The sequence below is a fragment of the Vitis vinifera genome, chromosome 5 (assembly GCF_030704535.1).
Source record: "Vitis vinifera cultivar Pinot Noir 40024 chromosome 5, ASM3070453v1".
NCBI lineage: Eukaryota > Viridiplantae > Streptophyta > Magnoliopsida > Vitales > Vitaceae > Vitis > Vitis vinifera.
The window spans coordinates 15,741,891-15,813,979 of NC_081809.1; the positions used below are offsets into that span (position 1 = coordinate 15,741,891).

A 72,089-nucleotide genomic window follows, 5' to 3' on the forward strand; every position below is an offset into this window, starting at 1 on the left:
CAACAAATTGTTCTTCACTTAGAGGTTTTGTAAATATATCGGCAAGTTGATCTTTTGTGCTTACAAATTCAAGCGTAATGTCACCCTTTTATGCATGGTCTCTAAGCAAATGGTGTCTAATCTCTATGTGCTTAGTCCTAGAGTGTTGCACAAGATTTTTTGAAATGTTTATGGCACTAGTGTTATCACATTTAATAGAAACATGCTCAAAAGACAAATTAAAATCACTAAGTGTTTGTTTCATCCAAAGAATTTGTGCACAACACAAACCGGCTGCGATGTATTCGGCCTCCGCCGTTGACAAAGCTATCGAATTTTGCTTCTTACTATGCCATGAAACAAGTGAGTGTCCTAGGAAATGACAAGTGTCACTAGTGTTTTTTCTTTCAACTTTACAACCGGAAAAGTCGGCATCCGAGTATCCAATTAATTAAAAGTTATCACCCTTAGGATACCATAGGCCTATGTCCATTGTCCCTTTCAAATATCTAAGAATTCATTTTACGGCACTTAAGTGAGATTTTTTAGGACAAGATTGAAATCTAGCACACAAGTATACACTATACATGATGTCAGGTCTACTAGCGGTCAAATATAGTAAAGAACCTATCATGCCTCTATACATAGTTGAGTTGATGGACTTACCTTTCTCATCCTTGTCAAACTTGATGGATGAGCTCATTGGAGTCTTCATTGTTTTGGCTTCTTCCATGTTGAACCTTTTGAGAAGATCTCTTATATACTTTGGTTGATTGATGAAGGTTCCTTCCTTTAGTTGCTTAATTTAAAGTCCAAGGAAGAAGCTAAGTTCTCTCATCATGCTCATTTCGAACTCACTATGCATGCATTTAGAAAATTCTTCATAGAGAGAGACATTAGTAGCTCCAAAAATGATATCATCAACATATATTTGCACTAAGAGCATGTCATTTTCTTTGGTCTTTGTGAAAAAAGTTGTGTCAATTTTTCCCATTTTAAAACCCTTTTTCAGAAGAAATTTACTCAATCTTTCATACCATGCTCTAGGTGCTTGTTTCAAACCATAAAGTGCCTTTTTAAGTTTAAAAACATGATTAGAAAAGTTAAAACTTTGGAAACCGGGTGGTTGTTCAACATATACTTCTTCATTTATAAAGCCATTTAAGAAAGCACTTTTTACATCCATTTGATATAAAACAAAGCCTTTAAAACATGCAAAGGCAAGTAGCATCCTAATGGCTTCCAATCTAGCTACGGGGGCAAAGGTTTCTTCATAATCTACCCTTCTTCTTGATTAAAACCTTGGGCTACCAATCTTGCTTTATTTCTAACAATTATGCCATTTTCATCCATTTTATTTCTAAAGACCCATCTAGTTCCAATAACACTTTGATTTGAAGGTCTTGGCACTAATTCCCATACTTCACTTCTTTCAAATTGATTTAACTCTTCTTGCATAGAAATCATCCAATTTTCATCAACTAGAGCATCATTTATATTTTTAGGTTCAATTTGAGATATAAAAGCAAGATTATTGTAAATGTTTCTAAGAGCTAATCTAGTTCTTACCCCATTAGATGGATTACCTATAATTTGAGCTTATGGGTGGTTGATGACAAACTTCCAATCTTTAGGAAGGTCTTGGCTTGATTCACCTTGCACTTGTTGAGGAGGAGGTAGTGCCAATGGTGATTCTTCTTTCTTGGGATCCTCTCCAATTTCTTCTTGTTGCCTTCTATCTTCAATATGTAATTTTCCCATTGAGGTCTCCAAGCCTAAATCATCATCAAAACTCTCTCTTTCTTGAAGAGCATTGTTAGATTCATAAAAAATAACATGGATGGACTCCTCTACAACCATGGTTCTTTTGTTAAAAACTCTAAAGGCTTTACTTGAAGTTGAGTAACCAAGAAAAATTCCAACATCCGATTTTGCATCAAATTTTCCAAGATTGTCTTTGGTGTTTAATATAAAGCATTTGCACCCAAAGACTTTGAAATAGTTAATGTTGTGTTTCTTGTTTTTCCAAAGCTCATAGGAAGTTTTCTTAAGAATGGGCCTGAATAAAATTCTATTTAAAACATAACAAGAAGTGTTAACCGCTTTGGCCCAAAAATATTTTGGTAAATTGTTTTCATTTAGCATGGTTCCAGCCATTTCTTGAAGAGTTTGTTTTTCCTTTCAACTACCCCATTTTGTTGAGGAGTTCTAGGAGCCGAAAAATTGTGGTTAATACCATGCTCATTGCAATAGTCTTCAAAATCAATATTTTCAAATTCTCTCACATGATCACTTCTTATACAAGTAATTGTAAAAACTTTTTCATTTTGAACCTTGTTGCAAAACTTTGAAAACTCATAAAAGGCTTCATTCTTTTGACTTAAAACCCAAGTGTATCTAGAGAATTCATCCACAATAACATATGCATAAGATTTTCCTCCAAGGCTTGGTGTCCTAGAGGAACCAAATAAATTCATATGCAACAACTCAAGAGGCCTAGTTGTTGAAATGAAATTTTTGTTTTTAAAAGAATTTTTTATTTGCTTTCCCATTTGACAAGCTTCACAAACTTTGTCTTTTTGAAAATTTATTTTGGGAAGGCCTCTAACAAGTTCATCTTTGTTGAGTTGGGAAATGAGGTCCATGTTAGCATGTCCCAACCTCCTATGCCACAACCAACTTTGATCATGCATGCTTGAAAAGCATCTATCATGGCCATCATATTTTGAAATATTTATAATATAAACATTATCACATCTATAGCCCATGAAGATGGTTTTATCATTTTGAATATCTTTGATGCTGTAATGAGATGCTTCAAAAATTACTTTAAAACCTTTGTCACAAAGTTGACTAATGTTTAAAATATTATGTTTTAAACCATCCACTAATAAAACACTTTCAATAAGAGAGGATGTGCCATTACCAATGTTGCCTTGACCAATGACCCTTCCTTTTGCATTGTCTCCAAAGGTAACATATCCTCCCTTTCTCTTTGTAAGGAAAGCAAACTTGGATTCATCCCAGGTCATGTGTCTTGAGCATCCACTGTCCAAGAACCACTTCTCCTTCTTTGAACCCTACAAAATAAAGCTCAAGTTGATTTAGGTACCCATAACTTTTTGGGTCCTTGAGGGTTAGTGACCTTGGAATTTCAATCCAAGCCTTTTTAACCTTAACATTTGAATTCTTTTTAGATCCATTTCTTAACGGACATGTGCTACTAATGTGCCCTCCTCTTCTACAAAAGTTGCAAGTAGTAGAAGGACTTGCACTTGAGGATTCTTTTACAAAATAGTTTTTAAAATACTTTTGATTATTTGAGAATTTGAATCCTAGCCCTTGTTTGTCAAAAACACATTTTTAGCTAGCTAAGATCATTTCAAAAAAAATTTGTCCACAAGAAAAAATTGAAAGAGATGAGGTCAACCATTCATTTTTATTTTTCAACATCTCATTTTCTTTGTCAAGATGAGTTTTAGATATTTCAACAATTGAAAATTTTTCTTTCACTTTTTCAAGTTCTTGAATTTTCTTTTTAAGAGAATTATTTTTCAAACCAAGTTTTTCAAAATCCTCATATAATTCTTCAAAAACATCATGCATATCTTCATCACTAAAGTTAGAGTTTACCTCATCAAGATCATCTATTGCCTGAAGCACATGTTTGCCACTTCTTTCTCATTTTCTTCTTTGGAGGATTCTTCACTTTCACTCCAAGTGGCCATCATTGTCTTTTTCATTCTCCTCTTGGCTTCACTTTTGTAGAGAGGACAATCATATTTGATGTGTCCCGGGTTTTTACATTTGAAACACACCAAAATTCTTTTCTCTTGGTATTTCTCCTTGTCACCATGAGATGAGGATTCATTTTTAGAAAGGTCTCTTCTAGAGGTGAATTTTCTTCCTCCAAACCTTTCACTCCTCATGTATTTGTTAAGCTTTCTTGTGATGAGGGCTAAATCATCATTTTTCTCACTTGGTTTTTCTTCTTCAACATTTTTTTTTCCTTGGTTGTAGCTTTAAGAGCTATGTTCTTCTTCTTTTTGTCTTCACCCTCTTGTAGCTTCTTTGCCAAGTTAATCTCATATGTCACCAATGACCCTATGAGATCTTCCATAGGTAGCTTAGTCAGGTCTTTTGCTTCTTGAATTGTGGTGACCTTAGTATGCCACTTTGATGGGAGTGACCTCAATATCTTCATCACCTTCTCAGATTCCTTGTAGGTTTTTCCCAAAGCTTCAAGACCATTGACAATGTCGGTGAACCTAGTAATCATCTCAACAATAGTCTCATTTTTTTTCATTGAAAACAGTTCATAGTTATGAACAAATAAATTAATTTTTGACTTTTTCACTTGATTTGTTCCTTCATGAGTTATCTCAAGTAGTCTCCAAATTTCTTTAGCTGATTTGCATTAACATATTCTATTATATTCATTTCTATCCATAACACAACCATAGCATTTAATTGAAAATATCTCTTATTAAGCTCATTCCATTCTTTCTTGGGTTAACTAGTTTAATAGGAAGAGTTGGGCCATCTTCAATGACATCCCATACATCTAAATCGGTTGATTGTAAATACCAAGTCATTTTAGTTTTTCAACAGGGATAGTCGGTTCCCGTAAAAAATAGAGCACCATGTTTTGCAAAAAATTCAGTGTGAGATGAGCTTGATGGAATAGTCATTTCCTCTTAGACTATTAAGTCTTAAACAAGAGGTCTAGCTTTGATACCAATTGAGAAAATAAAGGTTATGCTTAATTAATAAAAACACCCAAAAGAGGGGGGGGGGGGGGGGTGAATTGGGTTTTTAAAAATCTTTTCAAACACAACAAGTTCAAGCACAATATAAACAAAATAAAGAGATAGAGTTAGAGAATTCAAACTCGGGTTTTATAGTGGTTTGACACTTCCTTACCTACGTCCACTCTCCTCAATCTCCTAACCGAGTGAGGGTTCCACTAACTTGAAGCTTCAACCAAGCTTCCAATCTTCTTACACTTGGATTCCGGCTCCAATGGGCTCTTACACAATCTTTTCAAGATTCAAACCTCTTGAAGGCTTTAACACTCAATTTTTACAAGAATGAATCCCTCAACCTAGCTCAAAGATAGCTCAAATATAAAACAAAGCTAGGATGACTCACAAGGGTGCACTAAAGGATATGCAAGTGATGATTTAATGCACTAAGAAAGAAATGAGAGTTTTTTGGTCAAGAACAGGTAGGTAGACAATTGATTTCAAGTGTTCTCTCTATCATAAATGAAGTGGAGCTCTCAATTTATAGGATTCTAAGCTCAGGAGCCAAAAATAGCAAAAGATAGCCTCGACCGGTCGAGCTAGGGGTCTACTGGTTCACTAGCCGTTTGAGCATTTAATGCTTTGGCAGGTTATCGTTGCCTCAATCGAAGGTCGAACGGACCTCGACCGGGAAGGGGTGAACCTTAACCGAGAAGAGGAAGCTACTGGATGAGAAAAAGTGTTTTTGGCACTCCTCGACCGGACCTCGATCGGATAAGGGCAACCGGTCGACTGGTTCCCCAACCGATTGAGCCGATTGGCCAAAACCTTGACCGGTTTAGCCTTTTGGCATCGAAAACCTATATTTTTCAATTCCTTTCTTTTCTAACACTAAGGCAAGGTCTTTAGGTGAAGTAATATGTCAATTTTAAAACGTTTTTCTTAAGGTACATTTGATAAAACTCGGGTTTTAATGAAATCAAAGTTTTAAATGATAAATTGAGTTTTCTAAGATGCATGAAACGATATGAAAATCCTAGGTGCACCCATGCATTCATCTTACATTCGTTTCTTATGATCAAAAGTCTTCCCAAAGTTTCGATCTTGTATCCATTTGGTCATTTGATGAATTTCCGAATTTATACTTGAGATTCTTTACCATTCAAATCAATTAGTCACTTAACCATGGTTTGTTATCATCAAAACCCGATTAGGAGAACCCTTGGGCTAGCAAGTCTCAATGGTCTTGCTCGAAGCTCATATACCATGATAGCATAGGTTATAAGGGGGTTGGATTGACTCTAGGTTCACTATTGTGCATAAGGGTGTTTTAGTAATTACATAAGGTTACACAAGGGTAAGTGAATAAGGTCTCTAGATTGAGATAATTGATTAATTAGCGGACCATATTATGTTAATTAATTAATAAGAATTTGTTTCAGGCTAGATTAAGTTACCAAATCCCTTTATGGGCTCAAGTCACTTAGGCCTAAGGGAAAACCCTATAAATACCCCTTAGGGGTTAGGGTTTTCAAAGCTTTTTCATAGGGTTATCTTCCACCTCCAAAGAGAAAGAGATTCATACCCTCCACCCATTTTCTCTTCCTCTCTCACTGGAAGTGTGCTAAGGTCATGGTTTGAGTCATCGGATAGAAGACTTTGGGTCTACGAGACTTATTGTGACAACAATCTTCTTCTTTATTGTGTGGAACGGATTTGGGAACGTTCAAATCTTAGGTATTGTTTTCTGTTGCATATTCTAAATCCTGTTTAGTTTTAAATTTGCAATTTTTTTTAAATTTTTTTTTTTTGTACATAGGATTTAGAAAGCCCTATGATGATTTGCATGCACGTAACTTGATCTTGGGATAAGATTTAGAGAGATCTAAGGTTCCCTATAACTGGTATTAGAGTCATAGGTTAGTAAGCATATTAAACTCTTTATGGGTTGTACTAACCTTGGTGTTTATCCCATGGCCACAAGGATAAAGTTATGTGCATTCTATATTATGATTTATTTATAATATGGTGATCATAGTTATGATTTTTGTTGTTAGGATTGTTGTTGTTACTCTCTAGATTGATTGTAAGCCCCATAAGGGGCATATAATTTTTTTATTCAATGTAAAAATCTCTTTTTTCCCTAAGAATGATTTGTAAACTCCAATTTAATGGAGTATAGGATTTTGCTGTAATTTTTATTTTTTTTATTTTTATCATTCTTTGTAACTGATAGAGAGTTTGGAAGTAATTCAAACCATCACAAATAGTTCTAGCATAGTACCATATCAAAAAAAGAGATTTCTTTTAAAGAAAACGATTGTTAAAAAGCTTAAGAACTAACTCTTAAGTTCTCTAAATTCTATAGAAGCGCTAAAGCGGCTGTTGATTGAGTGGTGTATTTAGCGATGGTAACTTGCATCCAATGGTCCAAGCCTTTCCAATAGGCTTGAAGTTGTTGGGAACCTCGGATAACTCCGTTCCCAAAGCACGTTGTGTGCAAGTTGCATAAATCCATTTACAAATTAAAATAAGCATTTCACTCATGGAATAGATGTTTTTATCAGGCTATCAAGACTCTTGATTTTGATCAAAATGAGGATGAGCCTTATGTGTACAAGAAGACGTAAGGAAGCATGGTGATGTTTTTGGTCTTGTATGTTGATGGCGTTCTATTCAGTTAAGATCTGGTTATCTACTTAATTTAAGATGAAAGATCAGGGTGAGACACAATATATTCTTGGGATAAAGATTCTTCAAGTTCGTAAGAATAAAAAGATTGCGTTGTCTCAGGCCACATGCATTGGTCAAGTATATGATGCAAGACTCTAAGAAGGGTTTATTATCTTTCAAGCATAGAGTATCTTTTTTTTAGGATCTATGCTTCTGTGGTGGGTAACCTTATCTATGCAATGTTATGTACTAGACCAGATATTTGTTTTACTATAGGAATGATGAGTAGAGATATCAGTCTAATCGAAGCATGGAGCATTGAATAGCGGTTAAGCATATACTCAAGTATCTTGGAGAACGAGAGATTATATGTTAGTGTATCATTGCGATGAATTGTTACGCCTTGGGTAGACAAACTCAAACTTCAGTCTAATAGAGACTCTCACAGATCTACCTCCAATTTGTGTTCACTTTAGGTGGTGGGGCTGTTAATTGGAGAAGTGTTAAGCAATCTTGTATTGTTAACTCCACTATGGAAGTTGAGTATGTTGTTGCTTCTGAAGTAGCAAAAGAAGTTATTTGATTTCAAAAGTTCCTATTGGGAATTGGGGTAATGCCCTTGGTTGTACCACCCCTAGTACTATTTTGTGACAATAGTGGGGCGATGGCACAATCTAAAGAACAAAGTAACCACCGAAAGGGTAAACACATTGAGATGAAGTATCATTTGATACATGAGATAGTAATGAGAGAAGATGTGGTTGTGGAAAATATCATTTCTACTACAAATTTGGCGGATCCCATTATGAAGACTTTGTCTACTAAAGTCTTTGATCGTCATAGAGATAGCTTAGGTGTTAGATGTGTTCCCAAGGGCTAATCAGAGTTTGTTGGGATTAAGCCTTGGAAAGCATGACATGATGTAACAGATTGAGATTCATTTATAAATTTATTTATTTATATTTCTTGGTTTCCCTTAAATATCTCATTTGTATTAATTGGTTATTTGATAATACATGTCCCACATCACATACATTATTTTCTACTTAGGTGCATTAGGAATTGTATAGAAGATCCAAGTCATGGGTTCCTTGTAAAGTGATGAGTTATCCACAATCGGTTCATGGATTTAGGCTATCCATCTGAGACTATAGTGCACTACCTTTTAATTAGAGGGATAGTTTGTCTTGGTTGTTATGATGGTTTTCCCATTGTGAGTGTACTAGTGCATGTGATGCACATTGAACAGAACCTACGATGAATCATAATACAAGGCTATCAATTGTAATGATTCACCAAACTACTATACTACATGGACTCTCAACCTTGAGAGGATATTAAGCTTGTGTCAAAGTTAACAAGAGGCTTTGACCTATGGGTGAGACCTTAAAGTGGTCATATATCCCTATGGATCGGGTCACTATTGATGGAGGTTAGTGGCAATATGTATTCTCAATAGAGGCACCATAATATCTCATGGATTGAGATAGTGTGTTCCATTGGTTAATCCAAAGGACATGTGATCTAGAAGACTATGGTCATAGGATTTCCTTTAGTGGAAATTTGACATATACTCCTTAGAGCTAAAGTATGTCAATTGATCACATAATAAGTGAGATTTGTAACTCAAGGATTAGAAAGGTAATCTTGATAGGTTATAGCACTACCTTGTTAGATTACAAACATCAGTTCATGGGGAGTTTGCATGCAGTGGATAGTAAGTTAGTGACCCCGAGCTTTGTCTCATTATTATTTACATAGGATACTAGATTGCAATTGATTCTCTTTAGTGGAATATTGAATCAACTTCAGAATTGGATTTTGAGGGAGTTAGTACTCCTATGGGTTCTAGTAGTCCCCGCTCTAAGCTCATATACCATGATGACATGGTTTATGAGGATTGAATTGGCTCTTGGTTCATTCTTATGCATAAGGATGTATTGGTAGTTACACAAGGTTGCACAAGGTATAGTGAACAAATTCTCTATATTAGGCTAATTGATTAATTAGATGACCTTGTGTAGTTAATTAATTAATTAGGACCAATTTTGGAGTAGATTAAGTAACTCAAGCCTTGTGGGCACAAGTCACTTAAATCTTGAAGGGGAACCATATAAATAACCCTATAGGGGTTAGGGTTTCCATAACTTTGAGAGAGACTTTGTCTTCCACCTCTAAAGAAAGGGAGAGATAGTAAAAGCCAAGAGATCTTCCTTTCCAAAGCCCACACTTTGGAGTGCAAGATCATAGTTCAAGTCATCGGGTGGAAGATCTTAGGTGTATGAGACTTCCAGATTCATTGTTCTTCATCTTCACCGAGCAGAATTGATTTTGGAGCATCTAAATCAAAGGTAAAGTTCTCTAATGGCTTTTCTCTTTATTTTAGAATTGCAAAAATATGATTTTTGATTCCATTGCATAGGATCTAGAGGCCTAAGGTAGTTTTGCATGCATCTATACAATCCAGGTAAATGAATGGAAAAATCTAGGGTTCCCAACATATGTAACCTTACATAATTACCAAAATTCCATTATCCACAAAAGTGAACTAAAAACCCATCCGACCCTCATAAATTGTGTCATCAAGGAATATGATCTTAGAATGGGGACCACTAGGACCCATAGGAGTACTGGCTCCCTCAGAATTAAATTATGAAATTAACTCAACATCCCACTACAGAGAGTCAATTGCACACCAATACCCTATTGTATATTATAACGAGAAACCAAGTGTTCGGGCCTATAATTTACTATCGACTGCATGTAGATTCCCCATGAACTAGTATTTTCAATCTAACAAGGTAGTACTATCACATATCAAGATTACCCCTCAAATCCTTAAGTTACAAATCTCACTTATTATGTGATCAAATGACATACTCTAACTCTAAGGAGCATATGTCAAATTCCACTAAAGGAATTACTGTGACCATAAATTTCATAATCACATGTCCTTTAGATCACCCAATGGGACACCTTGTCTCAATCCTATGAGATATTATAGTGCCTCTATTAAGAATACCTATTGCCACCAATCTCCATCAATAGTGGCCCAATCCATAGGGATATATGACCACTTTAGGGTTTCACCCATAGGTCAAAGCCTCCCATTGATTTTGACACAGACTCAATATTCTCTCAAAGTTGAGAGTTTATGCAATATAGTAGTTTAGTGAATCATGACAATTGATAGCCTTGCGTCATGATTCATTATAGGTCCTATCCAATGTGCATCACATACACTAGTGCACTCACCATGGGAAACCCATCTCGACGTCCAAGACAAGTCATTCCTCCAATTAAGAGGTGATGTACCAGAGTCTCTACTGGATTGTCCAAATCCATCAACCGATTATGGACAACTTATCTATTTACAAGGAACCTATGACTTGTATCTTTTGTGCAACTCTTAATGCACACAAGTCATGTACAATGTAAGAGACATGAGTTGAATGCTCAAATTAATGTCAATACACCAAAAGGATAGCAAGGGGATAGTTAAGTTTAACTTTGTTACATCATGTTTTGCTTTTAGGGGCTCAATCCCAATAGAAGCTACATCAAAGGTTCATAGTAGTTCCATTGGCTTTTTTAGGGTCTTAGGGGTATTTTTGGTCATTTGTAAATGCTACTAAACCTAATTTTTATTGCAGGTACAATTAGGTATGTTTGGATCTCATGAATCCAAATATTTGGGCTACCAAATAAGCAATAGGATCCCTAAGGCCATGAGATTTGTTTTTTAATTTTCTTTTATTATTTCCTTTATGCTTATATTTATATATAATGTGTGTTAGGAAATTTTACGAAATATTTGAAATAATTTTTCAAAATAGTAATTTTGGACTTTCTTAAGAGAATACATTTTCATGAGATTATTTTTCATTATTATTTATTTAAGGAATTGGTTGTTGCCATTTGGGATTCAAATTTCTTTTTTAACTTTCTTTTGTTAGGGTTAGGTGGTTCTCTAAGTTCTTCTTCCTAAAGAGAAGGAGGACAACACCTATATTAGCCCTTCAGGCTCTCTTCCCCTGAAAGGAGGAAATTGTCTTATTTGAAAAGGAAAGTTCAAGTATAAGAAATATGAAAGCAATCCATGTCTAGCACGAGAGTCCCAATTCAAGTAATAAATAAGGATATTATAAATTCTCACGATGGACAATTTATTTTAAAATGATTACCAAAATTATCTCAACGTCTCTTTTCCAAAATATTAAGTGGAAGCAAGCCATAGGCTAGTCCACAACCTCTAAGATTGAGCCCATCTTGATTTTGGGCCTATCGCCATCCTAAAGATGGAATGGCCCAAGGAATCAAGGGATATGGACTATATTAAAAAGACAAAACTATACATGTATGTAATGGAAGTGACCAATCCTAAAGAAGGAACTCTTTACTTAGTAACATTGATGTTAAGATATTTGTTATACACTTAACTTAGACATGAAGTAGTAGAATTACCTAAAGTGGTCTCATTTGCATGTGCTAAGGGTTAAAGACAAAGGTATGTTAATCAATACTTTAGGATAAACTATTAAGGTTTAAGGCAAGTTGATTAATTAGAGTGGGTCTTTACCCTAGTAATAAGAGTCATGACCTGCCTAAAGTAGGCTTGATTCTTATGATACTAGGATACCTCGCATGGAGATATGTAGCTTGAGACCACTACTTTTTTGCTAAAATTAATTACCATATTTGTCTTAAGTGCTTTGTTTCTTTATTGGTGCATGGAATATCTTGTTTATTAAAGGAATCATTTCCTATAACTTTATCACCCTTATTCTCACTAATGATAAGTTAATTGGATCTAATTATGTTGATTGGAAAAAAAAAACCTAGACATAGTGCTCATAGTAGAAGAATTGAAATAGGTAACTCATGAGCTTGCTCCACCCATTCCTAATGAACCTTCTATATGGGAAAAGAAAAAATTTAATTCCCAATGGCAAATGATAGATGAGAAGGCTCATTGTATCATACTTGGGCCTCTCAATAATGTGTTGCAATAGTAATAAATGGGCATTGCCACTATCTATGAGATTCTTTTGAGCCTACAAGAGATGTTTGGTGATAAGGATAGGGCAACTAGGTAAGATTCCCTAAAGACCATCATGAAGACTAGGATGACAAAAAGAACTCCGGTTAGAGATCGTATGATTCATATGATTACACTCTTTAACGAGATGAAGATCCTTAGATAAATCGGATTGTTCAATTTATTTCAATAAAAATGTTTTTTTTATTAAAAATAATGATTCATTTATTTGTTCAGGTATGTTGGTTGACAATCTCTTTTATATTACTCCTATTTTATTATTATCTATTGTTGAAAATAATCATGTCTCACTTAAGAGAAAAGTAGCCAATACTAATCATACTTTTCTATGGCATCTAAGCCTAGGTCATATTAATTTAAATAGTATCCAAAGATTGGTCAAGTCTGGATCATTGCACTCATTAGTTCCAAAAGATCTTCCAGTCTATGAATCTTTTATAGAAGGTAACATGACCAAGAGGTCCTTTACTCCTAAAGGAGTTTTGACTCAAAAAATGTCTATAGTTAGTGCATACTAACATCTGTGGACCTTTTAATGTCCAAGCATGTGGAGGGTATGCGAATTTCATCACTTTTACTAATGATTACTCTAGGTATGCTTGCATTGACTTTATGCATAGGAAATCTGATGCCATGGATAAATTCAAGGAATTTAAGGTGAAATCAAAGAACCAATTAGGTAAACAACTCGAGGCATTTCAATTTGATTTAGGTGGGGTGTACCTGTCCAAAGAGTTTGATTTTTTCCTTAAGAAGCATGAGATTTATCCTAATTAAGTGCCCATGGAATTCCACAACATAATGGAGTAGCCGAAATAAGAAATCAAACTCTTATGGACATGATGAGATCCATGATGATTTTTTTTTACACTTCCTACATCCTTTTGGGGATATGCCTTAGAAATTGCAAGATATCTTCTTAATCTAGTTCCATTTATATCAATACCTTTGACTCTTATGGAAATGTGGACAAGACATAAACTTGGTTTACACCATGTTCGCATATAGGGGTGCTTAACACATGTAATAAATCCAAAGGTAGATAAGTTGGAACCAAGATAGAAGTTTGTCGGTTTGTTGGGTATCCAAAAGGTACTAAGGGTTATTACTTTTATGGTCAGGTTGACTAGAAGGTATTTTTTTAGTACAAATGCCAAATTTCTAAAAGATGACTATATGATGAGTAATAAGGTTAGAAATGAGGTCAACATAGGAGATTTATATGAGACTTCCACAACAGCATAAAATACAATGGATCGAGTTCCAACCATTTTCCTTTCTAACACACCAGTGCCTCATCATAGTGGGAGAGTGGTTTTTATACAACCAAACTGATTCATATATTTGGGAGAGTCTTTCGAGGCCATTCTAGAGGAACATGAGATCGATCCCACAAATTATGAAAAAGTAATAAGTGATGTGGATGTACATCTTTGGCAAAAGGTTATGGAGGCAAAGTTAGAATCTATGTATTCTAACCCAAGTTGGATGCTTGTAAAAGCACCTAAATGGCATAAGGTGCCAGTGGGTCTACAAGAGGAAGAAAGGAGTAGGTGGGAAGGTTAAGAATTTCAAGGCTAAGCTTCTAGTGAATGATCATAGTTAGAAACCTAGTTTTGACTATGAGAAGACCTCACTAATAGTCATGCCTAAGTCCATCATAATACTCCTATCCATTTCAATACATCTTGACTATGAGATATGATACATGGATATCAAGACTGCATCCTTGAATGACAATCTTGATGAGAGCATCTATATGATGTAGCCAGATGACTTCATAGCAAAGGGCCAAGAGCATATGGTATGCAAGTTGTATAAATCCATTTATGGATTAAAGTATCCCTCTCTTTCAATCAAGTAGTCAAGTCCTTTGACTTTGATCAAAACAAGGATGAACCTTGTGTGTACAAGAAGTTACAAGAAAGCATGGTGGTCTTTATGATTTTATACATTGATGACATTCTACTTAATGGTAATGATGTGGGATTATTGTCATTAATCAAGATCTAGTCGTCTACTCAATTCGAGATGAAGGATCTTAGAGAAGTGTTGCATATTTTCAGGATTGAGGTCCTTAGACTACAAGAATAAGAAACTAGCATTATTTCAAGCTACCGACATAGATAAGCTTTTGGTAAAATATAAGATGTAGGATTTCAAGAAAGCTTTGTTACCTTTCAAGCATTGAATTCTTTTTCCTTAGGATTAGTGTCCTAAGACATTTGAAGAGAAAGAGTGCATGCAAGCAACAGTTGGGAACCCTAGATTACTTTGTTCCCATACCTTAGATCTCATAGGGTGTACGCATCTATCCTTAAGGCTCTCTAGATCTAACACAATAGAGAATAATAGCTTAAAAAATCATTATAAAATAAAGAACTAGAGAAAAATTACTCATACTTGGATCTGAAAGTTCCCAAATCAATTCCTTGCGGTGAAGAACATGCCTAAAAAAATTGGAGAATCTCTCTTCATATTGCTACCCATGTGCACATCCTATGCGATTCTCGTGCATGTGGCTTATGCACATCTTGTGTTGTTCTTGTGTGTGTGACCTATGTGATTCCAGTGTGCTTCTTGTACACCTAATATCTTCTACCCAATAACTCTTCCTTGTATTTAAGCACTAAAATGGTGGAGATTTCAAGTCCGGAGGCTAGGGTTTTCTCTTTTAATTGAAGATTGAGAATGACAAGACATAGAAACCGTAACACCTAAAGGGGTATTTATAGGCTTCCTATTATGTTTAAGTGACTTAAGCCCGCTATGGGCTTAGGTCACTTAATCTAGGCCAAAAAGGTTGCTAATTGATTAATTAATCATACAAGGCCCTAATTAATCAATTAGCCCAGTCCAGACATACTATTCACTTATCCTAATGAAACCTTATGTATTTACCAAAACACCCTTATGCACAAAAGTGAACTAAAAACTCATCCAACCCTCATAAACCATGTCATCAAGGAATATGAACTCAATCTGAGGACTATTAAGACCCGTAGGAGTACTGACTCCCTCATAATCAAATTCTAAAATTGACTTGACATTCCACTACAAAGAGTCAACTACACTCTAGTACCATATGTATATTACAACAAGACACCAAGTGTTTAGATCTGTGACTCACTATCCACTGCATCCAGGCTCCCTATAAACTAGTATTCATAATCTAATAAGGTAGTGTTATTACCTATCAAGATTACCTCTCAAATCTTTGAGTTACAAATCTCACTCATTATGTGATCAAATAACATACTCTAATTACAAGGAGCATATGTCAAATTCCACTAAAGGAATTACTAGGACCACATATTTCATGATCACATGTCTTTTAGATCACCTAAGGGGACACACTATCTCAATCCCATAAGATATCATAGTACCTCTATTGACAATACTTGTTACCACCAGACCTCATCAATAGTGACCTAATCCATAGGGATACATGACCATTTTAAGGTCTCACCCATAAGGCAAAACCTCTTGTTGATTTTGGCACAAACTCAATATCCTTTCAAGGTTAAGAGTCAATGCAATATAATAGCTTGGTGAATCATAACAATTGATAGTCTTGCATCATGATTCACCGTAGGTCTTGTCCAATGTGCATCACATACACTAGTGCACTCACCATGGGAAACTCATCCCAATGACCAAGACAAGTCATCCCTCCAATTAGGAGGTGATGCATTATAGTCTCTATTGGATTGCCCAAATCCATAAACCAACTATGGACAACTTATCTACTTACAAGGAACCCATGATTTGTATTTTCTGTGCAATAATGCACCCAAGTCATATATAATGTAAAAGACATGGGTTGAATGTTCAAATCGATGTCAATACACCAAAAGGATAGTAAGGCGATAGTTAAGTCTAACTTTGTTACATCATGTCTTGCTTTTAGGGGCTCCATCCCAAAAACAGTACCATATGCCTTCGTAGTGGGTAGCTTTATGTATGCAATGTTATGTACTAAGTTGGATATTTGTTTTGTAGTGGGTATGGTGAGTAAATATCAATCCAATCTGGGTCCAAAACACTGGACAACTATCAAGCATATACTTAAGTATCTTAGAATAATGAGGGATTATATGCTTGTGTTCCAGAGTGATGTATTAGTACCTAGAAGGTACACTAATTTAGACTTTCGATCTAATAAGAATTTTTGTCGATTTATCTCAATTTTTTTTTTTTTTAACTTTTGGAGGTCTAACTATTAGTTAGAGGAGTGTGTAGTAAACTTTCATTGCTAACTCCACTAAGGAAGTCAAGTATGTTGTATTTTTTGAAGCAACAAAAGAAGTCATTTGGCTTAAGAAGTTCTTCATGGAACTTGGAGTTGTTCCCTTGGCTGTACAACCCATGATACTGTTTTGTGAGAACAGTGGGATTGTGGCACAGTCTAAAGAACCAAAAAACCACCGAAAAGGTAAACACATTGAGAGGAAGTACCACTTGATTCGTGAGATAGCTTAAAAGGGTAATATAGTGGTTGCGAATATACCTTCTATAGATAACCTAATGGATCCTTTCACCAAGAGATTGATAGAAAGAGTCTTTGACGATCATAGAGATAACATAGGTGTCAGATGTTTACATAATAAACTTTAAAGGCATGATGCTTTAAGGGTTAACGGGGATTGTTAGAATAGAGCCCTTAAAAGCATAAAATAATGTAATAAACTTTTGGATTTTATTTATTAATAAAGTTACAATTCACTTTATCTATCCTAATTTTATGCATTATACCTTGTAAGCATTTTGACTTGCAACTATTCTTAAGTGTATTAAAAGTTGTATGAAATATACAAGTCACAGATTCCTTGTAAATAGATCACTTGTTCACAAACAATCCATGGGCTAAGGCAACATATTAGAGCACCTCCTAATTGGAAGGATGATTGGTCTTGGCCATCGGGATGGGTTTCCCATGGTAAGTGCACTAGTGTGTATGGTTACACATTAGACATGACCTATGATGAGTCATGACTTAAGGCTATCAAGTAATCATGACTTCACCAAACTGTTTCATTGTGTTATCTCTTAACCTTGAGAGAATATTGAGCTTATGTGAAAGTTATCAATGGTTTTGACCTACGGGTGATATCATAATTTAATCATATATGCCCTATGGATTGGGTCATTGTTGATGGAAGTCAGTAGTAATAAATATTCTCAAAAAAGGCATCATAATATCTCATAGGATTGAGACAGAGTATCCTCTTAGGTGATTCTAAGGACGTGTGTTCATGTAAACTACGGTTATAGTAATTCTTCAAGTGGAACTTGACATATGCTCTTAAAGAGCTAAGAAATGTTTGTTCAACACAGAATAGAATAATTTGTTACTTAAAGGACAATAAAAGTAGTCTTGAAAGGTTGATAGTTATCACCTTGTTAGACTATGAACACTAGTTCATGGGGAGATTGAACGCAATAGATAACAACTCACATACCCAAGCACATAGTGTCTCATTGTTATTTACATAGGTTATTGGAGTACAATTGATTCTTTGTAGTAAGATGTTGAATCAACTTCAAAATTGGATTTTGAAGGAGCCAATAATCTTATGGGTGCCAATGGTCCCCATTCTGAGCTCATATACTATGATGACATGGGTTATTAAGGTTGAATTGGCTCTACCTTTACTTTTATGTATAAGGGTGTTTTGGAAATTCTGTAAGATTGCATAAGGGTAACTAAACAAGGTCTCCGAGTTGGGTTAATTGATCAATTAGTAGGCCTTATTGGGTCAATTAATCAATTAGGACCTATTTTGAGTTAGATTAAGTGACCTAAGCCCCTAATGAGCTCAAGTCACTTAAGCCTAATAGGGAACCCTATAAACACTCCTTAAGGGTTAGGGTTTCCAAAGTTTTTTCAAGAGTTATCTTCCACCTCTAGAGAGAAAGAGAGTCATAGTCTCCACTTTCTCTTCCTCTCATCCCAATGGAAGTGTGCTAAGGTCATGGTTTGAGTTATCAAGCAAAAGACTTTAGGTCTATGAGACTTTCTATGACAACGATCTTTGTCATCACCACATGAAATAGATTTGGGAATGTCTAGATCTTAGGTATCATTTTTTGTTACACATTCTAAATCTTGTTTAGTTTTTAAAATGTTATTTTTTTCATTGTTCATAAGATTTAGAATGCCTTGGGAAGATATGCATGCACCTAACTTGATATTGGGATCCAAGGTTCCCTACAGTTTGTGGTATGAAAGTTTTGAGGGTTTCTTATACATGGAAGAGTCTACCTATCTCTATTTTGTTTTCCATGTTTATGTTTGTTTAATTTTAGTTTGTTTCTCTTCCAACTTTTGAATAACCTTATGAGTCATCATTCCACTATCATCAATGCAATGAGAGATAATATCCTTCCACTTTCTTTTTTTTTTTTCACATTGTTGAATTGTCTTATACTTTCACTCTATATTTACTTGAATACATTAAGGACATGTTAATGATTGGTGGGGGGGATGTGGTAAGGTAAATTTTTTACTTTTAAACTTTGATGTTGGCATATAATAGTAGAATTAGGGAAATAAAGATAGGATGAAGGGTATTGCAAATCTTTTGAATGCATCCTTGTTAGAATATTAAGTTAAGTTTGATTTCACTAATATCCAAAGTGAAAAATCAAACTTGTTAAAGCTTTGAAATTAAAGTTAACTTTGAGCTTAATTGTCACCTAATCTAGGTTTCATTCCTCACTATCAATAGTATGCACACACAACATGTAGCATTTGGTTGTAGGAGGAAGGCTAAAAGGTTTAAGGCCATCACATGAAAGGGGCTTTTAATCTTAGTGCCCTAAACCAATTGGTTGAGAGTCATTGACCTTGATGCCTATTACATGGGTCCGAAGAGTTTAACATTGTGCATTACACTACCCACTAAAGTAAAGTGAAAGTTGAATAAGATGATTGTGGCTAAAGTCTTATGTTAGACATGGTGCTCCAAACATCTAAAGTTCCCTTTGTCCCAAAGTGTGAAGCTAAAGACTCTAATGGAGAAAACTTTTACATCCAAGTGCTATTGAACCATTCATCTAAGGGTGGTGAGAAAAGTTTTTTAAGAGGGGTGATTCTTAAAGTCTTCAGGAGTATTTGGGTCCTCATCCTTAACATGTGAGATTTGGCACCAAGGATTAATATTGGAACTTGAATGAGACAAATTATCTAAGCAAGCTGATTTTCATAAGGTGAGCATTGTTATCATTTATTTACATGCATTTTCATTTTATTATATTCCTTTTTTGTTGGGATTGCTAAGGACTAGCAATGACTTGGTTGGGGGGGGGGGGGGGGGGGTGATTAATGTCATATTTGCATAAAAATAGGGTAATAATCACATCTTTAGCTTGATTTCGCCATTAAAAACACCATTCAACTAAGCAATTGCATGTCCTTGTGTATGTTCAGTTTTTTTCATATTTTCTTTGACTTTTTTTTTAAAAGCATATTTAATGAATAATGTGATCTTGAAATCCTCATAGGACATCCCGAATGCAAGAATGAAGGGTAAATTGAACTAAAAGACCAAATTTGTAAGGAATTCTTGGGTGTTAATCCTATCCAACTAGTTAAATGTTTTGAAGTAGTCAAAGGGGCTAGACATATCCAATCGAGTTGAAATAAATTTGATTGGATTCATCATTTCCGAACTTAAATATAACCAAATTTCAAAAATTTTGGAGGTTGTTTGCCTAAGAATAAATTGGAGAAACATGAGTGGTGTTCTGACTTGAGAAGGTGCCACCAAAGGATCCATAAAGGCGTTACTCCTTAGTGGTGTTGCCCCCTTCTTTTTTAAGGAGCATGTAGCCCATAAATGATCATTTTGGTTGTTTAAACCCAAGGAAATGGACTAAGCCTGATATCTTACCAATTCCCAATCATCCTTGGGCCTCTTTCACGTGAAGGAGAGATACTCTCAAGTGAGAGAACTTAAGGCTTGCTTGGAAAGGATATAAAAGGAGGAATGAACAACCATTGAAGGGGTTGGGATCTTCTTTCTTAAGAAAGAGTTCTTTCACGTTCTTGGAGTCAACCTTGGGAATGGGAGATCTTGGATTTTTTTTTTTTATTCTTACTTTCATTTATTTCCTTTGTCTTGAATTGGTTTTATTTAATGCATGATTGAATCTTTTTGTCATCATTGATAATTTCAATTTTAGATTTGATTTAAGTTCAATTTCTTGCTTTCCATTTTATTCTTCAAAGTTAATTTCAATTCCATTTCTATTGAATACTTATTTAAGTTTGGGAAAGGGTGCCCTACTCTCACGTGAGAGAACTTAAGGCTTGCTTGGAAAGGATATAAAAGGAGGAATGAACAACCATTGAAGGGGTTGGGATCTTCTTTCTTAAGAAAGAGTTCTTTCACGTTCTTGGAGTCAATCTTGGGAATGGGAGATCTTGGATTTTTTTTTTTTATTCTTACTTTCATTTATTTCCTTTGTCTTGAATTGGTTTTATTTAATGCATGATTGAATCTTTTTGTCATCATTGATAATTTCAATTTTAGATTTGATTTAAGTTCAATTTCTTGCTTTCCATTTTATTCTTCAAAGTTAATTTCAATTCCATTTCTATTGAATACTTATTTAAGTTTGGGAAAGGGTGCCCTAGGCCTCCTCATTCTTTCATTGGAATTCAAGAAAGTATTATTTTTACAACCAATTTTATTCACTTTCTTAATCTTTCCACCTTGTACTCCAAGATCCCTTTTCCAAGGTTTGACACCCGACTCACCAATTTTTTTTTAAAGCTACAACCACACCCTTATGTTTGAGGATTTGCCATATTATTTATACAAATTTTGGTATGGTCAATAGGATCCCATTTTAGGGAGGATCATTATCTACTAAGTGATAAGGAAGAGATGTAATGAGTGTTTGATAAAACTTAATACTTATTATTTAACAATTTAAATCGACTTTAAGTTAAATTGTTCTTAAGTTATTAACTTAAATTTTATTTTTACTTTAAGTATTAAGATTGTTTGATAAAGTTAACTTAAAATTTATTCTAAATCATCACATTGACATTTTTACCCTTATTGATTTTAACTAATATTTATCTTTATTGATTTTAACTCATAATTGTTTTTATTAATTTTAAACAATAAATTTATTTATAAAGCAACTATATTTAAAACATTATAGATATATAAGATAACCATAAAGTATTTATTATAAAAAAAATGTCATGAATACCAAATCATATTTCTAAAATATACTCGTTGGTGTGGGTAAATATAAGATAGATAAGATTTAAGATTAAAAGCAAGTTAACTATTTTAATTTAATATTTAATTTACTTAATGACTTAAATTAAATTATTACTTCATATTAAATCATTAAATTGATTTATCAAACGCCCTATTATTATTAAGTAAAATCAAAATGGTAAGAGGGTTGAAGAGTGTTTTGAAGCTCTCGAACTCTTTATCCCTTAGGGCTCCAAAAAAAGAGGCTCATCTTCTATTTTAGGCATTAATCAAAAGTACAAGACTGTTTCAAAGATTTGAGTGGGATATTCTTTATTTATTTTTTCTTCCTTTTTTCTTCCTTTTTTCTTCCCAAATTTATGAGGTTAGTGTGATTGTGGAAAGTAATGTATGCTCTAGTAGTATCCACTATCCAGGGCATCCATATTATGGGGTGGTGAGCCACATTAGGTGGGAAGAGTCCTTGGCAAAACTAGCTAATATTGCATTTTTGTTTCTTTGTTGTCTATCTTTATAAAACTTATTCCTCTCATCAAAGGTTTCGATGGGATTGCTGTCTTATGTAGGACAAAATGATAACCTTATATATTAACTAAATCACTTTTTATTATTAATAGTTTACATCTACTCTAAGACTTAAATTATTTTATATTTTGTTCACACCCATCATTCATATCTATCGCATCTTCCCATATTTATTAAACATGTCACAATAGGATCTCAAATCCAAACTCAACGAGGTTCGGTTTGTAACTGTTTTAAAAAATAATTTTAAAAAAATAGTTTTTAAAAATTATATTATGGTTTTTGTAAAATAAAAGTTTACTTATAGTTCATAGAAAATGTATAAAAAAAATAAAAAATAAGTTTATTACATTAATTTTAATTATATTAGATTTTATTTTATCTTTTTATAGTGAAACGAAATATAAAAAATTAATTTTTTAAATATTTTTTTTCTTAATATTTTTTTGGAACTAAATATAGCCTAAAATATTTTAGATCTATTTTAATATTTTTAAAATAATTTTTATATCTAATATTTCATTTTCAATCATTTTAAATATTTATATAATTATTTTTTAAATTAGCTAAAAAATAAGTAAAAATAATAAAAAATAATTTAAAAAATGTTTTCTGAAAACATTTTATTTTCCAATATTATGAACAAAAAATAAAAAATAACTTTTAGTTATCAAATGCATTTTTTTTAAATGTTTTTTTGTTAATATATAAAAAAAATTATTCTTAAAAATACTTCCCAAATAAACACTAAGATTGACATTTTTATTCAAAGCTCACCTCAATTTCCATTGTCTTCGTATCAAACTCTTTAATTATGCCCAATTTGCTGGTCTCACTAATTAGGGTAAGTGACACAAAAATTTCCCATATAAATAAAAAAGTCCCACCCATTTCAAAACCCATAATTATTTCTTAGATGCTCGACTACCACCCCGGCCAGGAAGTCTCTGCCACCCAAAAATTTAATGTTTTTTCTTCCCTCTTATTTAAGCTCATTTTTTACGGACAAGGAAGGGTAGAGAGACACGGGGGGAGTCCCCACGCTCACACTCACACTCTCCTAGAATGGAATGTGGGGTACACTCTCCTCATATAATAGAAGGTGATGGAAGTGTGTATATGTTACGTGGCCAGGCGCGTGTCACACAGTTCCAAATGAGAGCAGTGGGGAAGTAGGAATGGCCCGGAAGGGAAAAAAGTATTGAAACGCACTTTCCACCTGGCCGCTTTGTGAAGGTATCCAATGATGACTAGGTTGTGTTTACTTCATCTCATCTCATCTCATCTCATCTCATCTCATCTCATGAGATAACAAGAATGAGTAAATAACTACAGATTTATGAATTGGATCATTTCTATTTTATAAACATTGATTAATCATCTTGGATTATAATAAAATTTAGAACAAATACTCGCCAAGTATGTGACATTTATTTAAACTCTACTATTTATCTTGTATTAAGTAAAAACATTATGATAAATTTGAATGATTCTTGTGGTGTGTTTGGAATACAAACTTTTGTAGAATATTAATTTAAATTTATGTTTATTGAAACCCTAAAATGGCTTCTTCATTTGTTTTCTAGATTATCAAATATGATTTTACCATGTCAACATAATTAACATTGAAAACAGAAAAAAAAAAAAAAAAAGGAAAGGAAAAAAAAAAAAGACCCATGAGGCTAATTTGTTTTACACATGACATTTAAGTGTAAATAAGGGAAGCCATAATTAATTTCAAATTTATTGGAAATTTGAGTTTGTTTGTCGAGTGATTTAAAAAAAGATTTAAATCTTTTTTAACATTGTTTGATGGTTATTTTTTATAAATAATTTTTAAAATAAAATGAAATAGAAAATAATTTTTAAATAATAAGTAAAATTTATTTTTATTAGTTTTTAAAAACAAAATAAAAATAAAAATATGACCAAAAGGAACATTTCGATATTTGTTCATCAAATTTTTCTAACTAAAATATTTTTAGAAAATAAGTTTCATATATAAAATACATATATAGGGTTATTAAAGAATACAATTTGAAATCATGATATATTTAACAAAATCTCATTGATAATTGTTTTCTAAAATAATTTTTAAAAATAGTTTTTGAAAATTATTCTCTAATTTTTATAAAACAAAAATTTGTTTAAAAATTTAAAATGTTTTTAATCTATTTTTAATATTTTTAAATATATTTTAAAAATATTTTGTTTTTATATTTACTTATAATTATTTCTTAAAATAACTTTTAAAAAATAGATGAAAATAATAGAAAACAACTAAATTATGTATTTTTAAAATGCTCTATTTTTTTTTTTTTTTTATAAAGAGAAGATGGAAAATATTGTTATGTTATTAAATATATTTTTTATCAAAGAAAACCAAAAAATGTTTTAAATAGATCTTAATCCTCCTCATGCTTTTAGGACAAAATAACTTGTTTAAGATATAAATAATTTTTGCTATTTCAAGTATTTATATATAAAATTTAAAAGAAATAGTAATTTTTACAAAAAAAAAAATTATGAATATTTTTATAATAACAAGAAAAAAAAAAGGGGTTAAATTTAAAAGTTTGGGCTTTAAACGAATCGTATAATGAAATAACCCAATTATTTACACTAAACCTTGAAATTAATCCAAACAAAACAATGTAGGTAGAAGCAACGAGAAGAGAAATGGCAAAAGAAAATATCCTGAGAAGTACAGAGATGAGAGAGTTTCCTCAACCCAACCCTACTTTTTCTCTCTCCGTTCTCTCTCTTTCTTCCCTTCTCATTTCACTCTACGAACTGCCCCCTCATTCTCTCTTTCTCTCTGCTTCTCTGGTTTTTTTTCTTTTCCGTTTTGCTCACTAACCAACTACCAACGGAAACCGATTTTTCTTCTTTCTAAAGACACTCTTTGAGTCCTCCTTTCAATCTATTTCAGTTTCTCTGTCTTCTCCATGAAATCTTAGCAGGAGAGAAAAAAGATGGGAAAGTATATGAGAAAAGCCAAGGCAAGAGGTGAGGTTGCGGTTATGGAGGTTTCGCAACCATGTCTAGGGGTTCGCACCCGGGCAAAGACCCTAGCTTTGGAGCGCCTTCAAAAATCGAGGCCACGGCCGTCTCCTCCACAATCGCCGCCGCAACAGCAGGCAAGCTCTAGCTCCTATCTCCAGCTGCGGAGCCGGCGACTTCTGAAGCCACCGATACTCGTCAGCAATTCAAAGAAACACAAACAGAACTTGAAAGAAGTTGATGTGGAAAACCCTAACCCTAAAGTGAAGGCCAGAGCGAGTTCGAGGTTGAGAGTAGGTTCGGTCAGGTGTGGGTCTGTTGGGTCGGTGTCGCTTGGGTGTTTGAGCGGCGAGGATGGTGTTCAGTCGCCGGCGGTGGATTTGTTGAAGTTGGGCAAAGAAGAACAGATTTTAGAGGACAACAACGCGAACGACTTGGGTATAGAGGCTTCATTTGGAGAAAACGTTTTGGATTTTGAAGCGAGAGATAGGTGAGTTTATCTGGGATTTTCCCCTTTTGTTGTTTGCGGCTCGTAATGACGGGATTTTCTTGCATGCGCTGTTTGGTTGCCAGGAAACTTTTCTTGCTTCTGGATCATAGGAAATTCTTGCATGTTTAGTTTGGTTGCCGATAAAAGATTTTGAAAAAAAGAAATTGAAATATCGAATCTTCCTTTTATTCCCTCTTGGAACTATAGAAACCAAAGGTGGGGTTCTTTCATTTTTCTAAATTCAAAATTTTATGTTATTTTCACTTTCTTGGCCACCAATAAATTTCAGGGTTCTGTTTCAATTTATGTGAGAAAGGGCTCAATTTATTTGAAAGGGACATAAAAGGGGTTAATCTTTCCTCTTTGTTCTGCCATGTCTACGAAATTTTCTGTGTCGTGGATTTTGTTGATTGAACGGTTTTTCTCCTTGACGGTGATCTTGTGGTTTTCATTTATTATGTTTAGGTTCACAATTAATTTGTTTGAACCATTGACTACGTTGTTTGCTTGAGATGATCTGCTTTGACTTTTCCTTTTTCATTTTTTTAACATGTACATAAATTTTTTAGGCTTGATCTTGTTTGTCAAACAAAAATAATCTCTTTTTCTTCAAGGTGGTGTTGTAGTGTGTACTTAGAAAAAAAAAATTCTCATAGGTGATGATCTTGTGGTTCTTGAATGAGTCTGTTCTGTTGTGTATAATCTTTATTTTTTTGTTGAGAAATTTGTTGTTGTTAATTTCCTCTTGTTTGGGCTCTGCAAGCCACTGAAGCGAGGGTTTTTGAGGGGATATTTGAACTGAAAACATGATAATTTTGCCCCTGAAGTTACTTATTTCTATTTTCCTTTTGCCCTGACTTGCAACTATTGTTTGCATTTGCAAATTCTGCAGTCCTTTCTCTTGATTGTTTACCCAAAATGCCCACTTATTTCCTGTTGTTTTTCTCTTGATTCTATTTTCTCCCTCGTATGCCTCTGGTATAAAGTAGAGAAAGATTGGTTTTGTAAAAACATGGAGCATTTGCAATTGAAGCTTATTGCAGTGAAAAATATTGTCATGTCCTTTTATGGTAACATAACCACATATTGCAAATTGGTGGTTTCAATTGTGATGTTGTACATGATTGGTTGGGCCCCTGTTAGGGTGACCATGCATGATTGGCACAGTGGATGAGGGGTGAAAATATTTGATGGCTGCGAAATTGAGCTTTTGGTTTCACATATTCCGACCTTATGATAATGTTATTGGGACAAGACTTACTATTTCGTTATTTTAGTTACAAGTGAAATAGTGTGTGATACAGAGCTCTTACTTTAGTTCTGCAATTCTTATTGTCCTGGTGATAGTGTCGATATTGTTTTCTTATGAATGGATTCATTGTCTTTATAAAAACAGGAGCACTAGGGAAACCACACCTTGCAGTTTGATAAGAGATCCAGAAACCATAAGAACCCCTGGTTCTACTACTAAGCCTGCCAGCTCGTCTGGCATTAACAGGAGGATGGATAACTCGAGGCAAGGACATGTCCCAACAACACAAGAAATGGACCAATTTTTTCAAAGTGCAGAAGAAGAGCAGCAAAGAGTATTTACTGATAAGTATGTTAAGTATTTTCTCTTATCCTTTTGCTAGTCTTGACTTACATTACCTGAATTTGGGAAAATATTTCTTTCTAATGCGGGTTTCTTTTTTTGCAGGTATAACTTTGACCCCGTGAATGATAAGCCGCTCTCTGGACGATTTGAATGGGTGAAATTGAATCGTTAGCAGAAGTTAGCGTTCCATTAGAACCTTATTTTTCCTGCAAATCTGTGGTTACATCAAGCGTAGTATTTTGAAGATAGTTGCAGGAATTAGTTATAATTTTAACTGTAATGGTGGTAATTTTATTTTCCATCACAGTTTCTCTTTAATTGTAAAGAAAGAGTTAGAGCTGTCTAAGATGTGTAGACTAAATGGTCTGTAACATAAGAGCTTGTGAGTCACACAACAAATACAAGTCAAAGACTTTTGTCTAACAGATCATGAGGGGAAGTGAAAGATTATGGGGTAGGATAAGAGTTCAGTCAATTAGGCTAAGTACTTAAGTGGGTACAGAAATTTATTAGATTTTGTTTTTCTTATGTACTGTATTTTCCTTCTCCTTTTGTCTATACATGTACTAATGGAACTTGTTAGGAATAAACATGAGCCGTTCTCCCCTCTCTACATGTGTTTTCCTTTTATCTTTGATCAAGCTTTGGATATATTGGTGCTCTTCGCCGTAGTCTAGAGCAAACATTGGCGATGGGCCTGTTAATTTTCAGCGTCTTGCGAGAACAGTTGGTACTTTTCTGGTGGTGGGGTTGCTTTCTCGTTGTCATCATCTCTATTATTGTTTCCATCTTGCACTTCCATTTTTAATTTTTTTTCCCCTTTTTGGGTCCCATCTTTGTGAGAGATGAAATGCAAAACTGGAGAGGTGAATGGGAAGATATGAGGGCCATACTTGGGGTTCATAAGGAATTCCAAGTCCGAGGCCTTGACCTGGTAAAATTTCTGGTTTAACAGTATATTGCTATGGTCCATGGAAAAGCTGTCTTCAAGAACATGAAGGAGATGTTCAAAATTTGTCCTTGACTTTTAAAATTTAGAAAAAATTCGTGTCGACTTTTCAGATGTTCAAAACTCTAATAATGCAAGTGTGGCACGGGTTTAGATTAGTTGGGAATAGTAAATGGTGGCATAATTCATATTTGCATAATGGTGAAGGTGGACCACTCGAGTGCTGAGGCAAAATTCTGAAAGTCGTGATGGTGATGGTTGAAACCATAAGGCATGTAGAAACACCACCAGTAGCATGAGGTTATCGTGAATTGGGAAATGATGGCGGTGATAGTGGCGGTAGTGGTGGGTGAGTTAAGCCTTTTCCATCAAGTGGAATAAGATGGAATTGAGGATCCTTCTCTGTTTCCAATGCCTTTCCTTTTGAGACCGCAAGAAAAACAAGATACGAATAACCCAAAAAAAAAGACTTTGACTATTCATAATTTTGAACTATTAAAGAAATATATGTATTTTAATAAAATTAAATTTATAATTAAAATATATTTAAACATAAAAATACTTTATGCTAGTCAAACGTACCCTTTCCACTTTTTTCAAGTCAAATTAGGTTTCAAAAAAATGCCATAACCCAAATTTCCTTAACAAATTCCATCTTTTCAACCTCTCCATCGCATGGTAATTTGAAATGTTTCTTTTATTGATCCAACGGTTGTGAGCTTCAACGCGGTCGACCGGGTTAGGCACGGTCAGTTAAAAAATGCCTTAGATTTCTGCAAAGAAGGGACTGACTCCAAACAAAAAGTTCAGTATAAACCTTGCACACCACAAAAATAAGCTAGACCTTGGTAAATATATTGCACCACATATTATATATATATATATATATATATATATATATATATTAAAAGTTATCATATAAACAAAAAAATGAAAAGAATATTTTAAAGAACAAATTAATCATAATTATTTTATAATTAAATAAAAAAATTGCATTTAATTGATTATCAAAAATATAAAAATTATCATGATAATTTTCTTCACAGTGTTTTTAATATCATTAATATATTAATTAAATATTTAAAAAATTAATTAATATTATTAAATAATTTTCTTCATATATATATATATATATATATATATATATATATCATCATCATCATCATAATTTATTTTATATTATTTAATATAATTGAATTAAATGTATCATAATTTTATTATTAAATATATTTTAAAATTAGATATATTATAATAAAATATAATAATATTATTATTGAATAATATTTGATGTAATTTAATAATGAATGTACATTTATAAAATTTATATTTTTTTTTTTACACATATAGTATTATTATCAAATATGATAAATTATACCATACATATATCAAATTATTCAATAAAATAACTTTAAAATGTCTATTATACTTTTAATTACTTTTCTATGAGATTTTTCTTACATTTCCATAAGTTTCGATGAATTTTAGGCCTAACAATTTTTTTTTTCCAAAATATATGTCGATATATCTTTAATATATCTATAAAATCGATACCGATATTTTCATTTTTACTCCCAAGGAGCTTTATATTATCTCAAAAACCTAAGATACCTTAAATTGATTTTCCTTAATGGATGGACATTCTATTAGCCTTTAAAGTTGAATAAGAACTAAACATCATGATGGTGAATCTTAAAGATGAACTATTTGGAAAGGGAAGGGAGTAGTGGTGGTGGTGTTGTGAATACGTGTTTTTAAACAAATTCAATTCTTTTTAAATATTTTCCAATAATGAATAAAAATCACAAGTACGAATGCATCAACACTTTTCCAATAATTTATAAATACAAGTCACATGGAAATTCTTCAACACTCCTCAACACAAATTTATATGAATCGATTTCTCCTTAATACATTTCCAATTATTTCTTGATATCTTTATTAAATTGGATATAAAATTATTCAAGAATATTTAAAAGGTAATTCACACTAATTTCAACTCATATTTCATTCATTCAACATACACTCAAGTAACTTATGCTATTAATAACTAAAAATAAATCAAATAGTAGAATGAGAGAAAGAGACAATTTCACCAAATTTTAACATGAAAAATCTTCGAAAAGATTAAAAACCACAAGCCTACAACCAATTGAAAACTTCCAGTATGAAGAACAAAAATGGAATACAAGGTTTTACTTAACTTAAGTCTACTAATTTTTCTTGGACCACTTGACTAACACCTTTTCACTTTTAGCTTCTCACTTTCTTTTTTGAAAGCACACTTCGAATCCTAACCAAGCCCGATCTCAGTCTTTTCTTGAATCCACACAAGAAGAAAATTGGTTTCACCCAAACCCAATCAATTGAGATAATGAGAGATGAATGAATAGGAAGAATCAATCCATGTTTAAGAAAATTGGATGAAAATCTATTTGGATATCAAAGGTTAAAGGGGATTTTCTTGGTAACCAAACACCCCTAATTTGGTAAGAGAAGAGAGCTTAAGAGGGTAAGGTAAAAACCATTGTTGGTCTCTTCTCACAAAAACATGAAGCAATTTTAGGTATTAAAAGGAAGAAGCCCTTGATCCAATGGTTAAGATAACATCAAGAAAAAACAACATGGGTCAATCTTACCTAAATCCATATCAATCTTAAAACAAGGCATTTAAACACACTTAGACAAAAAAAAAAAATGTTGTATTGACCTCTTCAACTCTTTTTTAGAAACAAATAGTTCAAAAAGAAATAATTTTAAAATCTTTGTCGATTCCATTTCATTCATCTACAACCTTAACCACATACCTTGGTCTTTTAGCAAATTCAACATCTTGATCTTCATTAGGCAAGTAGTTCGAGGAAGGATTTGGAAAAAATTAAGTTAGGATACACTTAGGAATTTTGTCTACCTAGCTAAACATTCACAATGATTATCAAGAGAAAGACTTCTGAAGGAGCTTTACATTGTCATCAAATGAGCAATATCAAATGTAGCAAAATGAATTTACCTTGCATCTTTAAACACCCACGACTTTACCTTTTAGCATACTCAATAACATTTGTCCAAAGAAAAACCTACATCATTTCTTTCCCCCATGAAATTCTTGCATTTAACTCTTACTTGCTTTAACTTCCTTACTAAAAATTAAGAACAACATAAATGCAAAATATTAAAAAGTAACATTGAAAAGAAAGCTAACTACCTACTATATACATGTAAAATCCTTCCATTGACTTTAGGGATGTTTATATGTTTTGAAAATTTAAAAAGACTTGCTTAACTTAATTTGGAGATATTTATTTATTTTGAAATTTTAAAAAGATTGACCTTAATTTTAAGGATATTTATATATTTTGAAAATTTTAAAAGATTTACCTTGATTTTAGGGATATTCATGCATTTAAAAAAAAAAAATTACAAGTGAGATTTTTTTGGTCCTTCAATCGTTCATTGTCTTGCCTACTATCTTTATTTTTTTATTTTTATGTTTTCTTCGTGTTATCGAAAACTACAAAGTCAAAATAGAAAAGAAAAAAAGTTTTTGAAGAACTTTGATTCGAAAAAGAAGAGTTAGAAAAAAGAATATTTTAGTATTTATTTCATTCTGCAATTTAAAGGTGTGGATTAATTCTTTCAATAATTTGAGTGACTTCTTTAAAGTAAGGGTTATTGGTACAATGAGTTATTTTATAATTCCTTATCTATTTTTCATCTGTGTTTTGAAATATCAAAATTTTTAAATTCCATGAAGTGGATCAAGTAGCATTTTTTTTTAATAAATATGTTATGATTTATTCCTTAATTTATAAACTAAATTGGGAATATCATATGATTTATTGATTTTATACAAGTGAATTTTACCTTTTCAATTAATTAAAATAAGAGTTTATTACACTTTATCCCTCCTAACCTATACCGTGTTTTGCACATTACCCCATCGAGTTCAAAATCGAGGAATATACCATTTATCCTTTATAATTGCATGCGATGCGCATTTTTTGAAAGACATTGTTATTCTTTTAGATGGAAAAACATGTGCTCTCCGCGTGATTGAAGGCAAAACTATCATTTCATTTCAAAACACCCAAATCCCCAACCTAGCCCTCTTCTTCCTCCTTTGATTGTCGGTAGGAATTTTCCTAGAATTTCAGCGAATAGGATTACAAATCTTATGGTGATTAGAACCAAACTCAAAAAATTTTACTAAAAAAATAACAATATTATTAAAAAATCACTTTAACTAATTCAAATAGTCTTAGATTCAAAATTTATAAAGGAAAAAAAATCAATTGATTTTCTCGCCAACCAAACAAAGTGCAAAAACCCACAAAAACAACAACAATCAAACAAACCTAACACAACATCCAGATCACATGGCACACGTATACAACATAGAGTTAGGGTTAGTGTTGGGTTTCATTTTTATGTTATGCTTTTGTTTTAGGGTTAGGGTTTCGTTTTGATGTTTAAAAAAATTGGGGAAAAAAATCAAGCTTTTTGAAAAAAAAAAAACCAAAACACTGACCCATGCTTTTATAACGTGGAATTTTCAATAGAAAGATAAAAGAAGAAAAAAGAGTGGAGAGAGAAGAAGAAGAAGAAAAAGAAAAGGAAAGTTTAGAAAAATGCTACATCATCACCATTTTCTTGCAATTTTCACTCCCCAATATACTTTGGTTGCAATTTGGGGATTCAACTATGCTTCGGGTCCAATTTAGGGAGGAAAAAAAAGGAAGATGAGGAGAACGAAGGCAGAGGAAGGCTTGGTTAGGGTTTTAAAATGAAATGAAACTTTTTCCCTCACTTAAATAGGTCACGTGGAGAGTACATGTGTCTTTTGTTCAATTAAGGTAACACCGTCACTGAAAAAATGCATATTGCATGCAATTATAAAGTATGAAAGGTGTATTGCTCGATTTTAAACTCGAGGGGGCAATGTGCAAAATATGTTATAGGTGAGGGGGGTAAAGTGTAATAAACCCTTAAAATAATTTAGAAACTTTGGCTATTAGTGATCGTAGTCAATAATGGATAAGTTACTAACCTTCATTATCTTTGGTGAGGGGTAGTGATATAGTATAACCTTAGCCAATAAGGGTATTATTGGCCTTTGATATACCATTGATTGAAAATCGTTTCGTCTACTAATAAGAGAAGCATTTTGAGGCTAGCTAGCTAATGCAAGTCCTAGTATTTGGACATAATGTTAGTAGACCAGAGTAAAATGTTTGTTTGTGAAATTTTTTTGTATATGAATTGATTATGAAAAGTATATTATTTGGTTTCATCTTTGAATTGAAAGTGTTGAATTTTTTAAAAAAGTGAAATAAATTATTGAATTAAATGAGTTGCTTTCTAATTGGTTTTTATAGAGATGTGATATTTCCCATGATTTAATTTTACTCTATACTTGATCTTTGTTATTGGACTATTTTTCCTTATTGAGTTGTTGAACTCACCTTTCTTTATTATTCCATCTTTTAGGAACAAGTGACATTGAAGATGAGAGAGATTGAGATAGGAAGAGTGTTCCTTTTATAATTTATTTTTTATTTTTATTATTATTTTTTTTTAGGGTTGTTTACAAAAGAATGAGTTCAATATTAAATTCTAGAATTTTATTTATTTGAGTGTTTGAGAAATTTTTTGAATTTATTATTTAGATATTTTTTTTAGTTTTGGTTTTGATTTGATTTGTGAAATGATTGTGGCACCCTCAGCCTTCGAGTTTGGGATGTCACAATACATGACATAAATCAAACTTCAAGGCTCATGTAACCCTAACTATGAAACAATAACACACTACTGTCTAATCCCAATGCTCTCAAAACCAATTACATATGGTTTTAACCATTTGCAATCAATTTCTAAGAGTGAAAAAACAAAAAAGGAAACACTAACACTAAATAGAGTAAAATATTATATTTGTTGTCATCCACTTCTACTAAATAAAGTAAAATATTGTATTTATTGTCATCCACTTCTATGAAATCATAAGAAATAGGCAAACAAAAAATTGAAAGCAAAATAAGAATCTAAATCTACTTTTTCTTCAAGAGTAGATTCATTCAAGTCTTCACAAAAAATTTTCACCCCATGATCATGCATTTCCTCAAATTGAAAATCAACTTTTTTTTTTTATAATTATTAAGCAGTTTTTCAAAAACTTGATTTTCATGAACTAGATAAACATGATTCTTTCCTAATGAAATTGAGTTCAACTTTAATAACCTCTAATTCATTTCAAACAACTCATTTTTATGAAACTCAAACTTGTCAATGCAAAAATCATTATCCTTTCCTTCTTCAAATAAATGAAATACCAATTCAACATTATTATCATTCAACTCATTTTAAGGAACAAAATCACCGGTAATAACCCTCATTTCATCTACATCTTGAAGAATTGGGTGACTAAATTCAATTGGGTTATCCATGATGTCACTTTGATAAATGAATATTCCACCTTTCAAGTTTTCAAGAACAAATATAGGATTATCAAAGAAGACATGTTAGAATAGGAGAAATCAATATTTACCTCCAATCAAAATTTTGGTGCTCTACCAAATGTTGCTTAATAGACTTTGTATCAAGACTTTTTAACTCATTTTCAACCAACACATTTAAGAAATTATAACAATTTTTAGGAGTTTTTGTTGGGAGCCCTAGATTACTTCGTTCCTATGCCCTAGATCTTGTGATATGTATGCATCTATCCTTAGGGATCTCTAGACCTAACACAATAAAAAAATAATGGCTCAAAAACCATTTTAGAATAAAGATCTAGAGATTTGAAACTCACCTAGATTTGGTTGTTCCCATTTCAAAATCCATTTAATGAATATGAAACTTGAAGAGTTTGAAGGCCTTGTACACCCAAGATCTTTTACCCAACAACTTAAACCATAACTTGGCACTCTAAAGTGTGGGCTTTGGAAGGGAGGATTTCTAAGCTCTCTCTCTATCTCTGGGGTAGAAGACAAATCTTACATCAAAAAGTGATGGAAACCCTAACCCCTAAAGGGTATTTATAGTCTCATATTGGGTTTAAGTGACTTGAGCCCACCAAGGCTTGGATCACTTAATCTAGCTTAAAATGAGTCTTAATTGATTAATTAACCACACAAGACCATCTAATTAATCAATTAGCTCAGTCCAAAGACTTTGTTCATTATCCCTTATGCAACATTGCATAATTACCAAAACGCTCTTATAAATAAGAATGAACCTAGAGCCAATTCAACCCTTATAAATTGTGTCATCATGGTATATGAGCTTAGAGTGGGGACCACTAAGACCCATAGGAGTAGTGGCTCCCTCAGAATCCAATTATGAAGTTGATTCAATATTCCACTAAAGAGAATTAATTGCACTCCAATACCTTATGTAAATAACAATGAGATGAAGCTTAGGTTTGTGGCCTATTATCCACTACATGAAAAATCCTCATAAATTGGTTTTCATAATCTAACAAGGTAGTGTTATCACCTATCAAGATTACCTTTCCAATCCTTGAGTTACAAATCCCATTTATTATGTAATCAATTGGCACACTCTAACTCTAAGGGGCATATGTCAAATTCTACTAAAGAAATTATTGTGGCCATAGATTTTATTATCACATATCCTTTGGATCACCTAAAGGGACACATTGTTTCAATCCCATGAGATATCATGGTGTCTCTATTGAGAACACCTATTGCCACTAACCTTCATCAATAGTGACCCAATTCATTGGGATATATGACCACTTTAGGGTCTCAACCATAGGTTAAAACCTCCTATTGATTTTAGTATAGACTCAATATCCTATTAAGGTTGAGAGTCCATGCAGTATAGTAGCTTGGTGAATCATGACAATTGAGAGTCCAATATGCATCACATATACTAGTGCATCATAAACACTAGTGCGCTCACCATAGGAAATCCATTTCAACGACCAAATCTCTTCAATCAGGTGGTGGTACACTACAATCTCTATTGGATTCCCAAATCCATGAACTAACTTATCTACTTACAAGGAACCTATAACTTGTATCTCCTATGCAACTCCTAATGCACTTAAGTCATGTACAATGTAAGAGATATGAGTTGAATGTTCAAATCAATCTCAATACATCAAAGATATGGCAAAGGGATAGTCAAGTTTGACTTTGTTACATTATGTTTTGCCTTTAGAGGTCCATTCCCAACAATTTTTTTCTAAAGAAATTGGCCAAAAGTTACTTCCTTTAGAATTTGATGAGATTGATCATTTAAGTCTTTGTAAAAGTTTGAAATGATCTCCAAAACTTTGAGTATAATGTTGAATTCTTATTTAGCAAATCCTTATACCTCTTCTAATATTGGTCAATATCATCATACCTTTTTTTTGTTGAAGATTTTCAATTATATTTCATGAATGATTTTGATGATGTACTTGAGCATAATGAATATATGCTCCCCAAAATTGATTCATTTTCTTATAGAGATTCAACCAATTGAAACAATATCAAATTATTTACAAACTAATCTATTGATAAAAAGCTTAAAAAACAACATAAGATTTAACACAAATATAGATCAATTAGAATTCAATCAATTTTTGAATAAAGTTGGTTTAATCCCTTATAACACCATTTTTGGGTTTGAGTTTTTCTATGATATAAGCAATAGTAAGGAATTAAGCTCAACAATCAAATTTCAATTTGGCACTCAATTAAATTTCATCACCATTTATTTGCTCCTCAAACCAAAAAGAGTTTATATTCTTAAGAAATGAACAACTAAAAGTATAGTAATTCAGTCCTATCCACAAGGAACTAGTGGTTTTACTCAAAAGCATGATACAAATTCCTTATGATTTAGTTATTGTTAATCAATTTATTAATGAAAATTAAAATATAGATTCATAAAATGAACTCAAGTGTGAAAGATCATATGAAAAAAAAATTTAAAGAGATGGAAACATATAAAAATAGAGATGGATAAAATAAACAAAGATGGAGAAATAATCATAAGAATTGTATTTTTAGATTTAATCTTATCATTGAATATGATCTCTTTGTTTGGATAAAACCTTTAAAAGCATGAAATGATATAACAATATGTGATTTCATTATTTATTTATATCATGATTTCAATTTCACTTTATTATCTTATTTATGCATTATAATTGATTTGAGGGCTCAAGCCTACATCATTGTACATTACTTGAGTGCATAAGAAGTCATAAGTTCCTAGAAAGTTATTGAATTGTTCACAACTGTTTCATAGACTCAAACAATCAATTGAAACTATAGTATACTACCTGCTAATTAGAGAGATGACTTGTCTTGGATTAGGAAGGATAACTTGTCTTAAATTAGGAGGGATGACTTGTCTTAGATTAGATGGGATGACTTATTTTGGTCATCAAGATAGATGGAATGGTGAGTACTCTAATTTATATGGTTATTGATTTATATGTAATTTATATGAATTTTTTAATCTAAAATGATACTTTCTTGGGGAAAAAACATATAAATTACCTTCCATAGATTATATTCATGTTAGTAACTCATTTGGAGTTGATGTTAGGCATTGGCAAGCAAATATGCAAAAAATTAGACAATTTAAAGACTTGAAATTGAACCAAAGGAACTAAGCAAGTTAATATGGAGGTTGGAGAGCAGCTTTTAAGAGTTTATACCAAAAATAGAGACAATTTAATGCCTCATTCGATATTAAGGTGATGATTCAATTCATATCAATATGGGAATAAAGTAAGAGGCAATGTCGAAACTTGTGATAATATATGAGGGTTTGTATAAAAATGTTGGTGATTTGTGATTGTTTGACACAACCTTTTTGGTGTCGAAATAGTATTGGATATATGATGTTGAATTGAACAAGATAAAAAAATCATTAGTGATTTTGGGAGCTATAGTGTCCATATTGGATACCAATTTAATACTAGGTGATGAGAGAATCTTGTATCAATTGCTATCAAATATATTGATACTTGCATAAACCTATTGGTAAGAATGGCATAACATTTCAATATGTGAACCCCCTTTCAACAATTGAAGATACAATATTTGTGATATCGAGTACTATAGAGGAATATTGGATTAACCATTTCGACATCGTATGTTGGAACAAAGGCTAAAACCTATATTGGTCAATGTCAAGAGGAAGTTACTAGTATCAAATTCTTGTGACGATTGTGTACGAAAAATTAGATTACTCTATTCCCATCCTTGGACCAATTAGGGTGCATGCTTAATCTTCTTAAGCCTTTAGATTGTAGCAACATAAGCAATATAGATATAAATAACTTTTAAGATCTAAAGAATAAGGATTTAACTCAAATTTAGATGTTCCCAAATTAGATCTTGGTAGTAAAGAGTTGTTGAAAAACATAGTAAACAATATAGATTTCATAAACCTAACAATCATCCATCGTGATGACTCTATCCTTGAATCTTAGTACTAAGGGGGTGTAATACTGTCTAAGATTGGTGGCTAGAGTTCTCTTTCCCTCTAGAGTAAATAGAATGCAAGATTGAAGTCCTAACCTTAAAAATGGGTGTTTATAGGCTTTTAGTGGGCTTAAGTGACATGAGCCCATCTTGTACTTAGGTCACTTAAACTAGCTCACTTGGTCCTAATTGACTAATTAACCTAATTGGGCTCCAATTAATAAATTAGTTTAACACTTGTTCTAACAAACACCTTCTTATTGTACTAATTATAAAGTAATAACCCTAAAATCATCTTGGATATCTTATAAACTGATATATCTATTAGCTAAAGATGGTATAACATATAACATAGTCACTAAGACATATCCCTAAAAGAATATGAGAAGTGATGAGAAACCATTCAGCAATCTCACTATGTCTACCAAAGTTCGATATCTTCTTTCCACTACTCCATTTTGCAACAAAGTCTCCCTAGTGCACACAACTAAGATATTATCTCATGATTTTTATGGAAAAAAATCCAATCTACTAGACACACCACCTCGATCTAATCAAAGTGCCTTGATATGTTTACCCAATATGTTATCTAATTTCACCTTAAATTTAATGAATTTATCAAGGCATCAGATTTTCTATGTACTAGGTACTCGTATCCAAACCTAGAGTATTAATCAATAAAAATGATGAAGTACCCATACCCTCTCAGTGTATGAACTCCAAAAGCTTCATACATGTTAGTGTGCACTAACTCCAAAAATTCCTTATCTTTATGTCCTTTAAAAATAAAGGTCTTCTTAGTCATTCTACCATCTATGTAGGATTCATAGACTGAAAGATCTTCTAGAATCAAAATGCCCAAACTTAACCAATTAATATTTGGATCTTGTTTATATTAACATGACCTAGGCTATAGAAGCCAAACGTTCAATTAGTGTTAGGTTCATTCCTATTAGTGAGATTAAACAATTCTAATTACTTGACAAAGTAATAATGAAGTCACACATAAAAGAAAGGCTATGCTTCCCATTAGCTTGCATGACTAACCTTACAATTGAAGCTAAGGTAGGTACATTTAGGTAGTTAGACATTCATTTTTCACTATCCTAACAAGGGTTATAAAGGAACCACTACCCCTGAGTGTTTTTTTTTCTTGAATTTTCCTTATTTGGTGTTGTTCTTTTTCTCTTTAGTAGAAGAGCTTGAAGAACCTTCGACTCTCATAAGAATACCTTATGACCTTTGAGAATTCCCTTAGTCATCTTGAAGGAATTTGGTAAGGTCTCTATGATCATATAAATCTTAGTGTTCATAATAGTCTTAAGGTCATGACTTGGCCTTATCACCAAATAATCATTGTAGACTAAAAAGAGAATATTAAAGTTCATAGTAATAGACATGTATTGTTATTGCAACACATTATCCAAAGATTCAAATATGAGACATTTGGTATTTTGATCTGTTTAATGTCGTTTTTGAAATACCATTTTTTCTTCTTGCTAGGTTAGTTCATAAGGAATAACTAACTTTACCTTAAATAGTTTCTATGCAACTAATACTATATCCATATCATTTTCTAGTCTATTTAAATCAAAAGTGAGAACAAAGATGATTAGGATAAAGATGTGATATTTGTAACAAATAAAATAATTCCATGTATTAATAAATTAAATTGAGCATTCAAGGTAGGCTGTTAAAGTTTAACAAATATGTAGTGGTCTCAAACTACATATATCCATGCAAGGTATCCTAGTATCATAATAATTAGACCTACTTTAGGCAAATCATGACTCTTATTACTAAGGTTGAGACCTTCTCAAATTAATAAATCCACATTAAACTTTAAAGGTTATCCTAAGGCATTGATCAACATACCTTTATATATGTTTAGCCCTTAGCCCATGCAAGTGGGACCACTTTAGGTGATTTTGCCACTTCATTTCTAAATTACATGTGTAGCCAAGATCCTTGACATCAATATTACCAAATGAAGAGTTTCATCTTAAGGATTGACCACTTCTACTACAAACATATTTAATCATATCCAACTAAGATAGTTCATATCCCTTTATTCATTGGGTCACCATCGGGTCACCCTATCTTTAGGATGGTGACGTACCCAAAATTGAGATAGACTTGATCTTGGAGGCTATGGGCTTGTTTATAACCCTATTCCACTTAATATTTTTAAATAATTAAAATCATTTAAAATATTAGTAATTACCTTGATGAATAAATTATCTTCTTTGAGAATTTCCAAAAATATTTATTTCCTAATTCGAAATCTTATGTAATATGAGAATGTCCTCATGAAAAATTAAAAATTTCCATGAGAGTATTTTATTCAAAACAAATTTTGATAGAATCTCTACTCTCAAATTTTAAAATTCATTTTTACAAAAATTCATCTTCTTCACACAATTCCAATAATAAATATTTTATCCAAGAATATTTTCAAAAAAATTTATTTCCATCAAATCACTAAGCATCTTTTGGTAATAAATTTTAAATGATAAATTATTTCCAATGAAAATTTCCATAAGATATTTATTTTCCGATTTGGAAACTTTAGTGTAATAAGGAAACATCCAATTTTTGAGAGCAAATTATCCCAATAGACACTACAAGAAAAGTGAGATATGATGACATAGTTTTAGTGGGGCCAACAAAATTCACAACCAAAACATATATATAGCCTCATACTTATTTGAGTCACATCCTATAGGGGATTTCCGCCAGTCATATAGTTATAGGATTAATAGGTCGCAAGTATAAAAGGTCTTATAGCTACGAGAAAAAATGGATCGCAACCATTTAAACCTAATAGACATAGTCACATGGGCTTACCCGTGACCATAGAGACCATATATAAGAGGTGTCTCATTCACTTTATTGAATCCACTTAAAGCCATTTTTTCTGTTATTATTGTTAGTACTCTTCAAATAACTTATGATTTTTTTTTCTCACTATTTTTTTATTTATTTTTTTCATTTTCAAAGAAAAATATTCTTTCATTCACTCACTGATTTTTTTTTTTTTTCATTCTCTGGTTTCTTTGCCTACCATTGATATTTTAGGGTTTTGAATTTTGTTTTAGCAGAGGATTTAGAGGCTTTCAAGTATGATTTATTTATTTTTTTCTCTTACTAAGAGGTTTTGGTTTTGTAATTCCTATTTTCAGTTTCATCTCTAGTTCTCATATATAGATCTATTTTCTTTTGGTTTGTTTATGGATTAGAAACATGAAATTTGGCTTGTTTTTGGTCTTAAAGTGCATTTCAATGTTTTATTAACTAAATATGATCTATTACTACTCTAAAAAATTAGCCTATTTTGTTTGTCTTTCTTGGTGTTTATTGCTTTTGTATCACTATTGCTTTCATTTGATAGGTGTTACATTTCTATTTGTTGTCAAGCACCATATCATTATTGTTGACTATTAAAATCATCATATTAGTCTAATGATTTGAGGTGTTTCTTATTAAATATTGAGATTTGGTTTTTGAATATTTATTATTGTCAAGATCAAGTGTCTTTTATTAGGTTACTTATGTTGACATGTGAGGTTTCTAGCCTTCTTGGAGATTACCACTTCAAGTTGTTACTGAGGAAGATACAGGGCCAATGTAAGAGTGATTTCGGTAAAATTGATTTTTTAGCTTTAGTGTTGTCAATAGTACTTCTAGTAGAAATGCATTTCGTGAAAAATTGGTTACAATTTTTTTGGTAATGCATTGAACAGTGAAAAAAAAATGATTTTTTTAAAGCATGTATCAAATGCTAATATAAGTGGTTTTTCGTATTTTTAAAATGCTGCTTCTAATTATTCAAAAATGATCCTCATTGGCACGAAATTAATGCTAGTAATATTTTAATTAATTTCATTTTTCCTTTTGTTTTATCACATAAGAACAATAATTATTTGGGTAGATCTAGTAATGAGTAGTATATCTGGAGCCTTTTAAGGAAGGAGATTATTTAATTAACTATTACAAAATGGGTCTATGAAGAAAGAAAAACTTTTTTTTTTATATTTTTATTTATTTATTTTTGCTTTTTAACGCCTTAAATGTAATGGAATTACTTGATTAACTACAACCTAATAGATCTTTGAAGAAAAAAACTCTTTCTTTTTTTGTTATGTCTCATTCAAAGACCAGTGGACATGTCAATTTCCTTTTATCCCATTTTCTATTTTTTGGGTTTAATCATGTGATAATTAACCCTGAGATTTTTCAATGCATATTATTTTACAAAGATTTAATAACTCAAACATTTATGGAAATTTTCAAAGTTTTAAGATGATATGCACTTTAATTTTTTTCCCAAATATGACTCGAATTAATATCTAGCAAACACTAAATAATCAATAAACTTTCCTAGACTTTTCTTGAGGTACTTATTTTCTAGACAAGTCTAAAGCAATCCTTGTTGTATCAAGAACTATGTGGCGCCAGATATATGGAAGAAGACCACCAATGGAAAATTTAATTTGCAAGCAACACAATAGAGAAATTGTCAATAGCATTCTAATTTGTTCCAATAGTTGGCTCCAATGAGGACATCCTGCACAATCTTGGCAATGTGAAGCAACTAGTGCTATACAAATTATGATTCCCTCTTTGCATTAGGCATGACATGGTTTTTATAATATATTTTTTTAGTGTGTGGTTCTCACCCTACATTGGGCATGACATGGATTTTATTTTTTATTTTTTATTTTTTTATTTTTTTGTATCATTAGTGTCAGATTGGGAATGATGGAAATAAAATTAAGATTGAGCATGCTTGTGGTGATTGAAACCAATGCCAAGTCTAGGAAAAAAGTTGATAGTGGAGGTAATCCTATATTTTTTTTTATTGATTATTATTATTTAGATCTATCGAAATCAGCTAACCGTATTACTTTGGTCTGTTGTAACATTCATATGCTATATAAAGAAAATGTTACGTGGATATTAGGGCTTTATTTAGATATTAAAAATTATATTTTGATTCATATGAAATGCCTAAAGGCTTCATATGCTTTCTAGTTTATGCTTGAGATGTTGCGGTCAGTTATCATGAATATAAAATATGAGCCCTTAAATGAATCTTTAACTTTGTTTGGTAAGTTTGTATATGTTCAAATAGGTTTATTATTATTTTTAAAATCTTTTCCCCATTAAACTTTATATAACCTTTTTATTTTGTTCTTAATAGAAAATAAGTTATAGTCATGATCAAATGTAGTTGTAGTTGTTAGGAACCTCGGATTACTCTGTTCTTATACCCTGGATCGCATATGATGCATACAACTATCCTAAGGGCTCTCTAGATCTATTGCACTAGATAAAGAGGTATTCAGAACCAATAAAGATATCATAGAAAACATATATTTAGAGAATAAAGCCACATACCTTTGATGTAGATGTTCCTGGATCAATTCCAATCGATGTAGATAACTCTAAAGTGGTAATGGATCTCGTAAACACCATGATCTTCCACCCGATGACTCTTCCTTGTGTCTAAGCATTGAGATGGTGGAGATCTTATGGATGGAGGTTAGGGTTCTCTCTAGAGTGGCAAGACTTAGAAACCCTAACCCCTAAAGGGGTATTTATAGGGTTCCTATTGGGCTTAAGTGACTTAAGCCCACCATGGGCTTAGGTCAGTTAATTTAACTCAAAAAGGTTGCTAATTGATTAATTAACCACGTCACTTAAGCCCACCATGGGCTTAGGTCACTTAATTTAGCTCAAAAAGGTTGCTAATTGATTAATTAACCATACAAGGCTTGAGTAATCAATTGGCCAGTTCAGAGATACCACTCACTTATCCCTATGCAATCTTATGTAATTACCAAAATGCCCTTATGCACAAAAGTGAGCTAAAAATCCATCCATCCCTCATAAGCTATGCCAAAAAGGAATATGAGCTCAGGACGGGGACCATTAGGACACATATGAGTACTGGTTTTCTTAGAATCAAATTCTGAAATTGACTCAACATCCCATTATAGAGAGTCAACTGCACTCTAGTACCCTATGTATATTACAACGAGACACCAAGTGCTCAGGTCTATAATCTACTATCTACTGCATGCAGACTCCCCATAAACTAGTGTCTGTAACGAGGTAGTGCTATCACCTATTAAGATTACTTCTCAAATCCTTAAGTTACAAATCTCACTTATTATATGATCAAATGACATACTCTAGCTCATAGGAGCATATGTTAAGTTTCACTAAAGGAATTACTATGGCCACAAATTTCATGATCACATGTCCTTTTAATCACCCAATACACTGTCTCAATCCTATGAAATATCATGGTGCTTCTATTGAGAATACCTGTTGTCATGGGTCTCCATCAATAGTGAACCAATACATAAGGATATATGACCACTTTAGGGTCTCACCCATAGGTCAAAGTCTCCTATTGATTTTGGCATAGGCTCAATATTCTTTCAAGGTTGAAAGTCCATGCAGTATAGTAGCTTGGTGAATCATAACAATTGATAACCTTGTGTCATGATTCATCGTAGGTCCTGTCCAATGTGCATTACATATATTAGTACACTTACCATGGGAAACCCATCCCGATGGCGATGACAAGTGACCCCTCCAATTATGAGGTGGTGCACTACAATCTTTACTAGATTGCCCAAATCCATGAACCAACTATGGACAACTTATCTACTTACAAGGAACCCATGACTTGTATCTTCTGAACAACTCTTAATGCACCCAAGTCATGTACAATGTAAAAGATATGGGATGAATGCTCAAATTAATGTCAATATACAAAAGGGATAGTAAGAGGATAGTTAAATCTAACTTTGTTACATCATGTCTTACTTTTTGGAGCTCAATCCCAACAGTAGTATTCTTAGGTTACCAATAGGATGAATCCCTTATCCATGATCTTTCATTACTTTATCAACTCTAAAAAATTGGCCTCTAGGAGTGTTCTCTAAAGCATGTAGGGCTTTCTTCAATTTATAGAGTTTTTTTTTGGGTTTTTTTTAAAAAGAAAGAAAAATAAATAAATCTTGAGTTTATATAAAACCATTTGAAAAACATTTTATTATTGTTGCTTTATTTGATAAGTGGAACATTTTGACAAAACATGGAAAACTAATGATTTGTAGTTCATTACTTCATATTTGATTGTGAATAAGTAACAATTCATCCCTATATTGGTGGGGAATTGAGTGATGGGCTTATTGGTCCAAATCTTCTTTTTACAAATAATTATGGCATATAGGAGGATGAATTTAAAGGCATTAATTTGATTCCTATTAGAAAACCATTTAATTATTTTATTATATTTTTACATGCTTTATATTTTTTACCTTATTTAAGCTTAGCATGCAATGTGATATTAATTGAGCCATGCCTTTTCATAATCAAATTCCTTTGTGTTGTTATCTATCACTATACATGAGAGATGTTTTCACTCAATCTAATACTTTCACTCATTTTTATGGTGCCTCTTTAACTATTTACCTTTCAAATTTTCAATTTATTTAGTTTTACAAGACTGCACTGCTAGAATGATGATTATTTGCTTTTTTCTTAACACTACCCGCTTGAAAATGAGAAAAAATCTACTTGTCATTGTTCTTATACAAATTTTTTCTTTTATTTTATTACGATGAAAATAAAAAATTCATCTCATTTGACTAGTCATGTTATTAGTTGCTTGTACTTTCTTATAAATTATGCCTTTATATGCAAAAAAATTTCAAATTTTTATGTTAGTTTGAGACTCCACTGTTATTGCTTTACATGATGTTTAAAAATTTATCATTCCTTTGTAGAACTCTTATGCTTACATCCTGCTTCCCATCTTTGTTGACTAATTTAACATATCTCTAGATTTTGTCTTTGGGAGGTGCATTGAGTATGTTTGTATTGGGATTGAGCCTTAGAAAGAATGACATGATGTAACGGATAAAGATTTATTTATGTTTCTTGGTTTTCCTATATAATCCCATTTGCATTAATTAGTTATTTGAGCATACATACCTCACATTACTTGCATTGTATATGATATAGGTGCATTATGAATTGCACAAAAGATCTAAGTCATGGGTTCCTTACAGAGTAATGAGTTGTCCATAGTTGGTTCATGGATTTGAGCAATCCATCTAAGACTATAGTGCATTACCTCCTAATTGAAGGGATGATTTGTTTTAGCTATTGGGATAGTTTTCCCATGGTGAGTGCACCAGTGCATACGATGAATCATGACATAAGGCTATCAAGTTTCATGATTCATCAAGCTACTATACTATAGGGACTCTCAACCTTGAAAGGATATATAGTCTGTGTCAAAGTCAACATGAGGTTTTGACCTATAGGTGCAACCCTAAAGTGATCGTATATTCCTATGGATTGAGTCACTGTTAATGAAGGTTAGTGGCAAAAGGTATTCTCAACAAAGACACCATTGTATTTCATAATATTGGGACAGTATGTCCTCTTGGGTAATCCACAAGACATGTGATCTAGAAGACTAGGGATATAACATTTTCTTTAGTGGAAATTTGACATATGCTCTTTGGAGCTAGAGTATGTCAATAGATCATATAATAAGTAAGATTTGTAACTCAAGGATTGGGGAGGTAATCTTAATAGGTGATAACACTACCTTGTTATATTATGGACAACAGTTCATGGGGAGTCTACCTGTAGTGGATAGTAAGTCACAGATTTCCGAGCTTTGTCTCATTGTTATTTACATAAGGTATTAGAATGTAGTTGATTCTCTTTAGTAGAATGTTAAATTGACTTCATAATTGGATTACAAGAAAGCTAATACTCCTATGGGTCCTAATGGTCCCCGCTTTGAGCTCATATACCATGATGACATAGTTTATGAGGGTTGGATTGACTCTAGGTTCACTTTTGTGCATAAAGGCATTTTGGTAATTACATAAGGTTGCATAGGGGATAGTGAATAAGTTATTTGGGTTGCGCTAAATGATTAATTAGATGACCATGTGTGGTTAATGAATCAATTTTGACCTATTTTTTTGGGCTAGATTAAGTGAACCACATCTTGGTGGGCTTAAGTCAAAATACTTCCTATGGAGTTAGGGTGGTTTCAATAACTTAGTATGAGAGCTGACTTCTACCCACAGAGTAAGAGAAAAAGAGAAAGAAAGAAAGAGGCTAGGATTTCTCACTTCTAGAACTAACACTTTGGAGTGCCAAGATCATGGTATGAGTCATCAGGTAGAAGATCTTAGGTGTACGAGACTTCCGGATACATCAAACATCTTCTTCATTGAGGGGCATTGATTTGGGAACATTCAAATGATAGTAACATTTTCTAATGCCTTCTCTAGATCCTAGTATGTTAATAATGTTATTTTTGTTTTCGCTACATAAGATCTAGAGACCTAGGGTAGTTTTCATGCACTTATACGATCCCGGGTATGGGAATGGAGAAATCTAGGGTTCCCAACAGTTTGGTAGGATACTATTGAATATCTTAATGATGGTAATCCCATTTTGATAGGTTGTGCTTATAGACGAGTCAAATGACATTTGTTCCATGAAGAATTGTTGAAAAGGTAAGAATGTCTTTGATTCCTTTATTGCTAATATTATCATTATTCTTGTTGTTTGCTACCAACACGCTAATACTTATGGATATGATATTCTATAGATGTATAACTCAATAATAATTTTTCCTAGGTGTGTCGAGTCTGGTGCTGCATATCTTAGCTCAAACATTGAAAGGATTACTGAGGCTTCCAATGGTCATAGTCTTGTAGTTTATGAATGTGTGTTATCCCTTGTAGGTACAAATAGATATTCTTATTTTTAAGTACTATATACTTGATAATAAAATAACATACAACTAGTATGTCTTATTCCAAGCTTCTTACATGTTATTATAGACTTGCTACTATTGCATTTGAGGCTACTTTAAGGAAACTCTTACAACATGAGGTGAGTAGTCCTAATTTTCAGTCCAAATAGCTTATGAGGTGGAAGTTGAGGTACAAATGTAGGATTTGCCTTTCAGCTTATAGAATTTCAATTATTTTTTATACTTTGTATTTTTATCTTTGATATTTTATTTCATTTTTATTTTGGTACAAGAATGTAAGACTTTGGTGCTCATTTGAATTCACATCATGTTCTTATTGTGAAGAAACCAAATATCATGAGTATACAATTAGTAATAATAGCCAATATTTTGTTCTTTTTGTGCTTTACTTGTTAGGCTGATAATATTTTCACTTTGGTTTTCTTCAATGTTTGTAATTATATATGATTAGCTAGGATGGGGGAAGATCTTCCAACTTGGGGGTTTTCTTCACTATTGTTGTGCCAACTATCTAGGAATAGATAAAATGGGAGGAGATCATTATACCAATAACTCTGAGAACACTATTGTTGATATAAACCCTATGAATATGTCAAAACTACTATTTTTAAATAAATCAATGGCCTAGACAATGCAACTCATGACCATGTTATGAGTTTCATTGTTAAACTTGCTTATCATGATGGAATTACTGTTATTGGTTTCTCTCCTCTAATAAAATAGAGTACTCTAGTTATGTTTCAATGGCAAGAAAAGTATTAATATTGTATGTAATCGATCTCTTTTTGGTATGCATAGATGTGAAATTATGAAAAAAATTCATTACCTTCTTAATTTTATCCTTATATAACTTCTCCAATTTTATTTGTTGTTTTTTTATTCCAGTGGCTTCCCATGTCCAACTTTGAGAAATCCGTCTAATCACTACCTTAGAACTATAAACAAGGACTTTGATGCAATAAGTACCCATAACTAGAACTAGAAATATTCATTTTTTAAAAACTTATTCAAACTCTAATAATCTATTGATAATTGCTTTTGGACATTGAACAAAGACTAGTGGCAACTCTGGGAAAAACTTGATATTAATAGATAAGGAAAATTAAATCTAGAAATATCAATTACCTATACCTTCACCATTATCAATTGAAGCACAAGTTGAGCACCTTGAACACATTTGTTGGTAAGGTGTGGGCTAATAATTATAATATGGGGGAAAAAAAGGAGAAATAAGATGTACAAAAATTAACATGCATGTAGCATACATGTTTCTAGGAAATTAGTGCTACAATCTCGGCTTTCTTACCATATCCATTATCAAATAGACATGATTTCAAGTGAATCACTTTCATGCAAAATAAAAATAAAAAATTAAGAAGGATGATTTGATTTTATAAACATTAACTACTAATAAAGGCAACACAAATGTCCTAAAAGATTCAACACTATCAATTTAAATATGCAATGAAATTTAAAGCTTATTAAGGAAGCCCTCTCCTTTCCATAGTGAGTCATTAGACAAAAATCTAACCTAAGGGCTCATTACCCCAATGTTATTACATACAAAAATTTACTTAAGCAAGAACTCATGATTCAGTATTAGAGAGATTTCCAACCCTCCTCCCCATACATCATAATCTATAGTAGTAACCAAGAAAAATTTGCATCCATATCAAGACCTATAGTAGCGGCCAAAGCATATCCATCTTCATATCATGGCATATGGTCGTAACAAAAAAATAACTTGCACCTATAAGCATCATAGTATTATTTTTTATATATATATTTACAATCTTATAGGGCAACCAAGTATGGCCCCAACTACATGCAACCTTTAGGCACTGGAAGAATGTGGTTGTGGGCATAGCTTTAATACTTATAGTTGTGCTCTTACATGTGGCCACAACTATAACATTTATCTGCACTCCCTATGGCCACACCCATAGTTGTAAAAAGTGTGCCTAAGGCATGACTAGGCTTCGGACGGAGCGACGTGATCCTCTGGTGCCTTGCATGACTGCAGGTGATGCCCTTTCATGAAGACGTCGTTTAGGAGCGCAAAGTGCTCACCTCTAGCCATGCGTGATGTGGCCCACAGGTGCGCCTCCATCCCCTATATCATTTTTTTTATTTTTGTTTTTTTTCTTCTTGGAGTCATCGTCTTCTTTTCCGACGACGAGTTGTAGAGGGCAAAATGAAGCCTTTCTTTTTTATTGTTTGAGACTAAAACAACGTTGTTTGGTCTATTCTTTAAAAAAAACAAGGTCCAAAATGACGTCATTTTGGCCTTGTTTTTCATTTCAACCCTTTTTTCAAGTTGTTTTCAACCCGAAAAAACTCCAAAACATTGTCCTAGACTCTGTTGTGTTGTGAAGAAGCAAAGATGATGAAGAAGAGAATGAAAAATAGAAAAAAAAAAAAGAATAGAGGAAAAATAGGCGTACCTTTTCAAGACTTTGGTATTTTTCTCTTTTCTTCATTTTTTTCATTCTTCTCATGACTCTCATTAACTTTTTTTTAAAAAATAAATAAATATTTTATTTTGACATGAAAAATTTACTAAATAAAAATAAATAAATAAAAAACTCTCATGTGCATTTTTTTTGTTAATATGATACGCATATGTATATATATATATGTTCAATTTTTTATTTTCTTAATTTAATTATAATTATTTTATTTTAGTATAGATAATTTGTTTCCAAGATGGACAATGAGAGTAAAACTCAAGTAGACTCTAGTGTAAGTGGAAGAAGAGATCCCGGATGGAAGTATGCTTATTTGCCAAATGAAAAAGATTTGAACACCTTCATATGCATTTTTTTTTGTGATAAAGTAACCAAATGAGGCATATATAGACACAAACAACATCTTGTTGGTGGATATAGAAATGCTAAAAAGTGTAGAAAATGTCTGGAACATGTTACAAAAGAAATGGAAGGGTGTATGAGTTAAAAAAAAAAAGTCAAAAAGATCAAATGAATATAGGGAGCGAAAATGTTAATGAAGATTTGTTTGGCTTCGAAGATGAAGATTTTGGTGAGAAGATTAATAGTAGAATGAATGTCACCAACATTTATAGTGGAAGTAGTAACCGAGGAGAAAGTAGTGATAGGATGTTTTCTTAAAAAAAACCAAGACAAAAAGGTCTCATAGATCATTTTTTCCGCTCCTAATGCAAAGATGGTTGTTTAAAATCCAAAAAGTGGGAAGATGAACCAAACTACTATCAATGATGCCTACAAAAAGGAAGTACGAGAAATAGCTTATATGCTTATCACAAGGTGGATGCATGAAGTTGTTATTTCATTTAATGCAATCATATATCCGAGTTTCCAACCAATGATTAAGACTATTGACCAATATAATGTTGGTATGAAGGAACCAACTCTTCATGAGATAAGAGTTATTAACCTTAAGAAAGAATTGGCTCTTACAAAAGATTTGATAAAGGATCATATGGTGGAATGGAAAAAAAAATGGATGTTCAATTATGTCGAATGGATGGACCAATAGGAAATAAAGAATTTAGTGAACTTTTTGGTTAATAGTTCCAAGGGAAAAATGTTTATGCAATCCATTGATGCTTCTTTGATGATTTAGACGGGAGAAAAGATGTTTGAGTTTCTTGAAAAATGGGTAGAGCAAGTTGGTAAAGAGAATGTTATTCAAGTTATAACAAATAATCACTCAAGTTATGTGATAGCAGGTAACGAATACTATTTCTTGAATTTTTATTTAATTTTAAAATTTGAATCATTTATCTTGAGAACTTACGTAAATTTATTATGTACAATGTCACATAGGGAGGTTGTTGGAATTAAAGCGTCCACATTTGTATTAGACACCATGTGCTGCACACCTTGACTTGAAGTTGGAAGATATTGGAAAGCTACCAAACATCAAGAGGACATTAGAGAGGGCTATGTCGCTAAATGTGTATATTTATAATCGCTTAAGGCTACTCAACATGATGTAGCGGTTCACTGGACAAAGGGAATTACTTAGGCCTACTAAGATTCGGTTTGCAATTGCTTTCGTCGCATTATTGCGATTGCATGAACAAAAAAACATCTTGAGGAAGGTGCTTACAAGTTCTGATTAGTTAGATAATGAATGGGCAAAAAAGCAAAAGGGGGAAACTATAGCCAACATAGTTCTAATACCTTCATTTTGGAACACTATTGTGTTTTGCTTAAAGGTTTTGGGTTCCCTTATTCGTGTGCTTCGTTTGGTTGATAATGAAAAAAAAAACTCCTATGAGATACATCTATGAGGCTGTGAATAAAGTTAATGATACAATTGTGAGAAGTTTTAATGGAAATAAAGAGAAGTACAAATAAATCTTCAAAATCATTGATAAGAGGTGGGGGATTTAGCTTTATCGACATTTGCATGCAGTGGGGTAATTTTTGAACCTAGGATTTTTTTATGATAAACCAAAAATAGAGCATGATGTAAAGATTATGAATAATTTGTATAAATGCATCTTAAGGCTGACAAAAGACCCTGCTAAGCAAGAAAAAGTTGTGGTCAAAGTGAGTTTGTACACAAATGCCCAAGGATTATTCAAGAATGAGTTAGCTTTTAGGACAAGGGAGATTAGAGCACTAGGTTAGTTATTTAGTTTTGCTTATTTAAATGATTAGATTGTATTTTTGCTAAAATAGGTGAATTGTTTCACTAAATTATTAATATCTATGCTATAGCTAAATGACGGGTGGCATATGGAGCTTTAGCTTCAAATTTGCAAAGGTTTGCAATGAAAGTCCTTAGCCTAACATGTAGTGCATCGGGTTGTGAATGGAATTGGAGCATCTTTGAAAAGGTAAGTGACCAAAATAATTACAAGTAATAGTCTAATAAAGTCTTGAATGTAACTTAAAAGTTAAAATTCAAAACTTTAAAATATATTTAAAAGCTTATAAATTTTTGCAAATTCATAGCACGAGGAGAATAGGTTAGATCATCAACACTTGAATGATTTGATATACATTAAGTATAATTGAGCCTTGAAGAGAAGATACAATGAACGTAACACCATTGACTCAATTTCCTTGAAAGATATAGATGATAGCAATGAATGGTTGATAAGAAAAATGAAAGATAGGGATTCTCATGGAGGTGCACAAGATGATTTTGTATTTGATTATGATAATTTGACATGAAGTGATGTTACTAGAGCTACTGGAGCTAAGGAGGCCAAGTTTGATACTAGAATTAGACCAAACTCAAGCATAATTCCACCACCGAGGGGGATAGCTTCAAGCTCTAGAACTTTGTCTTCTTGTTCATTGATAGATGAAAATAAAGATGGAGAAATGGTTGATTCAATAGATGAGGAAGATAGGGAAGGCTACAAATGTGATGATGGAAATGATGATGATGATTTTGTTGATTTAAAGGATGAGTGATAATTGATTGTTGTGGACAAATTTGTTATTCAAGTGTTTTTTAATGATGTTTTTGAATTGTGGACAAATTTCATGTTTTGGTTTGAAAACTTTGGATTTGGATATGTATCAGCAATTATGATGTTTTGTCTTTATGCTTGGAGTTCTTTATTTTTATGTTTTTGTTGATTAAATTGAAGTTTTGGATAATATTTGATGATTTATGTGTTTAGGACAAATAAATTATTATTAAATTTGATTATATTATATAAAAATATATATGTAAATTAGGGTGTGCCTCACTTCATTAAAGTCCCATGCCTTAGGTGCATCTTGCGCCTCAATCTCCAGGTGTACTTTGCACCTTGGTGCACCTTAAGCCTTTTAAAATGATGGACATACCTTGTTACGGTCTATTTTGTCTGCACTCATATCTTACAGTTGCATTGAGGCTTCCCTTTAGCCATGGTTGATGGTTATAGCCATAAACCCGCATTCTTATAGCAAAAGGAACTTTAGTTCTCATATTCAAAATTCTTCATAAGCTTAATTTCCTTATTCCTGCACCTTTCCAACTAATCTTCATAATAATTTATTCCATTAAGTACTAACACAACTGTTAGTAATTCCTTAATAGATAAAATATTCTCTACAAAAAAACTTCAAAAAATGTTTATTTTCTAAAAAGAATTAAACATTCCGTTTTGAAAAGTACTTTCAAAATATTTTATTCATGTTAAATTGCTAAAATTTTCAAAAATATTTTGGTAACCCTTCTTAAAATAAATTATCCATCATAATAATTTCCAAAAACTTTACTTATTCATTAAGCTAAAATACTTGTGTTTATAAGGAATATATATTTTTATAAATATTTTAAAATAAGAGAATTTTTTCTTAACATAAAAAATTAGGTCATTAAAGATCTCAGAATAAGTAACTTTGAAAAAGAGATCTTCTAAGGTTTTTTACAAAAGGAAAATAAAATTTTTCACAATTTTTTTTAAAATATTTCTATAAAAAATTCCTTGATAATAATACCATTCCAATTTTGAATAAAACCTTAATTGGCCAATAAATTTCTTATGAAAATTTATTTTCCATAAAAAAATCCAAAATTACAAACTTTGAAAATATTTCTCATCACATGCAATATAATTAATATGCATAAAAAGGAAATAATAAAAAAGAGTTCCCATAGCCAAGGGATATTTTTGCATAAGTAACTTTCCAATTATGCATGATAGTCATTGGTATTCAACTTACCGTAACTTGACATCAAAATTTTGGCATCAAAACTTGCCAAAATAATGCTTCCATACAGTTGTCCATTATGCATGCAAAATAGAAATTTTTTCAATTAGAAAATTTAGGAACTTTTGCCATGGAAAATAACAACTTTCTTAACTGAAAATGACAACTTTGTGCATCCATGTTCATCCATGGAGGCACCAGATTTCCATCAGAAATTGAGCCCAAGTGGTCCAAAATCAAGCCTAAACAACCAAAAGGAATTTGGTCCAAACTCAATCTTGAAATAGCATGCCCTTTACGTAACCTTGCTTCAAATAGTCATATCTCCTTTGTTTCAACTTCAATTTGTGAACCGTTTGAAACATTGGATTCCTAAATTTTAAAGTTTCAAAATCACATGTGTCTTACCCTAAGAAACTCATGAAAGGCAACCTTAATTTTGAGTCAAAGTTAATGTTATTGTGCTACCATGGATCTTAAAAAAACTCCATGACTAATTAATCATGGAAATCCAGTGTTATTCCGGATTGAGCTAATTAATTAATTAGATGATCTTGTGTGGTTAATTAATCAATTACAATCCATTTTGGGCTAGATTAAATGACTTAAGCCTTGGTAGGCCCAAGTCACTTAAGCCTAATAGGGGAACCTTATAAATACCCCTTTTAGGGTTAAGGTTTCCATGACTTTGTCTTCCACCTCCAAAGGAAAAAAAAGAGTAAGAGCCAAGAGATCCTTTCTTCCAAAGCCCACACTTTGGAGTGCCAAAATCGTGGTTCGAGTCATCAGACGAAAAATCTTAGGTGTACGAGACTTCCAGATTCATTGTTCTTCATCTTCACCGAGTGGAACTGATTTGAGAACATCCAAATCAAAAGTAGAGTTCTCTAATGTCTTTCCTCTTGATCCTAAAATGTTAAAAAAAAAATTGATTTTTGCTTCTATTGGATAGGATCTAGAAGCCTAAGGTAGTTTTACATGCACCTATATGATCCAACGTAAGGGAATGGAGAAATCCAAGGTTCCCAGTAGTTCACTATCCCTTGTGCAACCTTACGTAATTACCAAAATGCTCTTATGCACAAGAGTGAACCCAAAGTCAGTCCAATCCTCATAAACAATTTCATCATGGTATATGAGCTCAGAGCGAGGACCATTGGGACCTATAGGAATACTGGCTCCTCCTCAAAATCTAATTTTGAAGTTGATTCATCATTCCAATAAAGAAAATCAATTATACTCTAGTACCCTATGTAAATAACAACGAGACGAAGCTCGATTTCATGACCTACCATCCACTGCATGTAGACTTCGCATAAATTGGTGTCTATAATCTAACAAGGTAGTGTTATCACCTATTAAGATTACATCTCTAATCCTTAAGTTATAGATCTCACTTATAATGTGATTAATTGATATATTCTAACTTCAAAGAGCATATGTCAAATTTTCACTAAAGAAAATGTTATGGTCATACTCTTCTAGATGCATGCTCTTTACAATGTGACAAATTGTCTCATTTCATGAGATATCATGGTGCTTTTATTAAGAATACCTGTTGCCACTAGCCTTCATCAATAGTGACCCAATTCATAAGGATATATGATCACTTTAGGGTCTCACCCATAGGTCAAAGCCTTCTATTGATTTTGGCATGGGCTTAATATCCTCTCAAGGTTGAGGGTCCATGCAATATAGTAGCTTGGTGAATCATTACAATTGATAGTCTTGCTTCATGATTCACCCTAGGTCCTATCTAGTGTGTATCACATACACTAGTGCACTCACCATAGGAAACCTATCTTGACAACCAAGATAAGTCATCCCTCCAATTAGGAAGTGGTGTACTACAGTCTCTAATAGATTGCCTAAATCTATGAACCGACTATGGATAACTTATTTACTTATAAGGAACCTATGACTTGTATCTTTTTTATAACTCCTAATACACCCAAGTCATATACAATGTAAGATATTTAGGTTGAAATATCAAATAAAAGTCAATACACCACAAGGATAGCAAAGGAATAGTTATGCCTAACTTTGTTACATAATGTATTGCTTTTAGGGGCTCAATCCTAACATCAACTAGGGATCTAATAAGAGGGTCAAGTTTGAACTTGAGTTGAGGTAAATGTGGGATTTGATTGGTTGATCATGGGATATCCCTTCTTTGTGACTTTGCATGCTTAAGTAATTGATGTCACATTGAGATTTTTTAGATCATGCTTGTCTATGATGCCTATTAGAGCCTATATTAATAAGTTGCTTATTATTTATTATATGCTTATAATGTTTATCTTAGCATGATCTGTTATAATTCTTATTGTATGCTTATTATATCTTGGCATGATGATTGATTTCATTGTATGCATATTGTATTTACCATAGCCTTGCTTAGCTCATCTGTAGAGATGGATGATATATATACTTGATTTTCATGACTACCCTTCTCCTTGTATGATTGCATGTTGCTTGTCTATGTGGGGTACACATGTATCCCCTTACCTCCAACTCTCTAGTTTTAACTGTTCCTTCCCTCACTTTCACATTTGCGTATGTGAAGTCGTGTTTATGTTTTCTATCAAACCAAGCTAGTAATTTAGAGCAGGGTCTAGTAATGGGTTATATCTATGTTTGGGAGTATTTTAAAGGAAGTCAGTATATTGATGCTAATTGGAGTCTAATCATTGAAGACTTGTATAGCTTAGAACTAGATTTCATAGATACTTGTGTGACCAGTGTGTTTTCCTTTTTTGTTTTAGATTTATAGGTTTTATTTTTTCAAATGCACCCACATCATTCAATGTACACTTAGATTGCCATTGAGTGCTAAGACTTATGAGAGCCTTCCCCATAGGAAAGCGTTCTATTGACTTTGTCACGGATCAATACTTCTTAAGGTTAAGAGTCCATGCAATATATTATACCTTAGTGAATCATAACAATTGATAGTCTTATGTCACGATTCATTATAGGTCATGCCCAATGCATATCACATGCACTAATACACTCATTATAGGATAACCATCTTGACGGCCAAGATAAGTCATCCCTCCAATTAGAGGTAATGCACTACAATCATAGGTAGATTGCCCAAATCTATGAACCAACTATGGACAATTCATCACTTTACAAGAAACCTATGACTTAGATCTTTTATACATCTTTTAATGCACCCAAGTCATATACAATGCAAGTGATATGTGGCATGTATGCTCAAATAACCAATTAATGTAAGTGGGATGATAAAACCAAGAAATATAAATAAATAAATTAATAAATGAATCTCTATCAGTTATATAATGTCATATTTTCTAAGGCTTAATCTTAATATTTATAAGGTTCCTAACTAGGCTTAAGTGACTTGAGCCCACATGGGCTTAGGTCACTTAATCTAACCCAAATTGGGTTCTAATTGATTAATTAACCCTATAAGACCATCTAATTAATCAATTAGTTGAATCCAAAGATGTGGTTCACTAACCCCTATGCAACCTTACATAATTACTGAAATGTTCTTATGCATATAAGTGAACCAAGAATCGATCCAACCCTCATAAACCGTGCCAACAAGGTATATGAGTTTGAGTGGAGACCATTGAGACCCATAAGACAGTATTGGCTCCCTCAAAATCTAATTCTGAAGTTGATTTAACATTCCATTATAGAAAATCAACTGCACTTCAATACCTTAAATAAATGATAACGAGACACAAAATATTCGGGTTCGTGACTTGCTATCTATTGTATTCAGTCTCTTCATTAACTAATGTATGTAGTCTAACAAAGGGAAAACTATCAGCCTTTCAAGACTACATCTACTATCCTTGAGTTAAAAATCATTCTATTGTGTGATTAATTGACATATCTTAGCTCATAAAGAGCTTATATCAAGTTCCACTTAAGGAACTACTATGGTTATAGTTTACATAAACACACACCTCCTTAGAATCACCTAAGAGGACACTTTCTTTCAATCCTATGAGATATCACGATACCTCTATTGAGAATACCTATTGTTATCGGCTTCTATTAATAGTAACCTAATCTATAAAGAATATACGATTACTTTAAGATCTCACTCGTAGGTTAAAACCACTGTGAACTTGGATACAAGCTCAGTATTCTCTCAAGGTTGAGAGATAACATAATGAAGTAGCTTGGTGAAGTCATGACTACTTGATAGTCTTATGTCATGACTCATTATAAGTCATGTCCAATGTGTATCCATACACACTAGTGCATGCATCATAGGAGACTCATCCTAAGCCAAACCAATCATCCCTCTAATTAGGAGGTAATTTACTACAACCTCTAATGGATTATCTAATTTCAAGAATTGATTGTAAATAAATCATCTACTTGTAAGGAAACAATGATTTGAATCTTTCGTGCAACTCCTAATGCATCCAATTCATATACAATGCAAGAGATGTTATATAAAAATGCTCAAAAAAATACAAAACATGAAATAAGGATAGATGAAAGTGAAACTTATACATTATTAAATAAATAAGGACTTTCAAATCTAATACATCATGTTATACTTTTGAGGGCTCTATACCAACAATTAGAGATCATACACTTATCATCTAGGAGTTGTCCAACATGACCTTGCTCTTCAAATCTTTGAAGATGAAGAGTTAAGACTAGGCTTAAAAGAGCTCTTGAAGTTTGAAGTATTCTCTCCAAGTCAAATTCTTGAGCCATCTTCTTAACTTGTTTGTTAAAAGCTTTAGAATTAGTCCTATATACAGCGACTGAAAATATCATATATTATTCCTTAGAAATACCATTTCTTAATTAAAACTAATATTTAGGAAGATTTAAAAGACTATATTTGATATTCTTGAACCCTTAATTTTAAATATTATTTTAAATTAAAAATAATATTTTAAAAGATTTAGGAGACTATATTTAGCAATTTTTAATTTATATTTTAACAAATTTTTTTTTTTTTACTATATTTTAATTATTAGAATATATGTTTCCTTATTTAAATGGAAGACAATTTGTTTTTCTCTTCCTATGGAGCATATGTGACACATGTCACAATTTAATTGAGGAAACCATTGTCATGTGTCAATTTCTAATCACATGTGTCTTGCATTTTAATTGGTCATGATTTAAATTAATTATAAATATCTAATTTTTTTATCCATAATTAATTTGATTACATGATAAATTGAAAAAGATTAAATTTTACACACACACAAAGAGAGCAGATCTACAAACAATTAACCCAAACCAGTATAATTTTGTCATGGTTATTGTCTCTCAATGACTTTTTTTCTTGTTTTTCTTTTTTTTCTTTTTTTCTTCCCACAGATCTTCAACACCCAAGACAGGCTTGGGTCGGTTTGATATTACTGATTGGGTTGTCATGTGAACTTCTCAAGCTTGGGCTATACTACCACCAAATTCAAACCTTGGCCCTCAGTGGCTGCCGGACACCCCTCATTCGACTGTAACCCCATCTTCAGGATGGAAAATGCTTCCCTTTCCATTTTTTTGGTTTATTTAATTTTTAATTATCTCTTTAATCATCCCAAAGAGACCCCTAATTATATTGAATTTTGAATTAATTAATCAAATATATTTTAAAGTATATGATTATAAATGATGATCCAATTTAAGCTTGAGATACATTTATATCTTTGATCATGCCACTAACCATCAATTACTGGGTTGGGTATCCATTTATCTATTCGATTATTAATACTCTTCGTGATCTATTTTGGCCAAGCTTGAAAGGAGATGTTGTTTCACCATGTTTATGACTTAGAAGTAGCTCATGGTGGAATGTAAAATACAGTAACTCTAAAGGGTTTATATGGAAAAGTAATAATTTTTAAAAATTAATTTAAAATTTTAGGCATTAAAAAATTATTTTTAGTATCTTACACTTTAAAATTATTGAAAATTTTTTTAAGAATGTAAATTTATATCTTTTGTATAAAAGTTTATACTTTTATATAAAATTTATATTTTTAAAAATAAAAACAGAAAATCTACCCTAATCAAACCTAAAATTGAAGTTTTCCATTTGGAATAAAACAAGGCCATGGGATATTGAGTGCCCTTGTTTTTGTTACAAGTGGGAGAGATGGAATTTTCTAGTAACCGGATCCGTGTGAGGGAAGCCCTGATCTGGAATTCAAAGTTGAAAGTTCACAAGCTTGAATGTTGATTAAATAATAAGAGTCATGAAAAGAGGTGGTAAAGTATGGGAAGAGCGTTGTTGCCCCCTGTGATTCACATTAATAAAAAGGAGCTGGGTGGTGAATCTGAGATGACACTGTGAGGTTGAAATTAATCCACCAGGCTCCATTCTCTCTCTCTCTCTCTCTCTCTCTCTCTCTCTCGCATACAACAAACACTCAAAAAACAAAAGTCAAAGCCAGGCAGCCATGGCCCATTATATAGAGACAATCTCCACACACACATCTGTGTTTTCAGATCATGTCAACCTCTTTGCTGGTACCCCATGTTTCTACTCTTCTAATATCAAAACCCCTCCCTTTTAGACACCAAAAAAACCTGCTTATGCAGTGCTAGCTGCACATGATTAACCGCTTAGACTATACTATTTGATGGTGGCACTCATCTGTTCTGCCTGAATTTTGGAATATCATCGTGATTTACCGCTAGGGTTATTTCTGTCCCATGTGGGGGGACCCTGGCTGTGAATTTACACTAGGGATTGTCTTTACATGAATTCCTTACGGTTAGGGTTTTCAATTGGAGGTATTGTCTATATATAGTTATGGATAAAGAAGAAAACTACTCGGTACAAAACCTCTAAATCTTTCAGCTCTGTTGTTTGTATGTTTCTGTTGATTGATCTTTTCTCACCATGTTGTTTCACGCAATACCTCAACTTTTTCAGGCGGCGTTGCCGGCGAGTTTTACTGGCCTGGATTATACTCTAAATCAGCAACAACAGCAGGAACAGCTCATGAAGCCTCGAATCGGTGAAAGTTCTGATGATAATAACCATGGAGTGGTGGATTACATGTTGAGTAATCCTCAACATCAACAGCTAACGTCATCAGGGTTTTGCAGTTCTTCTTTCGATAAACTAAGCTTTGCTGATGTGATGCAATTTGCAGATTTTGGCCCCAAGTTGGCCTTAAATCAGACCAAGGTTTCTGAAGAAGAAACTGGGATCGATCCCGTTTACTTCCTTAAGTTTCCGGTTTTGAACGATAAGTTGCAGGATCATGATTCTCTTATGGTTCCTCAACCTGTCGTAGGAGGCGAAGAGAGGTATGACGATGCGAGAATTGTGGAAGAAATTGGGGAAGGTGAGGATGAAGAAGAAAATACCTCGGTGCAACTCCAGTTTCTGGGCGAAAATCTGCAGAAAAACACAGTAATGGATGCCAAAAACAAACGAAAGAGACCAAGGACCATCAAGACAAGCGAAGAAGTTGAAAGCCAGCGGATGACTCATATCGCAGTAGAAAGAAACAGAAGGAAGCAAATGAATGAGCATCTTCGAGTCTTGAGGTCTCTCATGCCCAGCTCATACGTACAAAGGGTATATAAAAAAGTTTATGTATATATATTGCACTCACAGGTCACCCAACCCCAAAATAGCTTCAATCGTTGATTTTCTCCTTTGAAATGAAATCCACGTTGATTTTTACGTGTTCAATTTACAGGGAGATCAAGCATCCATTATTGGTGGAGCAATCGAGTTTGTTCGAGAGTTGGAGCAGCTTCTCCAATGCTTGGAATCTCAGAAGCGGCGAAGGCTATTCGGGGATGCCCCCAGACAGATGGGAGATTCATCATCGCTTGCAATCCAACAGCCACAACAACCGCCATTCTTTCCTCCTTTGCCTCTCCCCAATGATCAAATCAATTTTGGTACCGGACTGCGAGAGGAAACAGCTGAGAACAAGTCTTGCTTGGCCGACGTAGAAGTGAGACTGTTAGGGTTTGATGCCATGATCAAGATCCTCTCTAGACGAAGGCCAGGCCAACTCATTAAGACCATTGCAGCCCTAGAAGACTTGCAGCTCAACATCCTCCACACCAACATCACTACCATCGAACAAACTGTCCTTTATTCCTTCAACGTCAAGGTACAAATAAAAACAATATTCATATTAGCCTTTCCAATTCTTCAGCGTAGAAATTAAATTTTCCCATCTCTACCTGTTTTATCTCACAATATGCTATCCTATTTAACGAGCAGATTGCCAGCGAGTCCAGATTCACCGCGGAAGACATAGCGAGCTCCGTTCAACAGATCCTCAGTTTTATTCATGCAAACAGCAGCATATGAATTTAGTTTTGTTGAAGAAAGATGGTCTGCAATCTGCAGAGACCCATTTGGATCTTCACACCGCCTTCTTTTTTTTTTCTTTTTTTTTTTTTCTCTTGTTGGGTGTTCGTTTACTTTCTATGTAAAACCAAATATACGATTGCTACCATGGTATGAATTCTGAGGAAGTCCAAACATATCATATGCCATTTCTCTGTCGCATGCTTGTGGGGTTGTCTTAATTTTCTTTGTTTTTGTGTGGAGAGCAAGGGGTTGCTTGTGAAAAGGACTGGAGGAGGAAGGGGCCTCTGCAGCGTTGATAGATTGATATTGAATGTGATGGATTGCATGTACATGAGTTGGAAGGTCAACGAGGGCCATGGGGTTGACCTGTCAGAAAAGAGTCCTTGGAAGTATTAGACGGTTGCCATGCTTTTGCAGGGTCGCTCGTCCTTTGGATTTGGGATTGCTCATCATGCACCCACCTCTCTTTTTGTGTTTTTTTGGGTCAGGCCACCCTCTGCTTAGTTTTATATGTCTTCTTCTGATTCATGTATGTTCGCTGGGTGTGTTTTTGGCTTCTCCTCTGGGGTGATAAATTGGGTCAACTGGCCAATTAATATATGCCCTTTCCTGTCTGTAATTCAAAAGATCGGGACCCTCCAATGATGTGGACTTTCTTATCTAGGGTATTTGTGCACCCTATCAATTATCAAATATCGGTTTTTTTTTTCTTTTTGTCTTTTTAACAAATCCTTCGAATAACAAAAACTGTACGATAGTTTTGAAAAACAAGATATCTTTTCGGTGACATCATAGTAACATGTACTGTTTACAAAATATGGATGAAAGAACACTTAAACAAGTCATTTTCATAGTGTATTTTATGAAAATAATTCTTATCTCATGTATTCGAATAGTTACACCTCACATTACACCTCACATTACTCGAAAATATCCTTATATGTGTTTTGATTTTAAAGAAACACTGTTTCGATCTTAAAGTAATTAACACTAATTTGGACCTAAGGCACCTTTATTGGTCGAATGATTTATTATCCTTATGTGAAAATTCATATATAATGACATTTTCAGGTAATATAAGGTAAACACTATTCCAACACATAAAATAAGAGTTATTTTTCTCAAGATGCACTTCCCATAAAAATGACTTTTTTAAGTTCTCTTTTCATCCATATTTTGTAAATAAAGTATGTTGGCATTTTTAAAACTTCTGCTTGAATATAACCCACAAGTTAAACAAATTAGCGAAATATTGTGAATCTTTAGTATTTACTTCAAACAATATGGGAATAGAAATTGTGTTACCAAGCTTATATGAATGACATGCATAGAAGTTGTTAGCTAGGTTTTGTATTTTTTTGGGCTCTGTGATCTCTCGATCCAATTGTGGGTTTCTGTGATGGTACCTTTTGAATGAGCAAATGCTATCATTTATGTCAAACAAGTAAAAAGTGCAAAAAGCATTAGTAGATCAATATACAACTTGGAAATTAGTTTAATTGATATCCACGAAGTGCACACCCTGATTATGATTAACAATATTTGTCAGGTCTGGAAAACAAAAAAAATTGGATTAGTCATTTGTACTCAATCGAGTCATGTGCTAAAACAATGTCAAAGAATGTTATAAAAATTAAATTCAAAACATTGCTATATTGACTCAGCACCCTCCCGAGAAGTGTTGGAATTTAATTTGGTGGTTTAGTTAATTTTGCTCAAACCTCTTTCGGCAATAAATTTTTAAAATGTTCATTTAATTTATATTTTATTATATTGGAAAATATTGAATAAGTAAACTCCAAAATATATAATCAAATTAGAAAAGGGAGAAGTGCGCTTTGGGGCTATTAATAGGTGATGATGGACCTATAAGATACAAATAAAATTATAGTCCAAATAAATACCTACGGAAAATCTTTGTACCTTGAATTACAATCTCTACTAGTTGATAGTTTCCTTCTTCAAGGAAACTACTAGAATTTCTTATTATTCCACCCTCTAGATCTAGGTATAGATAGACACCATGAAGAACTTAATTAGAGATTTGAGAAAAACCAATTATTGGACTCACCAATAATTGTACCATTTATAGGCAACTTATTGATGCAAGACAAGGATTTCAAACTAAATGGAAAATTATCTTCATTCCATTTTAAACCAATTTAATTCAAAAACAAATTTTGAATTTCATGAAATTTTATCTCCTTACTCATTCCCGTTTCTTTAACCCACATGTGGATGGTGAATTTTAAAAATTAATAATAATGAATTCTAATATGTCCCACTCATCCACATTGAATAAAATCTCTATCTCCTTTTTCATCTAATTTTGCATCAAGTCCTTTTCTTCATAAAAAAAAATGGAGTGTGAGATATGATGAGAAGCTATAAAGTAGTACTTATGCTAAGACATGTAAACCCTTTATTTTTCCCTCTTAACACATGTTATTCATATTACTTGTTACCCTTCACCTTGCATTTTCGTGTATTAATTACACCCATTTGATCCATTTCTATTCAATTGTTCGTCACGCTCCTTGGTAGTCCATTTGTTAATCAATCTTGGCACTTCTAAAACAATTTTAGAGACCTTTTAGAAGGAGTTTTTGGACTCATTGTGTGACTTTAGTGGCACCCTAGGCTTTTCCAAAGTTTCAACACAATTAGAGCCCATTCGGGACCCTTTTGCATAACTTGGGACCCTTTTGGAGTCAAACTAGTTGATCGGGTTTTGTGCTTATTGAGACCATTTTGACCCCTTTTCGAACCCTTTTTTTTTCTTGTCTTTGGGGGTTCCCAAGAGTGTTCTAGGTTAGTTTTTGTTAGCCTATTTTGAGGTTATTGGCTCTTTAGGTTGGGTTTTGGTTCTAAGAATAACTAAGTTTTGGAGGAAATAAGGACGAGTGTCCAAATCTTCACTATTCATTGCCTTATAAAAATGGGCCTTGGGAGCTCGGTTAGGGAGGAATCTCACTTGATTTTTGAAAGGAAAACTCTACTGAATTTTGAAGAGAAAGGTAGAAGGAGAGCTTGTTTGGTTGAAAGCTTGATCTGAAGGAAGATTTGGAGATTGTTAGAAGACAAGTGATACACATGTGTGAAGATATCTTAGTAAGCTTTCTTTAATTTTGTTCCCCTCATTTTATCTTCAATTCATCTTCATCTTCTTTTGATTATTAAGTTGATTTGTATATTTGGTGTGGATATTAGAGGTCATACACTTGATTGTTGGTTATTTATTCTTTATTTATGATTATTCTTCTTCTTTTCTTCACTTGGTTTGTATTGATTACTTAAGAGGATGCCTAATTTTTGGTTTGATTTGCTACACAATAGTTTTTGAGGCTTTGTTGGTTTGATTTTGAACTCTTTTGGGTATTTTGGCCTTTTTCAAGCCTATTAATCAAATCATGGAATGAGACTTTTTGGGATTTAAAACCCTTGTTTTTCTTTTGATTTTTTTTTTATTTATGGATTTTAGTCCTTCTTTTTAATGGCTTTTGAAAGACCTTTTTTTTATTATTGATTTTTAAAATAAAATTAGAGAGTTAGTACAAAATGTTTGTTTATTTGCCAAAGAGATTTTCCATGGAAAAGGCCCTTTGGAGCCTTTTGGTTTTTTTTTTTTTTGCCCTTTTAGGTTTTATTTGCAAATCTAGTTATAAAACTCTTTTTTCAAGCCCTCTTAGGCTGTATTTCAAGCATCTTTTAATGGCCAATTCTATGGCCCAAGGTCAAGACTCCTCCCATGGGCTTGGGTCATATAATCATGCTTGAAAAAATGATAGTTTCTCTCTTTGTTTTTGTGATTTTTGAAAGGTTTTTTCAAATTGATTTGTAATAAACCATTCTCGACCTTTTTAATCTCTTTTCATGATCATTAGGGGTTTTAGATTATGGTCATTTTATGTTCATTAATGATTGTCATGTTTTTTGGTACATAATGCATAATTCCACATTAGAATATCCTTGCCTATAGGTGTTTCCTTATGCATTTCATCCTTTTTTTCTTTCAATTGTAAGTGTTAATTTGACCCTCCATACCTCTATGAGTTCAAATTTATACTAATTTGAGGGTTAAGAAAGAGTGTTAGCACTATGGTTAATCCATGACTCATTCATTTAATTAACATCATTCATTTTTCTAACTTATGATTTTCATAGTTTCTTGACTTTATAAACATGGATTAATCTTACAACTCTTAATTTAATAAGATTATCTCTAGCCCTCATATGCTTCTTTCCATGATCATTAAAGGGTTGATGATGTGGATTAGTCCATAAAAAATAATTTGAACTAATGGCAAAACCCACATTCATTGATTTCAAATTTTTTACTTGCTTTTTGACTTGTTTTTTACTCCTAAAATATTTTTCTAAATTTGGACTTTTTGGCTTGTCTTAAAATATATTTGAGGCTTGGATGATGTTTTAAACTTCTTAAATGTATCAAATATTTTTTTATTTTACTAAAAAAGTTTTCTCCAAGCTTGTTGAATAAATCGGTTTTTCTAAGTATCCAGATTTTGCCCTTTTTTTTTTTTACCTCCAATATGTTTTTACAAATCAATCTTAGCTCATATATTTTAAATTGTTTTAAAAAAAAAAATTTAGTTATAAACTTATTAAGAAAACTTTTAAGCTTTGGTTTCATTCAAAAATGATTTTCTAAGCTTGTGAACTAATTCTATCTTTTTATGCTTGTTACGCTAACCTAAACTTAGAATTGTAATTTTTTTATTTGAAATCTAACATATTTGATGAATGTTTAAGCTTCATATAAATTTTTCATGTAATCTAGATACTTTGAATATGTTATAAATTTTTTTTAAAAAAAAAATTTATCTTCCTTCTATGCAATGCATGATTTGCTGTTATGCCTTGTTTTTTAGCAATAAGATGTTCTTTGGAAAGGATAACTGGTACATGTTTGAGCTCTTTTAAGTTTTGGATTGTATTCTAAACACATTGGAAATGTTGTACAATTTCCGTTTTTGATTTTATTTCATTTCTAACTATTTTATTTTGATTTATTTTGTAACAACCTATTTATTGTCCGACTTTTGTATCTCTTGCATAAACTTATTAATTCAACCCCTTTTGGCATGCTTTTGACCTTCTTTGATTAATTCTTGATTTGTAATCTAGACATCTTATGCATGTTATCCAAGTCTTTCCTTGTACACGATCACCCTCTAACTATTTTATTTGGATTTATTTTGTAAATACTCACCTATTGACCGGTTATAATCTCTTTACATGATTAGTATATATTAGTCCACTTTGATGCTTGTTTAGTCATTTTTTTTACTCTTGAATTTAATTTTATATATATTGTATATGTTGGGTGGCTACTTAGATATTATATACCTTATCTTCCTAGTGAATTAACTTTTTTTTTCCTATCATTATAAGAAAACTAACATTTAGTGACAAGATTTTTTAATCATGCTTTACTTTTTTATCATTAATACTCTAGTTTTAGTAAGAAATATATATTGTTATCACTGAAGCTATTTCGCAGAAAAATGTTGTCACTAAATCTTAGGTGTCAAACTTTAGTATTCCCGTCATTTTGAGGGGAAGGGATTTAGGGACAAGTATTATTTTATTGTTGTTAAATTTATTCATCATTTTGATATTACTGACAATAATGTTGTCACCACTTATAGTTTGCTACTAAAAATAGACTTCAGAATTTCTTTGACCACAAATTAGTAGTTGTCACTAAAAACTAACATTTTGTGACAATATTATAATGTTGCCACGATATATTATGAAAAAATATTAGTATTGCTTTTAATACCCCTTTAATAACCAAAAGTCCAATAGGGAACACCCAGAAGTGGGGCTTAATGGGTGATTTTAAAAATTAAATCAATATTTATGAATTATAATCACTTTTTTCTTATCCTAAGATATTATAGGGACAACTTGGATACTCAAAAAATATTTCACCCTAATAAAAATTTGATTTTTATGATTAATTGATATCCAAATATCAACAATATATGTTGAAATATGTTAGGAATAATAATGATAACCACAAAAATAACCAACCTAACAAACTCAACAAATCAATCAAAGATATCTTGAGAGAAGTTAAAGATAACAATAATTGGTTATAGATATAACAACCATAACCACCAACATAACCAATCCAACAACCTCAGTAACAAATTAACCAACCATTTCAATATATTCAATATATGAACTTTTTATAATAGCCATGCAAGCTATTAGGATAAATCATATTAACTTATTCTAGGCAATTCAAATGTAATATTAAATATGGAGAGATAAACAATGAGGCACAAGATTTTTACATGGAAAACCCCTACAAATTGTGGAAATAAAAAACCACGAGGTCTAAGACCTATCAATCGAAATCAACTATTCAAAATCAAGCCACACAAATTTACTTAGTCATTTTACCATAAAAACTTACTTTCCAGTACCTACAACTTGATTCACATCCACGATACAATAACCTATTGCTCCCTAGTAAATCGTTTGGTCTCTTCGAAGGGATTACAGTCTTCAACCAACAATTCAGATAATCGAATCCTTGGATGAGAGAACAAGAATGGTGTGGTAATAAGGTTTTTCTCTCCAAAGAGTACCTCTAAAGAACAAGATGTCTCTAACAATCTCCAAGATCTCTATGATCTTTCAAATCTTCAAACTCTAACCCACAAAGGGTTCCAAGGGAGGTATTTATAGGCAAAAGCAATAAGGATTTCGATATCATAAGTTTCCAAATTAGAGTTGGATTGAAATTCATTTAAAATAAGTTTCTAAACTCTACAGGACTGTCATGACCGCTAGAGCGGAATTAGATTGCTTGAGTGCTCTAACCGCTTGAGTGGGATTAGCCACTTGAGCGAAATTAACCGCTTGAACTATCCCTGCTTTTTTGGAAAAATAATTTTTTTAAAAAAATTAAGCTTAAAAACAATATCGAACCTTTTATACCTCAAATAAACCTTTATATGCCACAAGTTAAACCTTTTTAGACTTACCTGTGACTTCCCAGTTTGATGAATAACAACCCTTAATCTTCAATAGAGAGTGAGTCACTATCTAAAAATACTTCTATAGCCAAACATAAATTAGAACAAAATTGTCAACATATAAACAAGACTCAATATCCTAACATATTGTATTGACTTTTCTACTTGTAGTGACAAAAATAAATCATGTCATTACTAAAGATAATGCAAAATCAATATTTAGTGGCAACCCTCAAAACACAACTTAAAATTCTTAATTACCTTTTTGGTGCCTAAAAAACTAATATCAAGGAAAAATTATTTAGTGACAATTTTAATTTATGGTTGGCAATATTATATTTTTAATGACAATTTTTGTATCGTAACTTATAGCTTATCACTTAAAAACATATTTTAACCATTTTTTTAGTGACAATTTTGTGATTCTATCTCACACATCTTGTAATAAAAAAATCTATAAGAATATATTTCAAAAGTACTTTTATTTTTAAGGATAAAATATAATGTCACCACTACAAATATTTTTTACTATTATTTTTAGTAATTGAAATATATTAGTAAATATAAACATCTTCAAACAAAAACAATAAAGATGTAGTGAGATGGTACAAATTTATTATTAGCATTGATTGCTAAAAACATATTTTAATTATCATAATTTAGTTTAAATCTTTATGTTTATATTATTATAAGGGTCTATTTGTCTTTAACAGTTAAAATTTGAACAAAATGGACAAAAAAAAAATCAATTTCAATAATTTCTTAATATAAAAATATTAGTATAGTGAATAAAAATGGAAAAAAATTATCCAAAAATTATTTTCATATTTTCCAAATTTGTTTAGCTTCAAATATTGTAAACAAAATAATTTCAATAATTCTTTGACATCAAAGTGTCTACATTATGAACAAAATGAGGGGAAAATGGTTGCAAAAATAATTTTCATTTTTTCTCAATATTTTAACACTTCCAACAACAATAATTTTTGTGTAATTTAAGCACACAATCTTTTGCTTGAAATAATAATTTTTGGTTGACGTTATAGGGGTCTATTTACTTTTACTATTAATGTAATGTAAACATATTTTGATAATTTCATAATTTCTTGACATAAAAGTAATATTTTATGTCTAAATATTTTTTTTCATAGTAATCTGAGATAATAGTAATCTTTTGTACATGGTCAAGAGATGTAAATAGTTTTTGATAAAAATTATTATTTTATTTTCTACATTTATTCATTTATTGATATTTTTATTAAATAAGCTTGTTGGTGTTTATTGTTAACTTGTTTTCAATATAACTAACAAAATTCCACTTTGTCCATGATAGTCTATTAATTTACTTCCAAAAATAGATAAAAAAAATTAATGTCAATAATTTATCTCCCAAATATTGAAGGAAATATAATGCCAATAATTACTTAACACAAAAGCATTAGCATTGTAAACCAATCAAAGGAAAAATAGATCAAAAATTAATTTTCATATTTTTTTTTAATATTTTATCATTTTCAACAACAATTAGATTTTTTGTATACTTGAATTAACCACAAAATTTTTTATTTTAATTTATAATGTATTTATTTGTTTT

At 32.3% G+C, this 72,089-nt stretch overlaps 2 protein-coding genes across 4 annotated transcripts; both read left to right on the plus strand.

Annotated features, from left to right (window-relative positions):
• The first annotated feature begins 24,928 nt into the window (after window positions 1-24,928).
• LOC100245147 (cyclin-dependent kinase inhibitor 5) lies at window positions 24,929-27,926 on the plus strand. The gene is made up of 3 exons (XM_002268749.5): window positions 24,929-25,716; window positions 27,113-27,316; window positions 27,416-27,926. The coding sequence occupies exons 1-3, from the start codon at window positions 25,199-25,201 to the stop codon at window positions 27,483-27,485; spliced, it is 792 nt and encodes a 263-aa protein (XP_002268785.1). The 5' UTR covers window positions 24,929-25,198; the 3' UTR covers window positions 27,486-27,926.
• Window positions 27,927-61,613: 33,687 nt separating this feature from the next.
• LOC100258890 (transcription factor FAMA) lies at window positions 61,614-64,014 on the plus strand. 3 transcript variants are annotated; one of them, XM_010652057.3, is made up of 4 exons: window positions 61,614-61,973; window positions 62,073-62,726; window positions 62,851-63,276; window positions 63,390-64,014. In XM_010652057.3, exons 1-4 carry the CDS (start codon window positions 61,950-61,952, stop codon window positions 63,477-63,479), a joined length of 1,194 nt encoding a protein of 397 aa, XP_010650359.1. In that variant the 5' UTR covers window positions 61,614-61,949; the 3' UTR covers window positions 63,480-64,014. The 3 variants fall into 3 exon arrangements, with proteins under 3 accessions (XP_010650359.1, XP_019075316.1, XP_002266835.1); XM_019219771.2 differs by having other exon boundaries at window positions 61,615-61,930; XM_002266799.4 differs by lacking the exon at window positions 61,614-61,973 and having other exon boundaries at window positions 61,981-62,726.
• Window positions 64,015-72,089: the final 8,075 nt, after the last annotated feature.

Coding starts and splice junctions, on each gene's coding strand:
- LOC100245147 (XM_002268749.5), top strand. CDS start 25,199: ATGGGAAAGTATATGAGAAAAGCCAAGGCAAGAGGTGAGGTTGCGGTT. Junction 25,717..27,112: donor GATTTTGAAGCGAGAGATAG/GTGAGTTTATCT, acceptor TTATAAAAACAG/GAGCACTAGGGAAACCACAC. Junction 27,317..27,415: donor CAAAGAGTATTTACTGATAA/GTATGTTAAGTA, acceptor CTTTTTTTGCAG/GTATAACTTTGACCCCGTGA.
- LOC100258890 (XM_002266799.4), top strand. CDS start 62,040: ATGTTGTTTCACGCAATACCTCAACTTTTTCAGGCGGCGTTGCCGGCG. Junction 62,727..62,850: donor CCAGCTCATACGTACAAAGG/GTATATAAAAAA, acceptor TTCAATTTACAG/GGAGATCAAGCATCCATTAT. Junction 63,277..63,389: donor TTTATTCCTTCAACGTCAAG/GTACAAATAAAA, acceptor TTTAACGAGCAG/ATTGCCAGCGAGTCCAGATT.